General features: G+C 37.6%; 1 protein-coding gene and 1 non-coding gene across 2 annotated transcripts; both read right to left on the bottom strand.

The window, feature by feature from the left end:
* Positions 1–22,731: 22,731 nt before the first annotated feature.
* Positions 22,732–22,835, bottom strand: LOC112713776 (small nucleolar RNA R71). Its single transcript, XR_003158737.1, has one exon. It is a non-coding gene; the product is annotated as a small nucleolar RNA R71 (small nucleolar RNA).
* A 28,744-nt stretch (positions 22,836–51,579) lies between these two features.
* On the bottom strand, positions 51,580–62,486 carry LOC112711017 (probable UDP-N-acetylglucosamine--peptide N-acetylglucosaminyltransferase SEC). Its single transcript, XM_025763543.3, has 28 exons — positions 61,840–62,486; positions 61,223–61,368; positions 60,941–61,039; positions 60,796–60,846; positions 60,034–60,150; positions 59,849–59,905; positions 59,108–59,227; positions 58,790–58,852; positions 58,602–58,680; positions 57,751–57,860; positions 57,608–57,661; positions 57,431–57,498; positions 57,238–57,340; positions 56,750–56,952; positions 56,392–56,488; positions 55,868–55,939; positions 55,688–55,764; positions 54,473–54,589; positions 54,255–54,339; positions 53,999–54,166; positions 53,743–53,853; positions 53,571–53,657; positions 53,353–53,480; positions 53,142–53,224; positions 52,686–52,791; positions 52,411–52,557; positions 52,091–52,211; positions 51,580–51,999 (listed from the first exon to the last, which is right to left on the bottom strand). The coding sequence occupies exons 1-28, from the start codon at positions 62,033–62,035 to the stop codon at positions 51,886–51,888; spliced, it is 2,979 nt and encodes a 992-aa protein (XP_025619328.1). The 5' UTR covers positions 62,036–62,486; the 3' UTR covers positions 51,580–51,885.
* Positions 62,487–72,089: the final 9,603 nt, after the last annotated feature.

Raw genomic sequence — 72,089 nt, 5'->3', positions numbered from 1 at the left:
CTTCCTATCCCCTTCGCCTGGTTCGTGCTCTCTGGCACCCCTCTCCCTCCTAGCAGGCCGCAGGGTGTCCTCCATAACCTCCCTCGCACGCCTATGCCGATCAGATACATTCTGGGGAAGATGGAGAACGTCCCTTGGCTTGCTGGCAGTGGGCTGGATGTCAGCAGGTAAATCGGCTAGCCTCAGATCATCGAGTACGTCCTGGCCTGATAGGTACCTAACCCGGCAAGCTCCCTGCCACCAATCTCTATACTCCCGGGTTGGGCTGTAGTCAAAGCATGGCTGGATAGAGATCCTGCGGCCCTTCTCAAAATGTCTCGTCTAGTCAGCGTACCACTCATCAAGTCTGTCAGGCCACCACACATCCTTACCACGGCCTGTGGATGTCAGAAACCTATAAACGTTGATCGAGGTGCCAGGCACCGACTGCTCTCTATTGAACTGGCGCTTCACCGAGTAAACCTGGTGAAATTAGACGATGTTGAAGCAGACGAGGGGGACAACTGACATCCATGTCCCCCACTCTGCCTTCTGGACAAACCACGGGGGGCATAGAGCATGCAAAGCAGGGTCATTGTACGGCGTCCAGATAAACTGAAACAATAGTTATAGAAAAAATAAATATTTGATATCCCAAATAGTAAATAATGCCCCAACCACAAAATTCACTAACTACAGACTTTTAGTTAATTTATTTAAATAACAAAGTCTATATAATGCACTAAATTAAAAAAAAAGGTTGTTTCAATCATAGTGCTAATGTCGTCCCAACGTAACTAGTCTATCGCTAGACGCCATCGCAGAACCCTCGCCTCATGCTGGTCTCTGCTTTGCTGCGTTAATCCTATCAACCTGACACCAATTGCAAAAATAACACGAGTTCATGTTACGAAATGTCACAACAAGTTACAAATTCAAAACATAACCAAGATATAAACAATTGTTAAATCACAGCCATAGGATATATGAAAATCCCTCGGTCAGGTGGTCACCACTAAGGAAATCTCTGTTATATCCAGGACATCAACAGTGGAGTGCAGCCTGCGATGTCTGTGGTGCCTCGGTGTACTACAGAGCACAGTGAATGGTATGTCCAAGCAAGCACTGCCGGCCCCCAAGACAATGCACGGCACCGCCCAGAGTCCTAAACTAGTCGCAGCTAAGGATCAATTAGCATTTGATCAGTAACAAGATGTAACACCTCACATACTGTCAGAGTGTCTCCGAGTCGTCCGTCGGTGGCATTATGGTGAACACAGTCCCACAACCATATAAGCTTCAACGAGAATGACTCCTTCATCTACCCACTGCTATCGAACCACCGGAAGTCTGGCATCGATCAGTCGCTCCACCAACTCCCACGTCTCTATGCTGTACTGAAGCGCAGATATTTTATACGCTTTTTGGTAGTGTTTTCATATAGTTTTTAGCATGTTTCATTAACTTTTTGTTATGTTTTTATTAAGTTTTATTCAAAAATCACATTTCTAGACTTCCCTATGAGTTTGTGTATTTTTCTGTGATTTTAGGTATTTTCTGACTGAAATTGAGGGACCTGAGCAAAAATATGATTCAGAGGCAGAGAAAGGACTGTAGATGCTGTTGGATTTTGATCCTCCTGCACTCGAAGTAGATTTTCTGGAGTTACAGAAGCCCAATTGGCGCGCTCTAAATTGCATTGGAAAGTAGACATCTTGGGCTTTCCATCAATGTATAATAGTCTATACTTTTCTCGATATTTGATGGCCCAAACTGGCGTTAAACGCCAGCCAGAAACCCTTTTCTGGCGTAAAACGCCAGAACTGGCACTAAAACTGGAGTTAAACGCCCAAACTGGCACCCAAACTGGCGTTTAACTCCAAGTATGGCCTATGCACGTGAAAGCTTCAAAGCTCAGCACAAACAATCACAAAGTGGACCCCAAAAGTGGATTTTTGCACTATCTGCACTTAGTTACTCATTTTCTGTAAACCTAGGTTACTAGTTTAGTATAAAAAATACTTTTAGAGATTCATTTATAACTTATGACAATTTTTACATTTCATATTATATCTTCTATGGCATGAGTCTCTAAACCCCATAGGCGGGGGTGAGGAGCTCTGCTGTGTTTCAATGGATTAATGCAATTATTATTGTTTTCTATTCAATCACGCTTGATTTTATTCTAAGATACTCACTCGTACTTCAAAATGGAGAATATGATGATCCGTGACACTCATCATTATCCTCAACCTTATGAACACGTGCTGACAACCACTCCCGTTCTATCTGAGCTCAACGTAGTCATTGGGCGACAGCTTCAGTGCGTCTCTTGCGTCTCTGATCCACGGACTGAGTCCGTGAGATTAGAACCTTCGTGCTAGAGGCTAGAACCAATTGGCAGCATTCCTGAGATCTGGAAAGTCTAAACCTTTTCTGTGGTATTCCGAGTAGGATTTGGAAGGGGATGACTGTGACAAGCTTCAAACTCACAAATGTTAGGCGCAGTGACAGTGTGCAAAAGGATAGAGAGATCCTATTCCGACACAAATGAGAACCGACAGATGATTAGCCGTGCGGTAGCTGTGCCTGGTATTTTTCATCCGAGACGAGAAACTCGACACTTGATTAGTCGTGCAGAAACCGTACTTGGACCATTTTCACTGAGAGGATCATACAGCCTGCCATGGAAGGAAGACATTCGTGTTTGGAGAAGAAGACAGTAGGAAAGTAGAGATTCAGACGACAGAGCATCTCCAGAACCTCAACATGTTCCTCATTACTGAATCACAAGTATCATTTATTTCATGTTATTTACTTTTCATACACAAAAACATTTTTATCATTAATCTCCTGACTAAGATTTACAAGATAACCATAGCTTGCTTCAAGCCGACAATCTCCGTGGGATCGACCATTACTCACGTAAGGTATTACTTGGATGACCCAGTGCACTTGGTGGTTAGTTGTGCAGAGTTGTGAAAAGTGTGATCACAATTTCGTGCACCAAGTTTTTGGCGCCGTTGCCGGGGATTGTTCGAGTTTGGATAACTGATGATTCGTCTTGTTGCTTAGATTTGGAATAAATTATTTTTGTTGGTTTAGAGTCTTCTGTTTGAGTCTAGTTTCATGTTTTAAGTTTGGTGTCCTTTGTGTCCTTTGATGTGTGGAAAGCGATCCAACACAAAACTCACCGGCAAGTGTACCGGGTCGCATCAAGTAATAATAACTCACATGAGTGAGGTCGATCCCACAGGGATTGAAGGATTGAGCAATTTTAGTTTAGTGGTTGATTTAGTCAAGCGAATCAAGTTTTGGTTGAGTGGGTTGTATTTAACAGAATATAAATTGCTTGGAATGTAAAGGGAGAGGGGGAATTTGCAGTAAATTAAAGAACAGGAAAATAAACTTGCTGAATCTTAAAGAACAAGAAAGTAAATGACTGAAACTTAAAGTGCAAGAAATGTAAATTACAGAAACTTAAAGTGCAAGAAATGTAAATTGCTTGAATATAAAAGGGGTTTGAGGACTGGGATTGCAGAATCTAAACAAAGAGGAATTGAATTGCCACAATTAATAGAGCAGAAATTGAATTGGAAGCAATGAGAATTCAAACAGAAATTAAAATTAAAGTGCAGCAAGGTTCACAGAAGAACCAAAAGTAAATTGGGATCTCAGGGTTCAAGAGACTAGGTAGCAGAGCCTAGATCTCAATTACCTTCCTAGATCCAAGTTCTCAAAGCAATTAACAAGAAATTGAAGAAGAAACAGTAAAGAGAATGTAAATGGATTCAATTATGCAGAAAAGGAACTAAAGAGTTCTTGAGTGGAGATTGAGACAGAATTTCCTCAATTCTTAACACCCAAAACTCAAAACAAGGAAATTAAAAAAACCCAAACAAGAACGAGGAAGAAGAGAGATCAATTCTCCTCCCTAATTCTCTGAAATCTCAGTGAAGACACCAAGAGAAGTTCCAAAGTGCAAAAATAAAATTCAAAGCTCAAAGGAAGTGAAAAATTCAAAAGCTAAGCAAAAGGTCCTAATTACATCAAACTAGCTCCTATTTATACACTTTCTATTCTTGGATTTTGGGATTTGGATGGGCTTTTGATTTGGTGAAGAAATGAATTAAATTGGAATTTTAATTGAATTTTCGGCCCAAAAATAATAGCTCCCAGGAGGCTGCCCTGCCCTTGTGGAGGGCAGGGCAGGATTTGGTGCGTGTTGGTGCTTGCTTGGTGCGGCTTGGTGCGACTTGGTGCGGCTTGGTGCGGTCTGGTGCGCAGAACGCTGCCCTGCCCTCGCGGAGGACAGGGCAGGAAAAATTGGTGCGCCAGAGATGTGCCACGGTGCGTGCTGATGCTGCCAGAATCATGCCATGGTCGCCAGAATGGTGCCTTGGTGCACAGAATGCTGCCCTGCCCTCGCGGAGGGCAGGGCAGAAAAATATGGTGCTGCCAGGATCGTGCTGTGGTGCGCGCTGGTGCTGCCAGGATAGTGATTTGGTGCGCCAGAAATGTCCCTTGGTGCGCCAGATTCATGCACCAACAAAATGCTGCCCTGCCCTCGCGGAGGGCAGGGCAGTGTTTCCAAAATGAAGTCCCGCGTTCGAATCCGGGCAGAAACACACGCTCATTCATTTTCCTTGGTTTCTTGGCACGGTAATGGAACTTAGTTCCTTGCTTCCTCATGGTCCCGTGTTCAACTCTTGTGGCAAGCATCATAGGCATTTTTTTCTTTGATTTTCTTCCTTGGTGAGCCCGATACTGCCCTTGTGGAGGGCAGGGCAACATTTTCTTCTTCTTGATTCCAAGGCACAAATTTGTGCTCTGCCCTTGTAGTGGGCAGGGCAGAGTTGCCTTCTTTGCCTTGTTCCCTTATGTTGCCCTCCTAGAGGGCAGTGTGCCCTTGTGGAGGGCAATGCTTGCCTCCCCCATTGTACGCGGCACACTTTTCCTTCCTTTGACCACGCTTCCTTCTCCTTGGGTCACGCTTTCTTAGGCCACGCTTTTCTCTTTTATTCTTTTCTTCACCTGAAATAAACCAAAACAACCACTCCAAGTATCACTAAATTCATAAGGCTTATAAATCAATTAAAATTCAATTAAAATTAGCTTAAACCTCATGAATTAACATTAATTTCATGGTGGTTGCTTGATTTAAAGAAGTTGTGCATTTTCACTCCAAATCACTTACTTAAGAAGCAAGAAAGTGCATAAAGACTAACAAAACAAATGAAATTAGCTTGAAAAATGGGTATATGATGACCTGTCATCATCCTTCTTTCCCTAAAAATTTTTAAAATTTGTTCTTGGTGTTCATCTTGATCTTTAAAGTGTTCTTGGTGTTCATCTTGACATTCAAAGCTTTCTTCTTTGTTTTCTCTGTTTTGATCTAAAAATTCTAAGTTTGGTGTCATTTTATTGTTTTTCTCTTTTCTCATTAAATTCAAAAAAAATATATATATCTTTTCCTTTATTTACTCATCCTTTTTGAACTCATTAGGTTGACTTAGTCAAAAATTTTTAAAATTTGGTAGTTTCTTATTAGTCAAGTGATGCCAGGGCATCTAGGCCAGTTTCACTTACCTTTTCTTTACTGTTTTAGGGTAGTTTCATGCATTTTCTTAGTGAATAAGGCAAGTTTTGGATGAAAATATACTTACACCTTGATTCAAGCAAATATTGTGAATTTTACATGATTTCATAAGGATTTTGCAAGGATTGAATGACAAATTGATGATGCATAATCTCATGACTTGGGCTAGAGCTTTGATGCACTTTATTTGCTTGATTTCAGGAGAAAGGAAGCATGGAAGAACCACGTTAGTAGCCACGCTAATCTAGTTAAGGTGACCACTAACGTGGAATGGCAATGAGCTTGCAACGTTAATGAGAAAAGTGATCACCAATAACACCTGCGAAGCCATCATAAGCCCACGTTAATTGCCACGTTAACTAGGTTAACGTGGTAGTTAACGTGGAGATAAAGAGAGCTCCAGCGTTAGTGGTAAACGTGAACACCACTAACGCTCCAAAAGTTGGCAATTAGCCACGTTAAGAGTCACGTTAACTTAGTTAACGTGAACTCTAACGTGGAAGGGAAGAACAATGCCAACGTTAGTGACACTCACCTTTGTCACTAACGTTGGATCAAGCTAGCATTGCCCATGTTAGTGGTCACGTTAAGACCACTAACGTTAAAGTTAACGTGGAACTAAGATTGATGAGCTAACGTTAATGACACTCACTTTTGTCACTAACGTTGAAGATGGCATTCACTACCACGTTAGTGGCCACATTAACATAGTTAATGTGAACTCTAACGTGGAGAGTAGGGGTGCTTGGAGCGTTAGTGACAAAGGTAAGTGTCACTAACGCTCTCGAAGATAGGCATGCCCACGTTAAGAGTCTTGTTAGTTAAACTAACGTGAACTCTAACGTAGGGAAAGAGGGGCACAAGGCAACGTTATTGGGAAAGGTGATTCCCAATAATGCTTGCGAAGGTTCATAAGGCAACGTTAGTGGTCACGTTAGTGCCACTAATGTTGAAGTTAACGTGGACCTTATGGGGTTGGAACGTTAGTGAAAAAGGTGATTGCCACTAACGTTCTTGAACCCACAATTTCACTTAACATTAACATCACTAACGCCCATGCCTAACTCACACTTTTCTGCAAGCTGAGCCCACTAAAGATTGTAACTGCTTCAACTCAAGATCTAAGGCCCACATCCAAGACTTGAAGAACTCACTAGAAGATCAAGAGGAGTAGTATATATAGGAGTAGTTTTAAACTATAGAGAAGCTTGGCACTTTGGAGAACTACCCTCTGTATATTTACTTTTCTGCAATTTTACTAGTAAAGGATGTATTCTTTTCTGCCATTTTCCATTCCCAAAGCTATGAACAACTAAACCCCTTTCATTGGGTTAGGGAGCTCTGTTGTAATTTGATGGATCAATTATAATTTTCATTCTTCTTCTTCTTTCTTCTCTTTTGATTTACTAGAAAGCTTTTGATCTTAATTCAATTGGTTAGTTGTCTTGGAAAAGAAACTCTCCATAATTGGATCTCCTCTGAGCCTTGGAAAAGGGATGAGGAGATCATGCTAGAAATGCTTTCTCATGTTGGACCAAATTGGGGTCTGGGCGGATATAGTGACATGTAATCCTTCCAACACTTTGATTTGGAAATACATGTGGTATAATCAGTTACCATACTTCATCTCTTCCCATGAGCAATTAAATCAAGGAATTGGGAAATTGTTTAAGGTTAGAGAGATTGGATTTCCAAGGAATTGGGATCCAATCACTTAAGATTGCCAAGGAGATCAATAGATGCATTGATTGAGGAAGAGATGAAAATTAATTTGATCCGGAGAATGCAACATCTCCTAAGCCCAATGAATTCCCATTTTTGATCTTACCCATTCTCTTTACTTTTTGCCATTTATTTCCATGCTCATTTCCCCCAAATTCCCATTTAAGATTCTGCACTTTATTTTCTGCTATTTACTTTCCGGCCATTTAATTTTTTGCAATTCTCAAACTATACTCTGTTTAGCTCAACTAGCATACTCTTCCAACTAAAGTTGCTTGATCAATCAATCCCTGTGGGATTCGACCTCACTCTATTGTGAGTTTTTACTTGATGACAATTCGGTATACTTTCCGAAGGGAAATTTGTTGAGAGATAAGTTTTCGTGCATCATCAAGTCAAGATTTCAACTTTAAAAATTTTATCTTTTTAAATATTTTTCAAAATAAATTCTTTTTCAAATTTCTTTTTATATTTTTCGAAAATCTTGTATAAAATTTTTCAAAATTCTTTTTCTTTTTTTTAAATTTTCAAATTACTTGTCCCATTTTATCAGTTTGATTGAAAAATTTTAAGTTTGGTGTTTTCTTGTTAAGAAAGCTTCAATCTTTAAAATTTTAAATCATATCTTTTCCAAATCTTTTCTTTTATTTATTTTCTTACAAGTATTAATTTTCAAGTATCTTTAATTTTAGGACATATCTTTTTCAAAACTTCCTAACCACTTTCTCTCTCCTCATTTTTTTCGAAAATCCACACACAAAAATTTTCAAATCTTTTTAATTAATTAATTAATTTAGTTTTCTAATTTCTTTTATTTCTTTTTCCCTTCTTAATTTTTGAAACTTAAATTCAATTTTTTATTTATTTTATTTTATTTTTTCTTTTAATTTTGATTTTCAAAAAAAAAGAGAGAGAAAAAATTGTTTATTTGCAATTCATGTCATCTTCCTTTCTCCATCATGGACCTAAGTGAAAATAAACAGTCCAGAAGGACTCTAGGGTCATATGCTAACCCCATTACTACTTCATATGGAAGTAGTATCTGTATACCCTCCATCAGAGCCAGTAATTTTGAGTTAAATCCTCAGCTCATTATCATGGTACAGCAACATTGCCAGTATTTTGGTCTTCCACAGGCAGAACCTACTGAGTTTTTGGCACAGTTCTTACAAATTATTGACACTGTAGGTGATAAGGAAATAGATCAGGATGTCTACAGATTATTCCTATTTCCATTTGCTGTAAAAGACCAAGCTAAGAGGTGGTTAAATAACCAATCCAATGCCAACATAAGAACATAGAAACAGTTGTTAGACAAATTCCTAAATTAATATTTCCCTCCAAAAAAGATGACACAGCTAAGGCTGGACATCCAAGGCTTTAAACAAGAGGATCATGAATCTCTTTATAATGCCTGGGAGAGGTACAAAGGGATGCTAAGCAAATGCCCCTCTGAAATGTTTTCAGAATGGGTGCAGGTAGACATCTTCTACTACGGGCTTACAGAAAAGGTCCAGATGTCTCTAGACTACTCAGCTGGTGGATTTATATACATGAGAAATACAATTGAAGAGGCTCAAGAGCTCGTTGATACAGTTGCTAGAAATCAGCATTTGTACTTAAGTAGTGAGTCCTCCATGAAAGAAAAGGCTAAAGCAGTATCCACTGAACTTAGTCCTCCAGAACAAGTTGTTGAACTCAATCAGCAATTGCTTTTTATAACAAAACATCTAGCAGAATTTAAGGAGATGCTACAAGACACTAAAAATGCTAACAAGAATATGGAAGCCCAATTGGATCAGACAAGACAGCAGTTAGCTAAACAGATAACAAAAGAGTGCCAAGCTATTCATTTAAGGAGTGAGAAGATATTGAATGTTTCAACTCAAGGCAGCAGGAAACCAAGAAAGGAAAAACTGACAGAGGATGACAAACCCACTACCCAAAATCCCTCCGAGGACAGTAAGAGCCCTGAGAGGAATGATTCTAGCGTTCAAATGCCAGAAAAGGGTCAGAAGTCGGTGTTAAATGCCCATTCAGCACCCAATTCTGGTGTTCAAATGCCAGAAAAGGGCAGCAACCTGTCGTTAAACGCCCATGCAGCCCCCAATTCTAGCGTTTAAATGCCAATGGGGAATCAGACTCCTGCAAGTACTGATAACAACCCCCCTAGGCATACTTCTCCAACCATTTTGTAGGAAGTAAACCTGCAGCAACTAAGGTTAAAGACTATAAAGCCAAAATGCCTTATCCTCGGAAACTCCGCCAAGCGGAACAAGATAAAATATTTGCCTGCTTTGCAGACTATCTCAGGACTCTTGAAATAAAGATTCCGTTTGCAGAGGCACTTGAGCAAATACCCTCTTATGCTAAGTTCATGAAAGAGATCTTAAGTCATAAGAAGGATTGGAGAGAAACTAAAAAAGTTTTCCTCACTGAAGAATGCAGTGCAGTCATTTTGAAAAGCTTACTAGAGAAGCTTAAAGATCCTGGAAGCTTTATGATACCATGCACATTAGAGAATACTTATACCAAGACAGCTCTATGTGTTCTTGGGGCAAGTATCAACCTGATACCTGCATCCACTATCAAAAAGCTTGGTTTGACTAATGAAGTTAAATCATCCCGGATATGCCTCCAACTTGCTGATGGCTCCACTGAAATTCTATCAGGCGTAATTAAGTACATGACTGTCAAGGTTAGGCCATTTGCCTTTTCCACTGACTTTGTGGTGCTGAAAATGGAGGAGAAAAAAGAGTGCAACTCTCATTCTAGGAAGACCTTTCTTAGCAACTGGATGAACCCTCATTGATGTCCAAAAAGGGGAGGTGACCCTGAGAGTCAATGAGGATGAGTTTAAGTTGAATGCTGTCAAAGCTATGTAGCATCCAAACACCCCAAATGACTGCATGAATGTTGATATTATTGACTCTCTGGTGGAAGAGGTCAATATGACTAAGAGTCTCGAATCAGAGCTAGAAGACATTTTTAAAGATGTTCAGCCTGATCTGGAGGAACCAAAGAAAACAAAAGAACCTCTGGAAACTCCTTAGGAAGAGAAGAAGCCTCCTAAACTCGAGCTCAAACTACTACCACCATCCCTGAAATATGTATTTCTGGGAGAAGATGACACTTTTCTGGAAATAATAAGCTCTGCTTTAGAGCCACAGGAAGAGAAAGCACTAATTCAGGTGCTAAGGACACACAAGATAGCTCTTGGGTGGTCCATAAGTGATCTTAAGGGCATTAGCCTAGCCAGATGCATGCACAAGATCCTATTGGAGGATGATGCTAAGCCAGTGGTTCAACTACAGAGGCGGCTGAATCCAGCCATGAAGGAGGTGGTGCAGAAAGAGGTTACTAAGTTACTAGAGGCTGGAATTATTTATCCTATTTCTGATAGCCCCTGGGTGAGCCCTGTCCAAGTTGTCCCCAAGAAAGGAGGCATGACAGTAGTTCATAATGAAAAGAATGAACTGGTTCCTACAAGAACAGTTACAGGGTGGCGTATATGTATTGACTACAGAAGGCTCAATACAGCCACCAGAAAGGATCATTTTTCTTTACCATTCATAGATCAGATGCTAGAGATACTAGCAGGTCATGATTACTACTGCTTTTTGGACGGTTATTCAGGTTACAACCAAATTACAGTAGATCCTCAGGACCAAGAGAAAACAGCATTCACATGTCCATCTGAGTTATTTGCCTACAGAAGGATGCCATTTGGTTTGTTCAATACACATGCAACCTTTTAGAGATGCATGCTCTCTATCTTCTCTGATATGGTAGAGAAATTACTCAAAGTCTTCATGGATGACTTCTCAGTGTTTGGAGACTCATTCAGCTCCTGTCTTGACCATCTAGCACTTGTTCTGAAAAGGTGCCAAGAGACTAACCTGGTTTTAAACTGAGAGAAATATCACTTCATGGTGACTGAAGGAATTGTCCTTGGTCACAAAATTTCGAACAAGGGATTAGAGGTGGATCAATCTAAGGTAGAGGTAATTGAAAAATTACCACCACCTGCCAATGTTAAGCCAATCAGAAGCTTTCTGGGGCACGCAGGATTCTATAGGAGGTTTATAAAGGATTTTCAAAAATTGCAAAACCTCTAAGCAATCTGCTGGCTGCCGACACACCATTTGTCTTTAACACAGAGTGTCTGTAGGTGTTTGAGACTCTGAAAGCTAAGCTGGTCACAGCACTAGTCATTTCTGCACTAGACTGGACATTACCATTCGAACTAATGTGTGATGGCAGTGACCATGCCATTGGTGCAGAATTGGGACAGAGGCATGACAAGCTTCTGCATGTCATTTATTATGCTAGCCGTGTTTTAAATGATGCGCAGAAGAATTACACAACCACAGAGAATGAGTTACTTGCAGTGGTTTATGCCATTGACAAGTTCAAATCTTATTTAGTAGGATCAAAAGTAATTGTGTACACTGACCATGCTGCTCTAAAATATCTCCTCACAAATCAGGATTCAAAATCCAGACTCATAAGATGGGTGTTGCTTCTGCAAGAGTTTGATATAGAAATAAGAGACAGAAAAGGGACAGAGAACTAAGTAGTTGACCACCTGTCCCGGATAGAACCAGTAGTAGGAGCATCCCTCCCTCTTACTGAGATCTCTGAAACCTTTCTGGATGAGCAATTGTTTGCCATTTCAAGAAGCACCATGGTTTGCAGACATTGCAAACTATAAAATTGTGAGGTTCATACCCAAAGAGTACAGTAGGCAGCAAACAAAAAATTGGTTTCTGATGCAAAGTACTACTTGTGAGATAAATCATATCTCTTTAAGAGCTGTGCAGACGGAAAAATCCATAGATGTGTACCTAGAAAAGAGGCGCAGAAGATCCTATGGCACTGCCATGGATCACAATATGGAGGACATTTTGGAAGTGAGCGACAGCCCCAAGGGTTCTCCAATGTGGCTTCTACTGGCCTACTCTCTATCGAGACTCCCGAGAGTTTGTAAGTAACTGTGACAGTTGCCAGAGAACTGGTAATCTGCCTCACGGTTATGCCATACCTCAGCAAGGGATCTTAGAGATTGAGTTGTTTGATGTATGGGGTATTGACTTCATGGGACCTTTCCCACCATTATATTCAAACACTTATATTCTGGTAGCAGTAGACTATGTATCTAAATGGGTAAAGGCAATTACAACACCTACCAATGATACTAAGACAGTGTTGAAATTCCTCCAGAAGCATATCTTCAGAAGGTTTGGTGTCCCTGGATTACTAATCAGTAATGGAGGCGCTCATTTCTGTAATAAACAACTTGACTCTACTCTGATCTGATATGGAATTAACCACAAAGTGGCAACTTCACATCATCCACAGATAAATGGGCAGGCTGAAGTCTCAAATAGAAAACTAAAATGAATCCTGGAATGGACTATAAGTACCTATAGAAGGGATTGGGCAAGAAGTCTCGATGATGCTTTGTGGGCATAGAGAACCACATTCCAGACTCCTATAGGGACCTCTCCATACCAGCTTGTATATGGAAAAGCCTGTCATCTGCCAGTGGAACTGGAACACAAGGCCTACTGGATGACCAGGTTCCTAAACCTTGATGCTAAGGCAGCTGGAGAGAAGAGATTACTCCAGTTGAATGAGCTAGAGGAGTTCAAACTCAATGCTTTCAAAAATGCTAAAATTTACAAGGAGAAAGCAAAAAGGTGGCATGACAGAAAGCTATCATCTAGAGTCTTTGAGCCAGGACAAAAGGTTCTGCTATTTAACTCTAGGCTCAAATTGTTCCCTGGAAAACTAAAATCCCGGTGGAAGGGACCATATGTGATTACAAGTGTGTCACCAAATGGATATGTAGAGCTTTAGGATATTAACTCTGACAAAAAGTTCATTGTTAATGGGTAGAGAGTCAAACATTATCTTGAAGATAATATTGAGCAAGAATGCTCAAAACTGAGACTAGATTAAAGCTCAGTAAAGTCCAGCTAAAGACAGTACAGAAGCGCTTACTGGAAGGCAACCCAGCCATAGGCAGAAATTAGATGTTTTAAATTTATTTAATTTTGTTATTCATGTTTGATAATACATTTTAGTAAAGAGTTCACTGACATTAAAACGCCAGTAAAGAGGTATTTTGGGTGTTAAACGCCAAAATGGCTATCATTCTAGATGTTTAACACCAGTAAAGGTACCATTCTGGGCGTTAAACGCCAGAATGGGCAGCATTCTGAGCGTTTAACGCCAGAAACAGCAGCATCCTGGGCGTTCAGAAAAACGCCCAGTGACAAAGGATTTCTGGCGTTTAACGCCCAAATAGGCCACCATATGGGCGTTAAACGCCAGAATGGCTATCATTCTGGGCGTTTAACGCCAGAACAGCAAGGGGGAGGGAATTTTATTTCCAATTAAGTTTTTTTAAAATTTTCATGTTTTAATTAATAATTTTCTACATAAACATGTTTCAAATATTCATCTTCCGATTTCCATTTTAAAAAAAATATGATCTTATAAATTCTTCTTAATTCTTTTTCAAAACATTTTTAAAACTCATTTATCATTCCAATTTCTTTCCAAATCTTTTTAATTCATCCATATCATCTTTTATTCTTAATTACATCAACAAAAATTCAGATTTCACCTCCTCATATCTTTTTCAAATCTTTTAAATTTTAAAATCTTATCTTTTTCACATCATGTTTCTCTTTTTTTCAATCATATCTTTCTATCTTTTCTTCTCTAAAAATTTGAACCCACCCTCCCTCCCTTTTAAATACACATTCGGCCAACCCCCTTAACCCATTATTCGAATCTTGATCTCATTCTCTTCCACTTCTTTCTTTTCTTTTACTTGAGGACAAGCAAACCTCTAAGTTTGGTATGATTTTCCGTGATCACTGAGCTAACACAGATCAAGATCATGGCCCCTAAAGGAAAACAAACCACCCCAAGAGGCAAGAAAGAAAACAATCCAAAACCTTGGATACATAAGAGGTTCTGCACCGAAGAACATGCAGACCATTACTTCAAAATTGTGTGCCAAAGATCAATGATCCCGGAAGTTAAGTTTAATCTGAAAGAAAAGGAATACCTGGAGATCCAAGAGCAGATTCGAAACAGGGGCTGGGAAATCCTGGCTAATCCTAAGATACATGTTAGAAGAAACATGATCCATGAATTCTATGCAAATCTATGGATGACAGATAAGCAAAGAATGGAGGGAACTGCCTTTCACACCTTTCGAACTGTGGTCAGAGGAAAGGTTATTTACTTCCACCTTGATAAAGTGAGAGAAGTCCTCAAACTTCCTCAATTACAAGATGATTCAGAATCATTTAATAGGAGAATGGCTAAAGATAAAAAGCTGGATCAAGTTCTAGAGGACATATGCCTCCCTGGAACCAAGTGGATAACCAACTCAAAAGGTGTTCCAAACCAACTGAAGAGAGGAGATCTCAAACCAATTGCTAGGGGCTGGCTGGACTTCATCGGGCGTTCTATACTTCCCACCAGTAACCGCTCTGAAGTCACTGTCAAAAGGGCAGTGATGATTCACTGTATTATGCTGGGAAAGGAAGTTGAGGTTCATCAGCTGATTCCTTGTGAGATTTACATGTTTACAAACAAAGAATCCACTGAGGCCAAATTGGCTTACCCAAGCTTGATCAGTTTGTTATGTAAAGATGCGGGGGTGAAGATAGGAGTGGATCAGTATATCCCAGTTGAACACCCAATCACCAAAAAGGTAATGGATGGAACTCAAGTTCAAGACAACCTCATCAAGAGGAGGGCACATGAGCTCCTCCTAAAAATCCCTCAATTTGACTATTTGACCCGCTTAGAAGTATCTGTCACCAAGCTACAAGAAGCTACGGATCAACTCAAAGAAGAGCAGCAGAATCAAAATAGCATGATTTGCAAACTGCTCAAGGAACAAGAGAATCAAGGGCATGAGCTACAGGAGCTAAAGCGCCAGAAGTTGAGGCCTAACTCTTTGATAACTTCTGTTATTAGAGACCTATTTTAAGAGTTGCATGAGCATTAGTATTAGAGTTGCATGAGCATTAGTATTATTTTTATAAATTAGGGTATAATTTACTCTTCTTATCATCATCAAACATGAATAAAATATTAGATGTTTTTTAAAAGAGCAAGGGTGCAAATATTTCGAGTACAAAATAAGAAAAATTCAAATTATTTGTATGTGGTGGCATTACTTTAGCTCTCTGAATGAATGTATAAGTAGTGCATATTTTTTACACTAAAATTTGAGTAATGTTTGCTTCTTGAAAGAATGAGGTGAACAGAAAAATGTTATTGATAATCTGAAATATCATAAAATTTATTCTTGAAGCAAGAAAAAGCAGTGAAAAACACAAAGCTTGTCAAAAAAATGGCGAAAAAAATAATAAAGAAAAAGAAAGAAAAAGAAAAAGCAAAGCCAATAGCCCTTTAAACCAAAAAGCAAGGATAAAAAGGATCCAAGGCTTTGAGCATTAATGGATAGGAGGGCCCAAGGGAATAAAATCCTGGCCTAAGCGGCTAAATCAAGCTGTCCCTAACCATGTGCTTGTGGCATGAAGGTTCAGGTGAAAAGCTTAAGACTGAGTGGTTAAAGTCGTGATCCAAAGCAAAAAGAGTGTGCTTAAAAACCCTGGGCACCTCTAACTCGGGACTCTAGCAAAGCTGAGTCACATTCTGAAAAGGTTCACCCAATTATGTGTCTGTGACATTTATGTATCCGGTGGTAATACTGGAAAACAAGATGCTTAGGGTCACGCCAAGACTCATAAAGTAGCTGTGTTCAAGAATCAACATACTAAACTAGGAGAATCAATAACACTATCTGCATGCTGAGTTCTGAAAGAAGCCAGTCATTCTGAGTTTCAGGGGATAAAATGAGATGTCAAAACTATTCAGAAGCAAAAAGCTCTAAGCCCCACTCATCTAATTTGAATTTGAGCTTCATTAAAGACTCTGAGATTTTATTGCACCATAATCTTCTTTTTATCCTATTTTATTTTTCTAGTTGCTTGGGGATAAGCAACAGTTTAAGTTTGGTGTTGTGATGAGCAGATATTTTATACGCTTTTTGGTAGTGTTTTCATATAGTTTTTAGCATGTTTAATTCTATTTTTGTTATGTTTTTATTAAGTTTTATTCAAAAATCACATTTCTGGACATCACTATGAGTTTGTGTTTTTCTGTGATTTCAGGTTTTTTCTGACTGAAATTGAGAGACCTGAGCAAAAATCTGATTCAGAGGCTGAGAAAGGACTGCAAATGCTGTTGGATTCTAACCCTCCTGCACTAGAATTTGATTTTCTGGAACTATAGAAGCCCATGTGGAATTCTCTTAATTGCGTTGGAAGGTAGACATATTGGGCTTTCCAGCAATGTATAATAGTCCATACTTTGCCTGAGATTTGATGGCCCAAACTGGCGTTAAACGCCAGCTAGAAACCCTTTTCTAGCGTAAACCGCTAGAACTGGCACCAAAACTAGAGTTAAACACCCAAACTGGCACCCAAACTGGCATTTAACTCCAAGGATGGTCTATGCACGTCAAAGTTTAAAAGCTCAGCCCAAACACTCACCAAGTGGACCCCTGAAGTGGATTTCTGCACTATCTGCACTTAGTTACTCATTTTCTGTAAACATAGGTTACTAGTTTAGTATAAAAACTACATTTAGAGATACATTTAGAACTTATGAAATTTTTTACATTTCATATTGTATCTTCTATGGCATGAGTCTCTAAACCCCAAAGGTAGCGTGAAGAGCTCTGCTGTGTTTTAATGGATTAATGCAATTACTATTGTTTTCTATTCAACCACGCTTGATTCTATTCTAAGATACTCACTCGAACTTCAAAATCGAAAATATGATGATCCGTAACACTCATCATTATCCTCAACCTTATGAAAGCCTGCCTGACAACCACTCCCATTCTATTTAAGCTCAACGTAGTCATTGGGCGACAGCTTGAGTGTGTATCTCTTGGGTCTCAGATCCACGGACCGAGTCCGTGAGATTAGAACCTTCGTGGTAGAGGCTAGAACCAATTGGCAGCATTCCTGAGATCCAAAAAGTCTAAACCTTGTCTGTGGTACTCCGAGTAGGGTCTAAAAGGGGATGACTGTGATGAGCTTCAGACTCACGAATGTTGGGCGCAGTGACAGTGTGCAAAAGGATAGAGAGATCCTATTCCGACAGAAGTGAGAACCGACAGATGATTAGCCGTGCGGTAGCTATGCCTGGTATTTTTCATCTGAGACGAGAAAACCGACAGTTGATTAGCCGTGCAGAAACCGTACTTGGACCATTTTCGCTAAAAGGATCATACAGCCTGCCATGGAAGGAAGCCATGCGTGTTTGGAGAAGAAGATAGTAGGAAAGTAGAGATTCAGACAACAGAGCATCTCTAGAACCTTAACCTGTTCCTCATTACTGAATCACAAGTATCATTTATTTCATGTTATTTACTTTTCATAAACAAAATCATTTTTATCATTAATCTCCTGAATAAGATTTACAAGATAACCATATCTTGCTTCAAGCCGACAATCTCTGTGGGATCGACCCTTACTCACGTAAGGTATTACTTGGACGACCCAGTGCACTTGCTAATTAGTTGTGCGGAGTTGTGAAAAGTGTGATCACAATTTCATGAACCATGTACCACCTCTGGAAGTCACGAAAGCACCCCTCAAACGGTTCCCCATGTGTGCGTAGCCCAAGGTTGTACGCCACGTCCTGCAGGTTGATAGTGGCCTTGATGAATAGACTTTTGTGTGGTCTAGAATTCACAACAAATTCTCGTTGCAAGTATAGTTTCTAAACCAACAATAATCCTTTCATGCAAAAATTTGGTATGCATTAGGATTGGAGTTATACCTATATGAGGCCGGAGGAGGTTGTTGCCAAGAAGGTTGTCCATAAGCTTGTGGCTCCTCCCAACCTTGATTGCTCCATCCTTGGCGCATGTTGTCATTGAGGCTCACATCTCCTACAACACAATTAGAACCAAACTCATAGCCAAAGTGAGAATTCATGGTGAAAGCAAAATAAAACTAACAAAGTTCTAAGCTAACAAAAGCTAACAAACAAGCAAAAGACAACTATCTTCACACTATTCACATATATACAATAACCAATAACAAGGCACACAATTGCAAGTCCCCGGCAACGGCGCCATTTTGATGATTGGACTTTTGTGTGGTCTAGATTTCACAATAAATTCTCATTGCAAGTATAGTTTCTAAACCAACAATAATCCTTTCATGCAAAAATTTGTTTGTCACAAGTAACAAACCCCTAAAATTAATAAACCGAAGTATTTAAACCTCGGGTCGTTCTCCCTAGGAATTGTAATAAAGTGCTCTTGTTATTTGTTATGAGTTGTATATTTTGGGGTTTTTGCATGAGAAACATGAAACGTGAATGGTAATGAAAATCAAATGATAAAACGGTCTTGGCAAAGTTTGGTGGTCAGGGATTCCTATCCTTATCACTCAAATCTCATCATGATAATTGCAAAGATCAATCTCATGAAATCATCCTCTAACTAGTAAAAGAGAGCCAAATGAGATATATCAATCGAAGTCCATAATCCATAAATCCTAGCTATTCACTATTCCAAAAGAGAGTCAATGGCTACTGATGAGCGGATAATATATACGCTTTTTGGCATTGTTTTTAGGTAGTTTCTAGTATGTTTTAGTTACTTTTTAGTATATTTTTCTTATTTTTTATGCAAAAATCACATTTCTGGAATTTACTATGACTTTGTGTGTTTTTCTGTGATTTCAGGTATTTTCTGGCTGAAATTGAGGGACCTGAGCAAAAATCTAATTCAGAGGCTGAGAAAGGACTGCAGATGCTGTTGGATTCTGACCTCCCTACACTCGAAGTGGATTTTCTGGAGCTAAAGAAGCCCAATTAACACGCTCTCAATTGCTTTGAAAGGTAGACATCTTGGGCTTTCCAGAAATGTATAATAGTGCATACTTTGCCCGAGATTTTGATGGCCCAAACTGGCGTCCAAATGCCCACCAGAGACCCTTTTCTGGCATAAAACGCCAGAACTGGCACCAAAGCTGGAGTTAAATGCCCAAATTGGCACCAAAACAGGCGTTTAAACTCCAAGAAGAGCCTATTCACATGAAAGCTTCAATGCTCAGCTCAAACACACACCAAGTGGGCCCCGGAAGTGGATTTCTGCACTATCTACTCATTTTCTGTAAACCTAGTTTACTAGTTCAGTATAAATAGCACTTTTTACTATTGTATTCACATCTTTGGACCATTCTTCGATCCTTAGATCAGGTCTTTGACCACTGTTTTGATTGTATTATGCCATTTGGGAGACTGGCCATTCGGCCATGCCTAGACCTTGTTCTTATATATTTTTCAACGGTGGAGTTTCTACACCTCACAGATTAAAAGGAGGAGCTCTGCTGTTCCTCGAGTATTAATGCAAGTATTATTGTTTTTCTATTCAATTCACGCCTATTTCTCCTCCAAGATATACTCGTGTACTTAATTCAGTTAAGTTAGAATGAAGGGGTGACCCGTGACAATCACCCAATCTTCGTTACTCGCTTAGCCAAGATCCGCGTGCCTGACAACCACAAAGCGGTCTACATGATGTTCGACATAGTCATTGAACGACAGCTGCAGTATAATCTCTTTGGTCTCTAACCCACGTATCTGAATTACCTCTTTGACAATAGAGCATTCGAATCCGTGACGTTAGAACCTTCGTGGTATAAGCTAGAATCAATTGCCAGCATTCTTGAGATCCAAAAAGTCTAAACCTTGTTTGTGGTATTGCGAGTAGGATCTGGGATGGGATGACTGTGACGAACTTCAAACTCGTGACGGTTGGGCGCAGTGACAGTGTGCAAAAGAATACATGTATTTTATTCCGACACGATCGAGAACCAACAGCTGATTAGCTATACGGAAAATCGTAGAGGACATGTTTTCGCTGAGAGGACGGATGGTAGCCATTGACAACGGTGATCTACCAACATATAGCTTGCCATGGAAGGGAGTACGCATGATTGGATGAGGACAATAGGAAAGCAGAGGTTCAGAGGCAACAAAGTATCTCCAAGTGCTTATCTGAAATTCCCACCAAGGAACTACATAAGTAATTGTGTTTTATTTTCCATTTTAATTATCTTTTAATTATCAACACCTCATAACCATTTGAATCCGCCTGACTAAGATTTACAGGATGACCATAGCTTGCTTCAAGCCGACAATCTCCGTGGGATCGACCCTTACTCACATAAGGTATTACATGGATGACCCAATGCACTTGTTGGTCAGCTATGCGGAGTTGTGAAAAGTGTGAATCACAATTTCGCATACCAAGTTTTTGGCGCCGTTGTCGGTAATTGTTCGAGTTTGGACAACTGACGGTTCATCTTGTTGCTTAGATTAGGTAATTTTCTTCTTGTTCTATTTTCAAAAAATTTTCAACAATCTTTCAAAAAAAATTTCTAATTTCCGAAAATTTTTCAAAAAAAAATTGTGTTTCTTGTTTGAGTCTAGAGTCAAATTTTAAGTTTGCTATCAGTTGCATGTTTTTATTTTTCTAGCACTTTTCGAAAACTCATGCATATGTTCTTCTTGATCTTCAAGTTGTTCTTGATGATTGTCTTTGTTTGATCTTGTGATTTCCTTGTTTTGTGTCTTTTCTTGTTTTTCATATGCATTTTTAATTTGTTAGTGTCTAAGCATTAAAAATTTCTAAGTTTGGTGTCTTGCATGTGTTTCTTTTCTTAAAAATTTTTCAAAAATATATTCTTGATGTTCATCATGATCTTCAAAGTATTCTTGGTGTTCATCTTGACATTCAAAGTGTTCTTGCATGCATCATTGGTTTTGATCCAAAATTTTTATGTTTTGAGTCAATTTTTTTGTTTTTCTCTTTACTCTTTAAAATTCAAAAATCAAAAAATATCTTTTCCTTATTTTACTCAAAAATTTCAAATTTTTGGGTTGACTTAGTCAAAGATTTTTAAAATTTAGTTGTTTCTTGTTAGTCAAGTCAAAATTTCAATTTAAAAATTCTATCTTTTCAAATCTTTTTCAAAAATCAAATCTTTTTCATTTTTCTTCTTAATATTTTCGAAAATTTTAAAAATTGATTTTCAAAATCTTTTTCTTATTTTTATTTCATATTTTCGAAAACCTTGCTAACAATTAAGGATTTGATTCAAAAAATTTCAAGTTTCTTACTTTCTTGTTAAGAAATGTTCAATCTTAAATTCTAGAATCATATCTTTTAGTTTCTTGTTAGTCAAGTCATCAATTTTAATTTTAGAAATCAATCTTTTTAATTTCTTTTTTAATCATATCTTTTCAAACATATCTTTTTCCATCAAATCTTTTTCAAATCATATCTTTTTCAAATTTTAATTTCAAAATCTTTTTCTAACTTCTTATCTTTTCAAAACTTACTATTTCTTATCTTTTTCAAAACCACCTAACTACTTTTTCACTTCTCATTTTCGAAAATCACCTTCCTCTTTTCAAAAATCTTTTTAATTAACTAATTGTTTTAAACTCTAATTTTATTTTAATCTTTTTATAATTTTTGAATATTAACTAATATTTAAAACAAAAACAAAAATATTTTTCTTTTTCTTTTATTTAATATTCGAATTCCCTCTCTCTCTCATCTCTTTCTATTTATTTATTTATTTACTAACACTTCTCTCCTTTTTAAAATTTAAACCCTCTCTCCCTCTCTGTGTTCGAATTCTCTTTATTTTCTTTCTACCTCATTCTTCTCTTCTTCTCTTCTTCTACTCACATCAAGGAATCTCTATAGTGTGACATAGAGGATTCTACTTCTTTTTTGTTCTCTTCTTTTTCACATGAGCAGGAACAGGGATAAAGATATTTTTGTTGAAGCCGATCCTGAACCTTAAAGGACTCTGAAGAGGAAGCTAAGAGAAGCTAAAGCACAACTCTCTGGAGAGGACCTGACAGAAATTTTCGAAAAAGAAGAAGACATGGCAGCCAAAAATAACAACAATGCCTGAAATGCATGGAAGATGCTTGGTGACTATGCTGTACCAACTTCCAACTTCTATGGAAGATGCATCTCAATTCCTGCCATTGGAGCAAACAACTTTGAGCTTAAGCCTTAATTAGTTTCTCTAATGCAACAGAATTGCAAGTTTCATGGACTTCCATCAGAAGATCCTCATCAATTCTTAACTGAATTCTTGCAGATCTGTGATACTGTTAAGACCAATGGGGTTGATCCCGAGGTCTACAGACTTATGCTTTTTCCCTTTGCTGTGAGAGACAGAGCTAAAACATGGTTGGACTCACAACCTAAAGAAAGCCTGAACTCTTGGGACAAGCTGGTCAATGCTTTCTTGACCAAATTCTTTCCACCTCAAAAGATGAGTAAGCTCAGAGTGGACGTCCAAACCTTCAGACAGAAGGAAGGTGAATCCATCTATGAAGCTTGGGAAAGATACAAGCAATTAACCAAAAGGTGTCCTTCTGACATGTTTCCAGAATGGAGCATCATATGTATATTCTATGATGGTCTGTCTGAAATTCAAAGATGTCATTGGATCACTTTGCTGGTGGATCCCTTCATCTGAAAACACTTACAAAAGCCCAGGAACTCATTGAGATGGTTGCAAATAACCAGTTCATGTACACTTCTGAAAGGAATCCTGTGAATAATGGGGTGACTCAAAAGAAAGGAGTTCTTGAGATTGATACTCTGAATGCCATATTGGCTCAGAACAAAATATTAACTCAGTAAGTCAATATGATTTCTCAGAATCTGACTGGATTGCAAGCTGCATCCGGCGGTGCTAAAGATGCCTCCTCTGAAGGAGAGGCTTATGAACCTGAGAATCCTATAATGGAAGAGGTGAATTACATGAGAAAATCCTATGGAAACACCTATAATCCTTCATGGAGGAATCATCTAAATTTCTCATGGAAGGATCAACATAAGCCTCAATAAGGCTTCAATAACAATAATGGTGGGTGAAATAGGTTTGGCAATAGCAAACCTTTTCCATCATCTTCTCAGTAACAGACAGAGAACTTTGGGCAGAGCCTCTCTAGCTTAGCAAACATAGTCTCTGATCAATCTAAGGCCACTCTCAGTTTCATGACTGAGGCACAGTCCTCCATCAAAAATTTGGAGGCACAAGTGGGTCAGCTAAGTAAAAGAGTTACTGAAACTCCTCCTAGTACTCTCCCAAGCAATACAGAAGAGAATCCAAAAAGAGAGTGCAAGGCCATCTACACGTCCAACATGGCCGAACTTGTAAAGGAGGGAAAGGCAGTAATTCCCAGTAAGGAAGACCTCATAGGACATCCACTGGCCAACAAGGAGTTCCCTATTGAGGAACCAAAGGAGTCTGAGGCCCATCTAGAGACCATAGAGATTCCACTGAACTTCTTATTACCATTCATGAGCTCTGATGAGTATTCTTCCTCTGAAGAAGTGATGATTGGATTTTTGACAGTTTAGAATTTCACTAATGAAATCTCGTTGTAAAGTATAGTCTCTAAACCAACAATAATCCTTTCATACAAAAATTTGTTTGTCACAAATACAAACCCCTAAAATCTATAAACTGAAGTATTTAAACCTCGGGTCGTCTCTCAAAGGACTTGCAGGGTTGTGTTCTTGTTATTGGTTATGACTTGTATATTTTGGGGTTTTGAATCAGAAACATGAAAAGTAAATGGTAATGAAATTCTAATAACAAAACGGTCTTGGCAAAGGTTGGTTATCAAGGGTCTCTATCCTTATCACTAACCACAATTATGATAGTTGCAAGGAACAATCCCACTAAGTCATCCTCTAACAAGTAGCAAGGAAAGTCAAGTGAGTTATATCAATCCAAGTCCATAAATCCTAGCTTTCCACTAATTGAATTAATGAAGGCTAGAGTCAAAGGATATCAACTATCAATCACTTGAACATTAGTAACTCAAGAAGTCCTAAGTTACCTTCCCAAGCCAAGAACATAGAATTCTACTCTAACATCTTTCCAAGCATTTCATCAAACACTTGGAAGGTAAAAAAGAAAAGCATAGTAAATCACAACAAGAATAAATTCTAACAACAATCAAATGCAAAGAATCAACAACAACAATCAAGGAAATCACAATTGTCATGAATTACCTCAAATTGCATTAAAAGAAAATAAGAGAAACAAAAGTAGATCCACAACAAAGTAAAGAATTACAAGGATTAAACTACAAAACTAGAGAGAGGGAGAGTAGAGGAGTAAGAATTGATAAAGGAATAGTAAAGCAAATCATGAATTAAATCTACATCTAAGAGGAGAGATTAACCTCAACCTAATCTTAATTCTAATTCTAGAGAGAAATGAGAGCTTCACTCTCTAAACCTAATCCTAATGTGTATGAATGAACTAAAGATACTAGAATGGTAGCATGATGATTTCCCCCTTCAATCCTTGATCCTTTAAAGTATTTTGGCACCAAAATTGGTTGCAACTTGGCCCCACAGCTTCCCAGAAATCGCTGGGCACATTTTCTATTTAAAAATCACGTGCGGCCTTCAGCATGCATGCGCGCCCATGGCGTTTTCCAATTCTTTGGCTTTTCATGATTTCTCCACTTTGCATGCTTTCCTCTTTACTCCTTTGATCCATTCCTAGCCCTTTTCAATTTGAGATCACTAACAAACACATCAAGGCATCTAGTGGAATCAAAGGGAGATTAAAATCATCAAGTTAAAGGCCTAAAAAGCATGTTTTCACATCTAAGCACACATAAGGAGACAATCACAAAACTATGCTAATTCATTGAATAAATGTGAGGAAAGGTTATCAAAGTTCTCTAAATTCAACACAAGATAAACCCTAAAAACGGGGTTTATCAACCTCCCCACACTTAGACCTTAGCATGTCCTCATGCTAAATTAAGAATGAACTAAGGGGTATGACATTTATTAAATACAACTAAGCTACATGCAACCTATCTAAATGCAACTACCTATAATGAATGCACTTGCTTGGTCAAAACAAATCAATTTCCAAGAGATCATATAGAAGCACAAGGGCTTAGAGCAATAGGAATTAAATCCAACCCACAATTGTACTGAAACTATCAAAAGGGTTTATAAACTTGCATGAATATAGATGATAGTGGTGAAAACATGTAATTGAGTCTCGAACCCTCACTGGAAGTGTTTACACTCTATTCACTCGGTGTTTGGGGTTGATCCACTCAATTCTCCCCCAGTCATGCTTTTCCAAAATTTGTTCCTCATCTAACAATCAACAACCATTCAATGCATGCATACAAATATCATGAGGTCTTTTCATTGGTTGTAATGGGGATAGGGTCAAGGTAGGATCATATATGGATAAGTGGACTAGAATTTGGATCCTTGATGGGCTTAAACTTTCCCACCTAACCTATATAATGACCTATATAATTGAGTTCTATCCTAACTACCCATCTTTCACTTTTTCACATACTCATGCATTTTCTTTTCATTTCACAACACTTATGCATTGATCTTTGATTGAGCTTTGCTTTGGAGCATTTTGTCCCCTTTTTATTTTTTTTCTTTTTTTCTTTTTCTAGTTTTTTTTCTTTTTCACATTTATCTTTTTTTCTTTTGTTTTTCTCATTTTTTTCTTTCAAGCCTCATGCAACATCATCAATGCACAAAGTCGATACATTTAGTCAATACATGAGCATGCACCCAATTTCCAAATATAAAAATACAAAACATTTTTTTTATCCCAACCAATGTTTCTAAATCTCCCCAAATTTGAATAACAAACACTCTCACTAGCCTAAGCCAATCAAAGATCCAAACAAGGAACTTTTATTGTCTTCCGTTTTAAGGCTTGTTGTGCTAAAATAAAGAATAATTGGGTTAAGCGTAGGCTCAAACTTGGTAGCAATGGATGGTAAAAAGTAGGCTATTTGGTTAAGTGAGCTAATGAAATAATGGCCTCAATCATATAAATGCATGAATACAAGGAATAATTAGACATATAGAATTGGGCAAATCAAGGATCACAATTGGTGCACGAAATTGTGATCATCAACAATGGTGCCAAAGACTTGGTGCTCTCAAACGTGAATCACACTTTGTCACAACTTCGCACAACTAACCAGCAAGTGCACTGGGTCGTCCAAGTAATACCTTACGTGAGTAAGGGTCGATCCCACGGAGATTGTCGGCTTGAAGCAAGCTATGGTCATCTTGTAAATCTCAGTCAGGCGGATTCTAATGGTTATAATGGTTTCCGAATATAAAGATAAATAAGGCATAAAATAGAGATAGAGATACTTATGTAATTCATTGGTGGGAATTTTAGATAAGCGCATGAAGATACTGTGTTCCTTCGAAATCTCTACTTTTCCTACTGCTTTCATCTAATCATTCTTACTCCTTTCCATGGCAAGCTGTATGTTCGGGTTTCACCAGTGTCAATGGCTACCTCCCGTCCTCTCAGTGAAAATGGTCCAAATGCGCTGTCACCGCACGGCTAATCATCTGTCGGTTTTCGATCATGTTGGAATAGAATCCAGTGATTCTTTTGCATCTGTCACTACGCCCAATACTCGTGAGTTTGAAGCTCGTCACAGTCATCCCATCTCAGATCCTACTCGAAATACCACAGACAAGATTTAGACTTTCTGGAGCTTAGGAATGGCCGCCAATAATTCTAGCTTATACCAAGAAAACTCTTATTAAGGAATCCAAGAGATACTCATTCAATCTAAGGTAGAACGGAGGTGGTTGTTAGGCACGCGTTCATAAGTGAGAATAGTGATGAGTGTCACGGATCATCACATTCATCAGGTTGAAGTGCGAATGGATATCATAGAATAAGAATAAGTGTGAATTGAATAGAAGAACAATAGTACTTTGCATTAAAACTCGAGATACAGCAGAGCTCCACACTTTAATCTATGGTGTGTAGAAACTCCACCATTGAAAATACATAGGTAATGGTCCAGCCATGGCCGAATGGCTAGCCCCTATGAAGGTCTAAAATCGCACACACTGATTAAAGATCTCTCAAAAGACTCTAAATACAATAGTAAAAAGTTCTATTTATACTAAACTAGTTACTAGGGTTTACAGAAATCAGTCTAAGTGCAGAAATCCACTTCCGGGGCCCACATTGGTGTGTGCTTGGGCTGAGCTTGAGCTTTACACGTGCAGAGGCTTCTATTGGGGTTAAACGCCAAGTTGTAACGTGTTTTTGGTGTTTAACTCTGGTTTGTGACGTGTTTCTGGCGTTTTACTCCAGAATGCAGCATAGAGCTGGCATTGAACGCCAGTTTGCTGGAAAGCCCTGGATGTCTACTTTCCAACTCAATTGAGAGCACGCAATTTGGAGTTTTGTAGCTCCAGAAAATCCATTACAAGTGCAGGGAGGTCAGAATCCAACAGCATCAGCAGTCCTTTGTCAGCCTCCTATCAGATTTTTGCTCAAGTCCCTCAATTTCAGCCAGAAAATACCTGAAATCACAGAAAAACACACAAACTCATAGTAAAGTCCAAAAATGTGAATTTCGCATAAAAACTAATAAAAACATCCCTAAAAGTAGCTAGATCTTACTAGAAACTACCTAAAAACAATGTCAAAAGCGTATAAATTATCCGCTCATCACAACACCAAACTTAAATTTTTGCTTGTCCCCAAGCAATTGAAAATCAAATAGGATAAAAAGAAGAGAATATACTACAAATCCCAAAATATCAATGAATATTAGTTCTAATTAAATGAGCGGGACTTGCAGCTTTTTGCTTCTGAATAGTTTTGGCATCTCACTTTATCCTTTGAAATTCAGAATGATTGGCATCTATAGGAACTCAGAATTTCAGATATTGTTATTGATTCTCTTAGTTAAGTATGTTAATTCATGAACACAGCTACTTTTATGAGTCTTGGCCGTGGCCCTAAGCACTTTGTTTTCCAATATTACCCCCGGATACATAAATGCCACAAACACATGACTGGGTGAACCTTTTCAGATTGTGACTCAGCTTTGCTAAAGTCCCCAGTTAGAGGTGTCCAGAGCTCTTAAGCACACTCTTTTTGCTTTGGATCACGACTTTAACCACTCAGTCTCAAGCTTTTCACTTGGACCTGCATGCCACAAGCACATGGTTAGGGACAGCTTGATTTAGCCGCTTAGGCCTGAATTTTATTTCCTTAGGCCCTCTTATCCATTGATGCTCAAAGCCTTGGATCCTTTTTACCCTTGACTTTTGGTTTTAAAGGCTATTGGCTTTTTCTGCTTGCTTTTTTTTCTTTTTCTTTCTTAAAATTTTTTTTTCGCAAGCTTTGTTCTTCACTCCTTTTTCTTGCTTCAAGAATCAATTTCATAATTTTTCAGATTATCAATAACATTTCTCTTTGTTCATCATTCTTTCAAGAGCCAACAATTTTAACATTCATAAACAGCAAGATCAAAAATATGCACTATTCAAGCATTCATTCAGAAAACAAAAAGTATTGTCACCACATCAATATAATTAAACTAATTTAAAGGATGAATTCAAAACTCATGTACTTATCGTTCTTTTATATTAAAAACATTTTTCATTTAATAAAGGTGAAGGATTCATGGAATTATTCATAGCTTTAAGACATAGTTACTAAATACTAATGATCATGTAATAAAGATACAAACATAGGCAAACATGAAGTTCAAAAACCAAAAAACAGAGAGATAAGAACAAGGAAGTTAAGGAATGAGTCCACCTTAGTGATGATGGCGCCTTCTTCTTTAAAGACCAATGGTGTTTTTGAGCTCCTCTATGTCACTTCCTTGCCTTTGTTGCTCCTCCCTCATAGCTCTTTGATCTTCTCTAATCTCATTGAGAATGATGGAGTGTTCTTGGTGTTCCACCCTTAATTGGTTCATGTCATGACTCAATCCTTCTAGAGAAGTGTTGAGTTGTTCCTAATAGTTGTTTGGAGGAAAATACATCCCTTGATGCATCTCAGGAATTTCTTGATGATGAGCTTCCTCATGCGTCTCTTGAGATCCATGAATGGGCTCTCTTGTTTGCTCCATCCTCTTCTTAGTGATGGGCTTGTCCTCTTCAATGAGGATGTCTCCTTCTATGACAACTCCAGCTAAGTTGCATAGAGGGCAAATGAGATGAGGAAAAGCTAGCCTTGCCAAGGTGGAGGGCTTTTTGGCTACTTTGTATAGTTCTAGAGAGATGACTTCATGAACTTCTACCTCCTCTCCAATCATGATGCTATGGATCATGATGGCCCGATCCACAGTTACTTCGGATCGGTTTCTAGTGGGGATGATGGAGTGTTGGATGAACTCCAACCATCCTCTAGCCACAGGCTTAAGGTCCAGTCTTCTCAATTGAACCGGCTTGCCTTTTGAGTCTCTTTTCTATTGAGCTCCTTCCACACATATGTCCATGAGGACTTGGTCCAACCTTTGATCAAAGTTGACCCTTCTAGTGTAGGGGCGTGCGTCTTCTTGCATCATAGGCAAGTTGAACGCCAACCTTACGTTCTCCGGACTGAAATCTAAGCATTTCTCCCGAACCATTGTAAGTCAATTCTTTGGGTTTGGGTTCATGCTTTGATCATGGTTCCTAGTGATCCATGCGTTTGCATAGAACTCTTGAACCATTAAGATTCTGACTTGTTGAATGGGATTAGAGAGAACTTCCCATCCTCTTCTTCTAATCTCTTGTTGGATCTCTGGATATTCGCCCTTTTTGAGCTTAAAAGGGACCTTAGGGATCACCTTTTTCTTGGCCACAACTTCATAGAAGTGGTCTTGATGGGATTTTGAGATGAATCTCTCCATCTCCCATGACTCAGAGATGGAAGTAATTGTCTTTCCTTTCCTCTTTCTTGAGGTTTCTCTGGCCTTAGGTGCCATCAATGGTTATGGAAAAACACAAAAAAAGCTATGCTTTTACCACACCAAACTTAGAATGTTGCTCGCCCTCGAGCAAAAGAAGGAAGAATAGAAGAAGAAGAAGAAGAAGATATGGAGGAGAGAGAGAGAGAGGTGTGTGATCGACTAAGGGGGAGAAGAGAGGGTTGTGTTATGTGAAAATGAAGAAGGGTGGAGGGGTTTATATAGTGGAGGGAGAGGGGTTTGGTTTCGGTCATTTAGGGTGGGTTTGGGTGGGAAAGAGATTTTGAATATGAAGGTAGGTGGGGTTTATGGGGAAGAGTGGACAGATGTGATTGGTGAAGGTGTAATGGGAAAGAGAGATTGAGGTGATTGGTGAAGGGTATAGTGTTATTGGATTGTGTGAAGAAGGGAGAAGTGGGGTAGGTGGGGATCCTGTGGGGTCCACAGATCCTGAGGTGTCAAGGATTTATCATCCCTGCACCAATTAGGCGTGTAAAATGCCCTCTGTATGCAATTCTGGCGTTTAACGCCAGACTGCAGCTTATTTCTGAAGTTAAATGCCCAAATGTAGCATGTTTCTGGCGTTTAACGCTAGTCTGATGCTTGTTTCTGGCATTAAATGCCAGCTTGGTGCTTGTTTCTGGCGTTAAACGCCAGACAGATGCTTGTTTCTAGCGTTTAAACACCGGACAGCTCTTCCTTCAGGGTGTGCTTTTTCTTCTGCTATTTTTTATTCTGTTTTTAATTTTTGCAATTGTTTTGTGACTCCACATGATCATAAACCTAATAAAACATAAAAGAATAATAGAAATATAGATAAATAAAAATTGGGTTGCCTCCTAATAAGCGCCTCTTTAATGTCAATAGCTTGACGGTGAGCTCTCATGGAGCTTCACAGATGTTCAAAGCATGATGAGGGCCTCCCAACACAAACTTAGAGTTTGGATGTGGGGGCTTCTCAACACCAAACTTAGAGTTTGGTTGTGGCCTCCCAACACCAAACTTATAGTTTGATTATGGGGGCTCTGTTTGACTCTGTATTGAGAGAAGCTTTTCATGCTTCCTCTCCATGGTTGCAAAGGAAGATCCTTGAGCTTTAAACACCAGGTAGTCCCCATTCAATTGAAGGACTAGCTCTCCTCTGTCAACATCAATTATAGCTCCTGTTGTGGCTAGGAAGGGTCTTCCAAGGATGATGCATCATCCTCATCCTTCCCAGTGTCTAGGATTATGTAATCAGCAGGGATGTAAAGGCCTTTAACCTTCACTAACACGTCCTCTACCAATCCATAAGCTTGTTTTATTGACTTGTCTGCCATCTCTAATGAGATTCTTGCAGCTTGTACCTCAAAGATCCTCAGTTTCTCTATTATAGAGAGTGGCATAAGATTTATACCTGACCCCAGGTCACACAAAGCCTTCTCAAAGGTCATGGTGCCTATGGTATAGGGTATTAAGAATTTACCAGGATCTTGTTTCTTTTGAGGTAAAGTTTGCTGAACCCATGTATTTAGTTCACTAATGAGCAAGGGAGGTTCATCTTCCCAAGTCTCATTACCAAACAACTTGGTATTCAGCTTCATGATGGCTCCTAGATATTGAGCAACTTGCTCATCAGTTACATCTTCATCCTCTTTAGAGGAAGAATAGTTCTCAGAGCTCATGAATGGCAGAAAGAAGTTTAATGGAATCTCTATGGTCTCTATATGATCCTCAGATTCCTTTAGGTCCTCAATAGGGAACTCCTTTCTGTCTGGGAGACGTCCCATGAGGTCTTCCTCATTGGGATTCACGTCCTCCCCTTCCTCTTTGGATTCGGCCATTTTGATTATATCAATGGCCTTGCACTCTCTTTTTGGATTCTCTTCCGTATTGCTTGGGAGAGTACTAGGAGGAGTTCCAATGATTTTCTTACTCAGCTGACCCACTTGTGCCTCCAAATTTCTAATGGGGGACCTTGTTTCATTCATGAAACTTAAAGTGGCCTTAGATAGATCAGAGACTATGTTTGCTAAGCTAGAGGGGCTCTGCTCAGAATTCTCTGTCTGTTGCTGAGAAGATGATGGAAAAGGCTCGCTATTGCTAAACCTGTTTCTTCCACCATTTATAAAGCCTTGTTGGTGCTTTTGTTGATCCATCCATGATAAATTTGGATGATTTCTCCATGCAGGATTATAGGTGTTTCCATAGGCTTCACCCATGTAATTCACCTCTGCCATTGCAAGGTTCTCAGGATCATAAGCTTCTTCTTCAGAAGATGCTTCTTTAGTACTGTTGGATGCATTTTGCAATCCATTCAGACTCTGAGAAATTATGTTGACTTGCTGAGTCAACATTTTGTTCTGAGCCAATATGGCATTCAGAGCATCAATTTCAAGAACTCCCTTCTTTTGAGGCATCCCATTACTCACAGGATTCCTCTTAGAGGTGTACATGAATTGGTTATTTGCAACCATGTCAATGAGTTCTTGAGCTTCTGCAAGCGTTTTCTTTAGGTGAATGGATCCACCTGCAGAATGGTCCAGTGACATCTTGGATAATTCAGACAGACCATCATAGAATATATCCAGGATGGTCCATTCTGAAAGCATGTCAGAAGGACACTTTTTGGTCAGTTGCTTGTATCTCTCCCTAGCTTCATAGAGGGATTCACCTTCTTTCTGTCTGAAGGTTTGAACATCTACTCTAATCTTACTCATCTTTTGAGGAGGAAAGAACTTGGCCAAGAAAGCCATGACTAGCTTATCCCAAGAGTTCATGCTATCTTTAGGTTGAGAGTCCAACCATATTCTAGCTCTGTCTCTTACAGCAAAAGGGAAAAGCATAAGCTTGTAGACCTCGGGATCAACCCCATTGGTCTTAACAGTATCACAGATCTGCAAGAATTCAGTTAAGAACTGAAAAGGATCTTCTGAAGGAAGTCCATGAAACTTGCAATTATGTTGCATCAGAGAAACTAATTGAGGCTTTAGCTCAAAGCTGTTTGCTCCAATGGCAGGGATTGAGATGCTTCTTCCATGTAAGTTGGAATTTAGTGCAGTAAAGTCACCAAGCATCTTCCTTGCATTGTTGTTGTTGTCATTGTTTTCAGCTGCCATCTCCTCTTCTTTTTCAAAAATTTCTATAAGGTTTTCTCTGGATTGTTGTATTTTAGCTTCTCTTAGTTTCTTCTTCAGAGTCCTTTCAGGTTCTGGATCTGCTTCAACAAGAATGTTCTTGTTCTTGCTCCTACTCATATGAAAAAGAAGGAAACAGAAAATAATAATAGGGATCCTCTTTACCACAGTAGAGAGATTCCTTTATATGAGTAGAAGAAGAAAAATTCGAACACAGAGAGAGAAGAGAAGAGGGTTCGAATTACGAGTAGAAGAGAAGTATTAGTAAATAAATAAATAAATAGAAGGAGATGAGAGAGAGAGAGAGAGAATTCGAATATTATTTTAAGAAAAGGAAATTATGTTTATTTTTATTTTAATTTAAAGTTAAAATTCAAAAATTAAGTGAAGAAATAAAATTAAAATTAAAGTTTGAAACAATTAGTTAATTAAAAGAATTTTGAAAAAGAGGGAGGTGATTTTCGAAAATTAGAGAGAGGAAAGTAGTTAGGTGGTTTTGAAAAAGATAAGAAACAAACAAAAAGTCAATTAGTTAGTTGGAGAAGATTTGAAAATCAATTTTAAAAAGATAGGAAGTTAGAAAATATTTTTTTTTGAAAAAGATATGATTGGAAAAGATTTGATTGAAAAAGATATGATTTAAAAAGATTTGATTTTGAAAATTAAAATTGATTGCTTGACTAACAAGAAACTAAAAGATATGATTCTAGAATTTAAAGATTGAACCTTTCTTAACAAGAAAGTAACAAACATCAACTTTTTGAATCAATCACATTAATTATTAGTAAAGTTTTTGAAATTTTGAAATGAAATTAAGAAAAAGATTTTGAAAAACAATTTAAAAAATTCAAAAATAATAAAAAAATAAAAAAAATTAATTTTTGAAAAAGATTTTGAAAAGATAAGATTTTTAAAATTGAAATCTTGACTTGACTAACAAGAAACAACTTATTTTAAAAAAATTTTGACTAAGTCAACCCAAAGATTTCGAAATTTGTGAGTAAAATAAGGAAAAGATATTTTTGATTTTTTTGAATTTTTAATGATGAGAGAGAAAAACACAAATATGACCCAAAACATGAAAATTTTGGATCAAAACCAATGATGCATGCAAGAACACTATGAATGTCAAGATGAACACCAAGAACACTTTGAAGATCAAGATGAACATCAAGACTTATTTTTGAAAAATTTTCAAGAAAAGAAAAACATGCAAGACACCAAACTTAGAGATTTTTCATATTTAGACACTAAGAATTCAAGAATGCATATGAAAAATAACAAAAGACACAAAACAAGAAAATATGAAGATCAAACAACAAGACTTGTCAAGAACAACTTGAAGATCATGAATAATGCAATGCATAAATTTTTGAAATTTTTTGAGAAAAATAAAACTATGCAATTGACACCAAACTTAAAATTTGACTCAAAACACAAACAAGAAAAAACAAAAATATTTTTGATTTTATGATTTTTAGTTTTTTTGTATTTTTTTTTTCGAAAAAAATTTTGGAAAAACGAAAAATAATAAAAAAAATTTTTGAAAGATTTTTGAAAGCTTTTTTGAAAAGAAAATTACCTAATCTGAGCAACAAGTTGAACCGTCGGTTGTCCAAACTCAAACAATCCCCGGCAACGGCGCCATAAACTTGGTGCACGAAATTGTGATCATCAACAATGGCGCCAAAGACTTGGTGCTCTCAAACATGAATCACACTTTGTCACAACTTCACACAACTAACCAGCAAGTGCACTGGGTCGTCCAAGTAATACCTTACGTGAGTAAGGGTCGATCCCACGGAGATTGTCGGCTTGAAACAAGCTATGGTCATCTTGTAAATCTCAGTCAGGCAGATTCTAATGGTTATAATGGTTTTCGAATATAAAGATAAATAAAGCATAAAATAGAGATAGAGATACTTATGTAATTCATTGGTGGGAATTTCAGATGAGCGCATGAAGATACTATGTTCCTTCTGAATCTCTACTTTTTTTACTGCTTTCATCCAATCATTCTTACTCCTTTCCATGGCAAGCTGTATGTTCGGGTTTCACCGGCGTCAATGGCTACCTCCCGTCCTCTCAGTAAAAATGGTCCAAATGCACTGTCACCGCACGGGTAATCATCTGTCCGTTCTCGATCATGTTGGAATAGAATCCAGTGATTCTTTTGCGTCTGTCACTACGCTCAACACTCGTGAGTTCGAAGCTCGTCACAGTCTTCCCATCTCAGATCTTACTCGGAATACCACGGACAAGGTTTAGACTTTCCGGATCTTAGGAATGGCCGCCAATAATTCTAGCTTATACCACGAAGACTCTGATTAAGGAATCCAAGAGATACTCATTCAATCTAAGGTAGAACGGAGGTGGTTGTCAGGCACGCGTTCATAAGTGAGAATAGTGATGAGTGTCACGGATCATCACATTCATCAGGTTGAAGTGTGAATGGATATCTTAGAATAAGAATAAGCGTGAATTGAATAGAAGAACAATAGTACTTTGCATTAAAACTCGAGGTACAGCAGAGCTCCACACCTTAATCTATGGTGTGTAGAAACTCCAGTGTTGAAAATACATAGGTAATGGTCCAGGCATGGCCGAATGGCCAGCCCCCATGAAGGTCTAAAATCACATATACTGATTAAAGATCTCTCAAAAGACTCTGAATACAATATTACAAAGTTCTATTTATACTAAACTACTTACTAGGGTTTACAGAAATAAGTCTAAGTGCAGAAATCCACTTCTGGGGCCCACTTTTGTGTGTGCTTGGGCTGAGCTTGAGCTTTACACGTGCAGAGGCTTCTCTTGGGGTTAAACGCCAAGTTGTAACGTGTTTTTGGCATTTAACTCTATGTTTGTGACGTGTTTCTGGCGTTTTACTCCAGAATGCAGCATGGAGCTGGCGTTGAACGCCAATTTGTGTCGTCTAAACTCGTATAAAGTATGGACCATTATATATTTCTGGAAAGCCCTGGATGTCTACTTTCCAACGCATGTAAGAGAGCGCCATTTGAAGTTCTGTAGCTCCAGAAAATCTAATACGAGTGCAGCGAGGTCAGAATCCAACAGCATCAGCAGTCCTTTGTCAGCCTCCTATCAGATTTTTGCTCAGGTCCCTCAATTTCAGCCAGAAAATACCTGAAATCACAGAAAAACACATAAACTCATAGTAAAGTCCAGAAATGTGAATTTTGCATAAAAACTAATAAAATTATCCCTAAAATTAGCTAGATCTTTCTAGAAACTACCTAAAAATAATGCCAAAAGCGTATAAATTATCCGCTCATCAACAATCATAGAAAGAGAACAATTGCACACAAGAAGGGAAATAAGTGGTTATAAGATGTAACCACACCAATAGGCTCAAAACTCACTTGCTTGTGTTCTTAGCTCAAAACATGCTTCACAAAATATAGAATTCAAGCAAGTTCCACAAAATTTTTCCAATCAATTGGGGTGGTGCCCTATAGTTATGAAAAATTTCATCATTTGACTAAGCATTGTTGTGATTGAGAAATTCCAAAAATTTCTTAGTTTACCCTTTTCTTTTTTAATCAAAAACAATTTTCATATGAAAAAGGGTTAACTAGGTCTTGACAATTCCAAAACAATTTCTAATCACAACCACAAGCTAAGATGATAACTATATGAAGAAAAAGACCAACTAAAGTATGAAATCTAACATCCACAATGTCTACATCCAAAATGAGAGAGTATGCAACATAGAAGTATCCAAAATAACCAATATATTCAATAGTGTGCAAAATAAGATAACTAGAAAAATAGCCGAAGTGTTCACCGATCTACCGACGGTGCTAACGGCAACCTCCCCACACTTAAGATCAAGCATCATCCCCAATGCTAATCCTCAGGCTCAGGGAGAGGTACACTGGTCGGCTCTGGCTCTGACTGGGGCGGAGGCTCCTGTGTCTCCTGGGTAGCCTGGGTCTGTCGTGGTGCCTCCATGTGGACCGGCTCCTCCTCATGTGCCTCTGCGTGCTCCTCCTCATGTGTCTCCTCATCGAAGCCGGAGGACTCTGCTAGAGGGGGTAGCTCAATTCCCTGGGCGACGAATATCTGATCAATTCGGTCTAGGCGACGCATAATACGGTGCTCATGGTGCTCTATAAATCGAAATAGACGCTGAACCAGAAGATATGTCGGCTCGGGTGCGGGTGGGGGTGGTACAGGTGCAGCTGCTGCTGAAGAAGAGGGTCCAGGTGCCTCTATCGCTGGTCTAGCTCGAGAGCAGCGCCTGGAGGGTAGCTTCTCGTGCACCCACGTACCCCAAGGAATAGTAGTCTCCTTGTCATCCTCGGCTGGGGATGGTGGAATCGCGTCATCATCCCTCCATAGGGCACCAGCTAACTCTACCATCCAAGTGACCAATGTAGGAAAGGGTAGTAACCCACGGATGTGTGCCCGCCACATGCCCCTCCTGATCAACCGGGGAAAGTAGACCTCTTTCCCCTCCATGACACAGCCGATCAGGGTAAGCATATCCATAGGAATCTCAGAGTAGTGGGTAGTGGGCATGACATAATGGGAGAATATCTGCTGCCAAGTCTTAGCCTCTCTAGATAGATGAGTGAATAACATCCACTTGGGCCTTTTGTTGGTAGCATCCATCACCCAAGGGGCGTCCGGTGTGGCAATGACCTCCCTCAAGGCATCATAATCAAAGGTCATACAGTGTAGTGCCACCTCTGCCTGCTCATGGGCATCTGTGGGACCAGTCCTAGATAGGCAATGCAAAGCATCCTGAATGGCAGCCTCAGTGACTGAAATTTGCCCGCCCCGTAGAAAGACTGAGTCAAGATTCGCCCTAAAGAAGTTACAGTAGAATTCCTTGACCCATGATACATTAATCCTGCCCACATCTCTATCGACAAAGTCTAGGCCCAATCCCCGAATACGGGCCTCTATGGGACGCCTTACGTCGCTAGGAAGGGCCAACTTCTTTTCAATATTTAGATTCGTCTTCCGATATGTGGGGAAGCGAAGCTCACAATACAAATTAGGGAAATTGGCTGAGTCAGTGGGTGGGAGCTGCTGATTTTCCTTTTCCACCTCATTCAGTGGGTTCCTTATATAGTTAGCATATGGGGAGGGAGTGGGGGCTTGAGGTGCTTTCCTCTTCCTAGAGGTAGTAGCCTTGGCTTTGCCTTTTTCCCTATCTGACATCCTGAAAAAAAGAATATGATAGAATATAAGTAAGTAGGCAAGTAGCAAGAAGCAAGGAAACATGTTTAGGATGTAAGGCAAATGGCAAGTAATCATGATGTGAACTAAAACAGGAAACTTGGATTGCAAGTAAGCATAGAAAACAGAAGCATAGACCAAGAATTCAATATTTCAACCAATGTAACACAATGCTCATGTATTTGGCATATTCAGCATGATACCTCAAAAGAATAGTAAGGAGTTAATTGAAATGAAACGTTAGGGGGGTTAGACAAGTTAGTGAGTGGAAAATGAGATAGAGAGTTAGTGGTATGATGGAGAATAGCTGATGAGCGGGATATTTTATACGCTTTTTGGGGGTAATTTCATGTAGATTTTAGTATGTTTTAGTTAGTTTTTAGTAGATTTTTATTAGTTTTTAGGCAAAAATTATATTTCTTGACTTTACTATGAGTTTGTGTGTTTTTCTGTGATTTCAGGTATTTTCTGGCTGAAATTGAGGGAGCTGAGCAAAAATCTGATTCAGGCTGAAAAAGGACTGCTGATGTTGTTGGATTCTAACCTCCCTGCACTCAGAATGGATTTTTTGGAGCTACAGAAGTTCCATTGGCGCGCTCTCAATTGGGTTGGAAAGTAGACATCCAAGGCTTTCCAGCAATATATAATAGTGCATACTTTTCGCGAAGATAGACGACGTAAACTGGCGTTTAACGCCAGTTCCATGTTGCATTCTGGCGTTGAACGCCAGAAATAGGTTACAAGTTGGAGTTGAACGCCAGAAACAGGTTACAACCTGACGTTTAACTCCAAAAACAGCCCAGGCACATGAGAAGCTTAAGTCTCAGCCCCAGCACATACCAAGTGGGCTCCAGAAGTGGATTTCTGCACTATCCTTCTTAGTTTACTCAATTTCTGTAAACCTAGGTTACTAGTTTAGTATTTAAACAACTTTTAGAGACTCACTTTGTATCTCATGACATTTTAGATTTGAACTATATACTTTTTGACGGTATGAGTCTCTAAACTCTATTATTGGGGATGAAGAGCTCTGCAGCGTCTCGATGAATTAATGCAATGATTTCTTTTTTCCATTCAAACACGCTTGTTTCTATCTAAGATGCTGATTTGTACTTAACTGTGATGGATGTGATGATCTGTGACACTCATCACCATTCTCAACCCATGAACATGTGGCTGACAAACACCTCCGTTCTACATTAGATTGAATGAGTATCTCTTAGATTCCTTAATCAGAATCTTCGTGGTGTAAGCTAGAATCCATTGGCAGCATCCTTGAGAATCCAGAAAGTCTAAATCTTGTCTGTGGTATTCCGAGTAGGATTCAGGGATTGGATGACTGTGATGAGCTTCAAACCCGCGAGTGTTGGGCGTAGTGACAGATGCAAAAGGATCAATGAATCCTATTCCAACATGATCGAGAACCGACAGATGATTAGCTGTGCTGTAACAGAGCATTTGGACCATTTTCACTGAGAGGATGGGAAGTAGCCATTGACAATGGTGACGCCCTACATACAGCTTGCCATGGAAGGAGCCTTGCATGTTTGAAAGTGAGAAAGCATTATGTTACAGGAATTCAGAAGACAAAGCATCTCCAAAACTCTAACATATTCTCCATTACTGCATAATAAGTATCATTTAATCCATGCTCTCTTGTTTATTTACAAGTCAATTGATAACTATAATTGGTATACTGACTAAGATTAATAAGATAACCATAGCTTGCTTCAATGAACAATCTCCGTGGGATTCGACCCTTACTCACGTAAGGTATTACTTGGATGACCCCGTGCACTTGCTGGTTAATTGTGCGGATTACAAAAGTGTGATAACAATTTCGTGCACCAATAGCTAAATTAAAAGATGGTGATAAATTGTGCTCAATAATCATGTTCACAATCATGCGAGTATAGAGATGCCAAAACTGAAGTATTTAAACCTCGGGTCGTCTCTCAAAGGACTTGCAGGGTAGTGTTCTTGTTATTGGTTATGGACTTGTATATTTTGGGGTTTTGAATGAGAAACATGAAAAGTAAATGGTAATGAAATTCTAATAACAAAACGGTCTTGGCAAAGGTTGGTTGTCAAGGGTCTCTATCCTTATCACTAACCACAATTTTGATAGTTGCAAGGAACAATCCCACTAAGTCATCCTCTAACAAGTAGCAAGGAAAGTCAAGTGAGTTATATCAATCCAAGTCCATAAATCCTAGCTTTCCACTAATTGAATTAATGAAGGCTAGAGTCAAAGGATATCAACTATCAATCACTTGAACATTAGTAACTCAAGAAGTCCTAAGTTACCTTCCCAAGCCAAGAACATAGAATTCTACTCTAACATCCTTCCAAGCATTTCATCAAACACTTGGAATGTACAAAAGAAAAGCATAGTAAATCACAACAAGAATGAATTCTAACAACAATCAAATGCAAAGAATCAACAACAACAATCAAGGAAATCACAATTTTCATGAATTACCTCAAATTGCATTAAAAGAAAGTAAGAGAAACAAAAGTAGATCCACAACAAAGTAAAGAATTACAAGGATTAAAGTACAAAACTAGAGAGAGGGAGAGTAGAGGAGTAAGAATTGATAAAGGAATAGTAAATCAAATCATGAATTAAATCTAAATCTAAGAGGAGAGATTAACATAAACCTAATCCTAATTCTAATTCTAGAGAGAAGTGAGAGCTTCTCTCTCTAAAACTAATTCTAATGTGTATGAATGAACTAAAGATACTAGAATGGTAGCATGATGATTTCCCCCTTCAATCCTTGATCCTTTAAAGCATTTTGGCACCAAAATTGGTTGCAACTTGGCCCCACAGCTTCCCAGAAATTGCTGGGCACGTTTTCTATTTAAAAATCATGTGCAGCCTTCGGCGCGGACGCATACAGTGTGCGTGCGCGTCCATGAGTCAATTTGCAATCCGCGCGGAGGTGTGCAGTGCGCGTGCGCGCCCATGGCGTTTTCCAATTCTTTGGCTTTTCATTATTTCTCCACTTCGCATGCTTTCCTCTTTACTCCTTTGATCCATTCCTAGCCCTTTTCAATCTGAGATCACTAACAATCACATCAAGGCATCTAGTGGAATCAAAGGGAGATTAAAATCATCAAGTTAAAGGCCTAAAAAGCGTGTTTTCACATCTAAGCACACATAAGGAGACAATCACAAAACTATGCTAATTCATTGAATAAATGTGAGGAAATGTTATCAAAATGCTATAAATTCAACACAAGATAAACCCTAAAAACGGGTTTATCAAGAAGATGAAGTTATTACTGAAGAGCAAGTTGCTTAGTATCTAGGAGAAATCATGAAGCTGAATGCCAAATTATTTAGTAATGAGACTTGGGAGGATGAACCCCCATTGCTCATCAGTGAACTAAATGCATCGGTTCAACTGAAGTTATCTCAGAAGAAAGAGGATCTCGGAAGGTTCTTAATACTTTGCAACATAGGCACCATGACCTTTGAGAAGCCTCTGTGTGACCTAGGGTCAAGTGTAAATCTCATGCCACTCTCTGTAATAGAGAAACTAGGGATCTTTGAGGTACAAGCTGCAAGAATCTCACTAGAGATGGCAAAAAAATCAAAGAAACAGGCTTATAGACTTGTAGAGGACGTCTTGGTAAAAGTTGTGATTGATGTAGACTGAGGAGAGTTAGTCCTTCAAGTGAATGAGGACTACCTTGTGTTTAAGGCTCAAGAATTTCCCTCTGTAAGCATGGAGAGGAAGCATGAAAAGCTTCATCCAATTCTCTCCATGCAGAGTCAAGCAAAGCCCCCACATCCAAACTCTATGTTTGGTGTTGGGAGGCCACAATCATGCTCTGAGCATCTGTGAAGCTCTGTAAGAGCTTCCTGTCAAGCTTTTAACATTAAAGAAGCGTTTACTGGGAGGCAACCCAATTTTATTTATCTATATTAATTACTCTTTCATTTTGTTTTCCATTGTTATTCTATGTTTTCTTTAAGATAATCATCATGTGTAGTCACAAAAACAACTGCCAAAATTAAGGCAAAATCAAAAACAACATCAAAAATAGCACACCCTTGAGGACGAGCTTACTGGCGTTTAAACACCAGTAAGGATACCAATATGGGTGTTTAATGCCCAGCCTGGCACCATTCTGGGTGTTAAACACCAAAACTGGCAAGCAAACTGGCATTTAAACGCTAGTAAAGGAAGAAAAATGACGTTTAAACACCCAGCCTGGCAGCATTCTGGCCAGAACTGGCAAGCAGACTGGTGTTTAAACACCAGAAAAGGGCAACAAACTGGCGTTTAAATGCCAAAAAGGGTAGTAAACTGGCGTTTAACGCCAGAAATGCCACACAGGGGACGTTTGAACGCCAGAAAGGTGCAGGGATGAGAAATCCTTGACACCTCAGGACCTGTGGACCCCACAGGATTCCCACTTACCCCTACCTCACTCTCTCTCCTCTTCATACCTCTCTAGAACACTCTACCCAATACACCACTCACCTATCAAATCTTACCCTCTTCCCCATATTCTCTTCACCACTCACATCCTTCCCCTAATTCCCAAAAAACCCATCATACAAAGCACCTACCCTCACCCACTCAAATTCAAACCATTTCCCTCCCAAACCCACCCCTTCTCACACGAACCAACTCCCTTTCTTACCCTATAAATACCCCTCCTTACTCCTTCATTTTCACACATCACATACATTCAAAACCCCCCTTGGCCGAACCATTTCAAGCCTCCATCTCCCACTTCTCTTCTTCTTCTACTCTCTTCTTTCTTCTTTTGCTCGAGGACGAGCAAATCTCTTAAGTTTGGTATGGAAAAATCCTTGCTTTTAATTTTCCATAACCATTAATGGTACCTAAGGCCGGAGAAACCTCAAGGAAGAGGAAAGGGAAGATAATTGCTTCCACCTCCAAGTCATGGGAGATGGAAAGATTCATCTCAAAGGTCCATCAAGACCACTTCTATGAAGTTGTAGCCAAGAAGAAGGTGATCCCCGAGGTCCCCTTCAAGCTCAAAAAGGGCGAATATCCGGAGATCCGACAAGAGATTCGGAGAAGAGGTTGGAAAGCTCTCACCAACCCTATCCAACAAGTCGGAATCTTAATGGTTCAAGAGTTCTATGCTAATGCATGGATCACTAGGAACCATGATCAATGTATGAACCGAACCCAAAAAATTGGCTTACAATGGTTCGGGGAAAATAATTAGATTTCAGTCCGGAAAATGTGAGGTTGGCGTTCAACTTGCCAACCACGAGAGGAGATTCTCATCCTTTCACTAGAGGAGTCAACTTTGATCAAAGGTTGGACCAAGTCCTCATGGACATCTGTGTGAAAAGAGCCCAATGGAAGAGAGACTCCAAAGGCAAGCCGGTTCAACTAAGAAGGCTTGACCTCAAACCCATGGCTAGAGGATGGTTGGAGTTCATCCAACACTCTATCATTCCTACTAGCAACCGATCCGAAGTAACTGTGGATCGGGCTATCATGATCCATAGTATCGTGATTAGAGAGGAAGTGGAAGTTCATGAGATCATACCTCTAGAACTATACAAGGTGGCTGACAAGCCCTCTACTTTGGCAAGGTTAGCCTTCCCTCATCTCATCTGTCACCTATGCTATTTAGCCGGAATTGTCATAGAGGAAGACATCCTCATTGAAGGGGACAAGCCCATCACTAAAAAAAGGATGGAGCAAACAAGAGAGCCCACTCATGGACCTCAACAAGCGCATGAGGAAGTCCTTCATCAAGAAATCCCTGAGATGCCTCAAGGGATGCATTTTCTTTCACACAACTATTGGGAACAACTCAACACCTCTTTAGGGGATTTGAGTTCCAACATGGAGCAACTAAGGATGGAGCACCAAGAGCATTCCATCATCCTCCATGAAATTAGAGAGGACCAAAGAGCCATGAGGGAAGAGCAACAAAGGCAAGGAAGAGACATTGAGGAGCTCAAGCACTCCATAAGATATTCAAGAAGGAGAACTAGCTGCCATCACTGAGGTAGACCCGTTCTTTAATTTCCTTGCTCTTATCTTTCTGTTTTTCAATTTCCTATGCTTTCTGTTTGTCTCTGTTTGTGTCTCTATTACATGATCATTAGTGTCTAGTGTCTATGCCTTGAAGCTATGAATGTCCCATAAATCCTTCACCTTTCTTAAATGAAAAATGTTTCTAATTGCAAAAGAATAAGAAGTACATGAATTTCGAATTCTATCATGAAATTAGTTTAATTATTTTGATGTGGTGGCAATACTTTTGTTTTCTGAATGAATGCTTGAACAGTGCATATTTTTTATAGTGAAGTTTATGAATGTTAAAATTGTTGGCTCTTGAAAGAATGATGAAAAAAGAGAAATGTTATTGATAATTTGAAAAATCATAAAATTGATCCTTGAAGCAAGAAAAATTAGTGAAAAGGAAAAAGCTTGCAAAAAAAATGGCGAAAAAAAAATAAAGAAAGAAAAAGAAAAATCAAGGGTAAAAAAGATCCAAGGCTTTAAGCATTAATGGATAGGAGGGCCCAAGGGAATAAAATCCTGGCCTAAACGGCTAAATCAAGCTGTCCCTAACCATATGCTTGTGTCATGAAGGTCCAAGTGAAAAGCTTGAGACTGAGTGGTTAAAGTCGTGATCTAAAGAAAAAGAGTAAGCTTAAGAGCTCTGGACACCTCTAACTGGGGACTCTAGTAAAGCTGAGTCACAATCTGAAAAGGTTCACCTAGTTATGTGTCTATGGCATTTATGTATCCGGTGGTAATACTGGAAAACAAAGTGCTTAGGGTCACCGCCAAGACTCATAAAGTAACTGTGTTCAAGAATCATCATACTGAACTAGGAGAATCAATAACACTATCTGAATTCTGAGTTCCTTTAGAGACCAATCATTCTGAACTTCAAAGGATAAAGTGAGATGCCAAAACATTTCAGAAGAAAAAAGCTACTAGCACCGTTCATCTAATTAGAACTAAACTTCATTGATGTTTTGGAATTTATTGTATATTCTCTTCTTTTTATCATATTTTGTTTTCAGTTGCTTGGGGACAAACAACAACTTAAGTTTGGTGTTGTGATGAGCGGATAATTTATACGCTTTTTGGCATTGTTTTTAGGTAGTTTCTAGTATGTTTTAGTTACTTTTTAGTATATTTTTATTAGTTTTTATGCAAAAATCACATTTCTGGACTTTACTATGAGTTTGTGTGTTTTTCTGTGATTTCAGGTATTTTCTAGCTGAAATTGAGGGACCTGAGCAAAAATCTGATTCAGAGGCTGAGAAAGGACTGCATATGCTGTTGGATTCTGACCTCTCTCCACTCGAAGTGGATTTTCTGGAGCTACAGAAGATTAATTGGCGCGCTCTTAATTGCTTTGGAAAGTAGACATCTTGTGCTTTCCAGAAATGTTTAATAGTTCATACTTTGCCAGAGATTTGATGGCCCTAACTGGCGTCCAAACGCCCACCAGAGACTCTTTTCTGGCGTAAAACGCCAGAACTGGCACCAAAGCTGGAGTTAAACACCAAAATGGCACCAAAACTGGCGTTTAAACTCCAAGAAGAGCCTATGCACGTGAAAGCTTCAATGCTCAGCCCAAACACACACCAAGTGGGCCCTGGAAGTAGATTTCTGCACTATCTACTCATTTTCTGTAAACATTGTTTACTAGTTTAGTATAAATAGCACCTTTTACTATTGTATTCACATCTTTGGACCATTTTTCGATCCTTAGATCAGGTCTTTGAACCCTATTTCGATTGTATTATGCCATTTGGGATGCTGGCCATTCGGCCATGCGTAGACCTTGTTCTTATGTATTTTCCAACGGTGGAGTTTTTACACCTCACAGATTAAGGTGAGGAGCTCTGTTATTCCTCGAGTATTAATGCAAGTACTATTGTTTTTCTATTCAATTCACGCCTACTTCTCCTCCAAGATATACTCTTGTACTTAATTCAGTTAAGTTAGAATGAAGGGGTGACCCGTGACAATCACCTAATCTTCGTTACTCGCTTAGCCAAGATCCGCGTGCCTGACAACCACAAAGCAGACTACATGATGTTCAACGTAGTCATTGAACGACGGCTGGAGTATACTCTCTTTGGTCTCTGACCCACGGATCTGAATCACCTGTCCTGACAACAGAGCATTCGAATTCGTGACGTTAGAACCTTCATGGTATAAGCTAGAATCAATTGACAGCATTCTTGAGATCTGGAAAGTCTAAACCTTGTCTGTGGTATTTCGAGTAGGATCTGGGATGGGAAGAATGTGACGAGCTTCAAACTCGTGACTGTTGGGCGCAGTGACAGTGTGTAAAAGAATAAATGTATTCTATTCTGACACGATCGAGAACCGACAGCTGATTAACCATGCGGGAAATCGTAGAGGACATGTTTTCACTGAGAGGACAGATGGTAGCCATTGACAACGATGATCCACCAACATACAGCTTGCCATGGAAGGGAGTAGGCATGATTGGATGAAGACAATAGGAAAGCAGAGGTTCAGAGGCAACAAAGTATCTCCAAACGCTTATCTAAAATTCCCACCAAGGAACTACATAAGTAACTGTCTTTTATTTTCCGTTTTAATTATCTTTTAATTATCAACACCTTATAACCATTTGAATCCGTCTGACTAAAATTTACAAGATGACCATAGCTTGCTTCAAGCCGACAATCTCAATGGGATCGACCCTTACTCACGTAAGGTATTACTTGGACGACCCAGTGCACTTGCTGGTTAGCTATGCGGAGTTGTGAAAAGTGTGAATCACAATTTCGCATACCAGCTACCAATCACCAATTACTTGGTCATTAGTGACTCAAGAATTCCTCATTTACCATCTCAAGCCAAGAACACAAGATTCTACTCAACATCCTTCTAAGCATTTTATCAAACACTTGGGAGGCATAAAAGAAAAGCATGGTAAATTGACAATAAGAATGAATTCTAACAACAAATAGATGCAAAGAATTAACAACAATCTAAGAAAACACAATTAACGTGAAATACCTCAAATTGCATTAAGAGAAAATAAGAAGAACAAGTGTAAATCAACTTACAAAGTAAGGGAAGGAAATAAAGGAAATTGCAACCAGAGAATAGAAGAACAAGATGTAGCAAAATAGAATTGAAAGGTAGAAGTAGATGAAAGCAAAAGATTAAAACCTAGATCTAAGAAATTAAAACCTAAACCTAATCTTAATTCTAGAGAGAAGAGAGAGCTTCTCTCTCTAGAAAACTAACTCTCAAAACTGAACTTATACTATGACTAATTGATGCCTTCCCCTTCAATCCTTGGTCCTTTTTGTGCATTTTGGCACCAAAGAGGGTTCAGATTGGGCCCCACACCTTCTGTGAACTTGCTGGGCATGAATTCACTTAAAAATCATGTGTCAGCATCGACGCGTACGCGTGCTGTGCGCGATCCACGCGTGGGCGTTCAGTGCGCGTGCGCGTCCATGGACTTGTCTCAAATCTTTGGCTTTTCATGATTTCTCCACTTTGCATACTTTCTCTTCACTCCTTTGATCCATTCCTAGCCCTTTTCAATCTGAAATCATTAGCAAACACATCAAGGCATCTAGTGGAATCAAAGGAAGATTAAAATCATCAAATCAAGGGTCCAAAAGCATGTGTTCACATTTAGGCACAAATTAAGAGACAATCATGAAACTATGCTATTTTATTGAATAAATATGAGAAAAGGTTAACAAATTGCTCTAAATTCAACACAAGATAAACCCTAGAAACGGGGTTTATCAGGCCTCACCCCACGATAGTTGGAATGTGTGGGTCTCCGGACGCCATCACTCCACGAATGATGTAATCAGGGATTTGTCGAATACGAAATCTCTAAGAGGCACTGTTTCGCCAAATTCAACCTCCCTCAGATACGGGACGATGGTGTCGGGTGGAGGAAGCATGTGACTCACTGGCTGGGACAAGAGTAGGCGATGCCTCTAACAAAGAAAAAGATTTCACAATCATTAAAAATTAAAAATTTGTATAGGTCCATCAACATATCAAACTGTCTTGACTATTCTATACATTTGCTTAACAGAATTTTACACGTATGTACTAACTGAATTTATGCCGTCATGACATTTTCTATTAATATGTACTTTCTTAACTAAAGTAAAGTAATTAATAATCTAACTATCAAACTTTGACTTAACTTAATAATCTAATTATCAAAATTGGATAGTTACTAACTAAATTAATAAATTAAGAAACGTGTGACAAAGAAACTAGACTCAATGATTGGAAAGCAACTACCTCATTATTTAAACTCTAAATTAATAATTATGTAGTTAACAACTTAATTGCCAAAAAAATAATAACCACATTACTAGAATTACCAATTTCTATCAGTGACATGTTCTTAATGATACAAATTCTATTCTAGTTCTTGGCAAGTACCTTAACCATGGCAATACATATATGGGATTATATAAAACTGAAGATAATAGAACTAACTGCAAAGTCAGTTGTCCAGCATAGTACCATGTCATATTTAGCCTGTTGATGTCCCGATCACGTGTATCTGCACGCACCATCTTTGTATTACTCGATAATATGGTCAGAAAGGGGTAAAAGAGATGAGAAAGTGGTCGAAAGATTCGAACTGGGGCCAAGAACCTCGCTGTAAATGACATATATATATAGTCATCCCCCACCCTTATCTCGTTTACAATGTAAACGAGATAAGCTTATACATATCTCATTTACTACTGGAAGACAGATTTTGGTAATAATTTTTATAATTATTTATTTCAAGAAGTAAAACATTTATTTAATTTATTTAAATAAAAAATCCTACAATTGTAAACGAGATAAGCTTATACATATCTCATTTACTACTGGAAGACAGATTTTGGTAATAATTTTTATAATTATTTATTTCAAGAAGTAAAACATTTATTTAATTTATTTAAATAAAAAATCCTACAATTCGATTGTCATTGGTAGCAGCAGTATGGTGAAACTTGTAACCTGGCCATTGCAAATAAAGTTTGAAATAAAATGTCTAACTCAACCTCTTTCCAACAAAAAATGTCAACTCAACTGGAAACCTGTCGGTTACATTTTTACATAAGTAATTGACAGTTTGACACTAATATAATTAACAAATATTCTCCACATACAAGTCATTATTCCATACAAGTCCATTGAAGTCTCTTTAACCTAATTCACCTCATGCGCCACTATCTAACCAACTTTTCAATCAACACGCGAATATATAACTGTCTTTTTCGAAAGGATTTCGTTTTCATTTTTGAATTTTCTCCACGTGTTTTATCTACGTTCTTTGTCATCTCTGCATTCTCTTCGTTCGTTCTCTACGTTATTGAAATCAAGCTTTAAAATCAGTTCTGAACAGTTATCTCATTATTGAAGATAATGAATAATTCAAATTCAGATTTTCAATTGAACCAGAGGGAAGTTGATTATTGTTTTGAATCCAATCAAGTGGTTGAGGAGTAGTTTGATTCTAGTTAATGTTTTTGTTAGTAGTTTTTTATTCTAGTAGGTGAATAATGTTGTTTTTGTTTGTGAAAATTGTTGTTCATCGTTGATGGTTTGAATTGAATGTAATGTAAGAGTTCTGCATTAAAGAAAATATTTTTCTGTATTTGCAGCAAATTTCAGTGTAACACGAAGATATTTAAGTGTATTGTTTAAGAATTTTCGATGTATGTGTGCTTATAAGTTCTGCATAATTCAAAACTCTTCTTCTCCCTCCTCCTCATGTTCTACTGTTTCTTATTCTTCTTTTTCATCATCATCATCGTCTCCTTTTTTTTTCTTGTTTTATCTTCTCAAGTTTCTTCTTATTTTACTCTCTTAATAAGAATAAAAACAAAAAAATCAAACAAAAGAAGAAGAAGAAACACATAAATGCTACAAAATCACTTCGAAGAGGATAAACATACATTCATTCTTTGAAAGAAAGAAAGAGAGGAAGAAAGAAGAAAAAATACAGCATTAAAGGAAATATTTTTCTGTATTTGCAGCAAATTTCGATGTAACACGAAAATATTTAATTGTATTGTTTAAAAATTTTCGGTGTTTTTGTACTAATAAATTTTACATAATTCAAAACTCTTCCTCTTCTTCCTCTTTTTCTATTGCTTGTTCTTTTTTTCATCATCATCACCATCTTCTTTTTTTCTTATTCATCTTTAACCTTTTATCTTACCTTTTCAAATTTTTTCTTGTTTTACTCTCTTAACAAAATAAAAACAAAAAAAATCAAACAAAGAAGAAAAAATACATAATGCTGCAAAATTATTTGAAATGGGATGAACTTATATTCATTCAACTAAAAGAAAGAAAGAAACAAAAAAAAATAAGAAAAAAAATGCAACATTAGAGGTAACATTTTACTATATTTGTAACAAATTTCGATGTAACACGAAAATATTTAAGTGTATTGTTTAAGAAATTTCGGTATGTGTGCTAATAAATTCTGCATAATTCAAAACTCTGCATAATTCAAAACTCTATATCTTTCTTGTTTTCATATTCTGCTATTTCTTCTTCCTCATCTTCTTATGTCATTTTCTCATCATTTTTTTCGAATTCAACTTCGTAACTTTCTCACTTTTCACGACGATTTTGAGAGATTTTTGAGAGATTTGATCTTATTTGAATTTTAAGCATTGTAGTTTTAATTGAGAGAGAATTGTTTGTGCTATTCAAGAGGTAGAAAAGCACGTGTTTACACACAATGTAAATTAAGAATTATTTTTATTGGATTAGAACCAATTTAAACACACAATGTAAATTGAGAATTATTTATATTGGATTAGAACCAATTTGTATGAACTTGTATACCAAAAAGACTTGTATGAACTTGTATACCAAAAAGACTTGTATATGTTTAATAGTCCTCTAGTTAAATAGATAAAGTAACAAGTTTACTTCATATTTTAATCTTTCTGGAAATATGATGGTCCATGATGCGGATGTGCCTAAGGCACCAAGAATATTGAAGTACAACCCTAAGAAGAAAGCAATCAAGGCATTTTCTTTTCGGTGCATGGATCTATTAAAGCTTAGCAAACATTACAACCAACCTTTCATTACGTAAATCTGAATGATACGGCAATCTCACCGTGGTTCAACGCCAGATCTTCACTTCAGAACTCATTGAAGCACACAAACATTTGTGTTTCGTTAAATAAAAATACATCACATTTTTCTTAATCCGAGGTATTTGTCAGATACACCATTGACACAGTATTAGTGTATAACGCACCAGCACACCCGAAATTACTTGCTGCTTTTCTCTTTGATCTTTCCTATCTACATTCCCGTCTAATTCCTATACCTATTTATCATAAGGACATTCGAGATCATTTTCGGTGATCTTGAAATGCTGGGGGCGTTGACCACCGCAATGCAGATTCCACATTTTGAAATATGCTCTATCGAGATTCCTCACCTGCAACATTGACAACAGCTTAAGAATACTTCGTGTTATAGAAAATGGAAAAGATCAAATAGTCCTGTATGAACCATATTTTGGAACTCACCCAGCGTGCCGTATCAAACAGAGGGCAGGTCATGCGTACAGCTTTGAGCTTGTTAGTAAGAGCTTGTAGTTTTGGGCGATTAAGGGCAAGAGATACTGCCCTGTCTTCATATTCTTTCAAGCTTTACATTCGGTTTTCACAAAAAGTTTAAAATTATTAATTAATTAAACTCAGCGATACAATACGGCAAAAATTGTAAGACAATTATTTCAAAAAGGAAACAGCAACAACAACAATAAAATTTTATCCCATTAGATAGGATCGGCTACATAGATCAACCGACGCCATAGCAACAGGCATACCAAAACAAAAGTGCTAACCTGCTAACAATCATCTCTTCACCCATTCCAGTTGCAAGACAGAGTGACCCAGCAACCCTAGTAGCCATTTTCTCAAGAGGAAGAGTCACCATTGGTAGACCCGCCCATAATATATCAGTTCCAGTTGTGTGTGCATTGCATAATGGCCTGAACAAAATCAGGGTAAGCATGGCATTAGTACAGGCAGAATTATGCAAGCAGTCTAGCGAATAGTAGACTGAAACAAAATGCACACAGCAAAAATTAAAGACTTTAAACATAAATAAAGACATTACGTGTCGAGGAATAAGTCAGCTAAAGAACTTCGCCTGATGTGTTCATTCTTCATTGCCACATCTGTGAAAATAATCTGATCTGGTTGTACCCCTTGTGCAGCAGCATCTGACATAAGTTCGTAAAATTAGAAATGACGTCCAAAAGTGCAATGCTATTTCAAGGTTGTGAATGTGGTCAATTCTCCTAATAAAAAGGAATGGACATCGGAACCAGGGGCGGAGACTCATACATTGTAAGGGGCGCCATGGTCCCCCCCCCCCCCCAATTTAAAATTTATGTATATAGTCCATTAATTTTTACATTAGTCCCCCCTAATTTTATTTTTCCTTCCCTTCTAAAATTATATTTTTTTATATTGGCCCCCTCCAAAAAACTATTCTAGCTCTGCCTGTCTGACACCATATTAAACAATATAAATTCTGAAAAATGAAACCGCAACACCGCAAAACACGTACATTGCCTCAATCTCATTTCTCCTGCTGCAGGAAATCTTAGGAGCCAAAGTGCACTGTTCGGTACACGCTTAAGAATATTGCACCTGAATTAATGTAAGAATAGGAAAACATTCAAGGATTAATATGCCAAAATTGAGAATAGAAGTCACCATAGATCAACTTTCATTTTTGGTCTAACAAGTTGAAAAAGAGAGGAGCATCCCGCCATTACCATGTAGTGAATATCTCGGGATCCATCTTGTAAAGTTGATTAAAGCATGCAAATATAAATTTATCCTCAGGTAGCCCATAATCTGATCGTTTGTGTGGACTGTTTGGATCCAGCACATCCAGGTTTTTCTGAAGTATATACGGAAAATCACTATTAATGTAAATACACGGGGAACTGAATTTATCTCAGGTTCTCCAACAGAAGTTCATAAAACTAACCTGCTTATAATCATTTACAAAGTAGCAATGGGGGAGATGGACAATCTTTTCAGAATAAATATGTGCATACTGTAGCGGTGAAACAAACTGCAAGAGAATATCATGGGTTGAAAAATCGGAGAACATGCTGGGTGGCCTGTTAAATAGGCTAGAACATCACTCAGTGTCTCACCTCATCAGTGACTACGTAATCTATGTAAGTAGCGCCTGTTGTTCCAGGGAATCCCATATATGAAACTTGAATTGGTGCAGGTTGCATAGCAAATATCTCATTTCTAGCACCCTGCAAGGAAACAATCAAACAAGTAATCAAGGTATGGTTTCATTGAACAAATTCACACATAGAAGTTGCAACACAGTTAAATTAATTACGGATTACAAATAGTTTTACTGATGTAGATAAAAAATAATTTACACAAGAAAACTACCTTCGTATAACCATTAAGGTTAACCAGAACTTGTATTTTACTCTCGTTGATCATTTTTGCTATCATATCTGATGACATAGCAGATACATCCAGAAAGTGCTCTGCTTCAGATTGAATACGCTGCCTCCATTCTGTACCGTCATTAGGACTCAAGGCATAACAGAACACCTACATATTGATAGTTGATTACCATAGAACATTGGTAAAATATTTATATGTATGTCTCACATAGCATGAATAAGACCTAATGAAATACCTCAACATTTTTCCTGTTGTGCATACCAAAAACAGATCCCATGAGATGAGACAGGGGATGATTACCAAAGTCACTGCTAACATACCTGCAACCAAAATAACCCGAAACTTGAACATAGAGTAAAAGAAAATTTGGCAAATAATAATGACAAATGGAACAAAAACGAGGGGGAAACTGTGAAAAGATTTAGCGAAGTGAATCAAGTGATTTTAACATACCCAATCCTTAGCCTCTCATATCCTCCCTCCCGTTTAATTGGGATAGGAGCAGGATGGTTGAACGGAGGCAGAGCAAGCCGAGACGCAACCAAGGAACAGTGTGCAGCATATTTACGGCTGCAGAAAGTATTAGGAAGGACATTATAAAACAAAACAAAACCTTGTATACAAAATGTTCCCTGTTTCTTAATTGAATCTGCAAGAGAAATTTCCACTCCCCTCCCCTGCGAGATGCTAAAATGACACTCCCCTCCCCTCTATTTTATAAATGTACATTCTCCTCCCTTTTAACTTTTAAAAAATTTTCTCTTTAATCCATTTTAAACTTTTTGTGTTAATTAATGTTAACTTTATCCATTTTTTAAGAAAAAAATTTATTTTTAAAAAAATACCTATTAGCAAAAATTTTACTTTTTATCATTAAATTTTGTTTACCAAAATATCCTTTAATAAATTATTCTTTTATTGATTAAATTATATTTTAAAAAAAATAATAATTATATTATTTTTTTCTAAAATACCCTTCAATAATTTTTTAATTATTAAATTATAATTTTACCAAAATTTTCGTTAACAATTTTTTTTATATTTTACTATTAATTTTTTGATATTTATATATATTATTTTAACATTAAATAAAAAATTTTAGTAAGATTATTTTTCAATATCAATATATATTAATTGTTACACATATTAACAGTGGTAAGATTTTTTCATTTAATGTTAAAATAATATATATTGATATCAAAAAATTAATAATAAATATAAAAATAATTGTTAAAAAAAATTTTAGTAAAATCATAATTTAATAATTAAAAAATTATTGAAGGGTAGGTATCTTAGAAAAAAATAATTTAATTATTAATTATTTTAAAAATATTTTGGTAAAAATACAATTTAATCAATAAATAAATAATTTATTAAAGGATATTTTGGTAAGCAAAATTTAATGATAAAAAATAAAATTTTTATTAATGAGTATTTTTTCAAAAAATAATTTATTTTTTCTTGAAAAATGGATAAAGTTAACATTAGTTAACACAAAAAATTTAAAATAGATTAAAAAGGAGGTTTTTTAAAAGTTATAAGGGAGGGAAATGTACATTTATAAAATAGAGGGGAGGGGAGTATCATTTTAGCATCTCGCAGGGGAGGGGAGTATCATTTTAGCATCTCGCAGGGGAGGGGAGTGCAATTTTCTCAATCTGCAAATACCTGATTTCCAGAGCTAGCAATGGGTCAAGTGGATATGCAATTGCATGGAATGGCTGAACACTAGGAAGAACTGACATCTGAAAACAATATATGAAAATAAATTTAGCATATTGAAGAAATTGTGTGTATCAAAGCATCTATCCATTTAAAATAAGAGTAAAAATAGTCCCAAGTCCTGACATTAATCTGCCTCCTGATTATCCCTTCAACTTCAGCAAACATTTGATCACGATCCTCCCAACTGCAGACACACTGCAATACAACAAATGAGTCAGACAAATTGATACCAAGTAACAGACATTTGGAAAATACGAGACATATACAAATTTCATGAAATTAACGTAGCAAATCATCAAAACCAGAAAACAGAGAAACCAAAATTCATCTAGGTTAGAAACAGAAAGAGGTGTAAGTAGGTAACTATGGTAAAGTTCACAATGCATGCTACACAAGTGATATTATTCAACTCAAAAAGTTCATCAATCAAAAATCTTATTCAAGAGCAATATTAACATTTGAATCAAGTCTAAAATGACATCAAATACATCAAATACGAATGGTTATCAATTCGAACCACATCATATGAACTGACAAACTAACTGGAACGACGACAACATCAATCTCAAATCTACCGATAAAAGAATGAAATGCATGGTTGGTTCATTCTGACAGAAATATCAAGAACAAATATTGAATATAAAAACCTGAAGTGTATGTAGGAGATTGCAAGTTGCTTCGGGAAAGTCCTGACGGAGAATCAACGCCTGCCTATAGCTCTTTATAGCAGCCTCTACATGTCCACTGAAATAAATAATGTGATTAAGAATTTCAGATAAGTATCAAGAAGCAAAACACTATCTAGAAACCATGTTTATGGAAGTCACACTTGAGTGAGAGAGCAAGGGGAACATAAAATTTTAGCCATAGGGAAAATATGACAAGTAAACCCAAAAGTTGCAAGAAAAACCACATTGCAAGTGTAGTTAGTTAGCTTTACTTTCTGAATTTAAAGCATTGCACAATGCTCTTCAAAAACATGAAATAGAATAAAACTCAGCATACCTATCTTTATAGGCTGACGCCAAATTTGCATGGGCTTCAGCCATAGTAGGCCTGACAGCAATTGCACGTATATAATCCTGGATGGCTTCACTAACTCTGCCAATCTCCTTGTACGTATTTCCCCTATTTACAAGCCCATCAGCTGCCAAGGGATCAATGCGTAGGACTTCATTGTAGCAAGATATGGCATCAGCATAACTTCCCTACAATGAATTGTACATGAATGAACAAAAAAATCAACATTATATATTTTCTAATCAACTTCTAGCACAGGCGAACAAGGGAAAAAAAAAACGAGAGAAATCAACATTGATACATATTTTCTAATCAACTAGCACACAGGTAAACGGACAAAAAAAAGAAGTGTCATCAAATACAAACTGCTTCGTATACCAAACCCCAACTACAAGTGCACACTAGAACACATGCAAGCATTACATTTCACATCAGTTGAGATGTTAATGGAATTGTACTCTAGGTTTTAGTACCTGCTGCTTATAGATTATAGCAAGGTTGTTATAAGGAGCAGACAATCCAGTGGTTACACTCAGTGTAGCCTTGTAATATTGAGCAGCAGCAGACACCATGTTCCTGTATCACAGCAATTTCAAATGATAAGATCATCCTACAACATATCATAAACACAAAATTGACCAACTTTGAGAGACAAGTATTACACACCATTCCATGTATATATTTCCAAGATTGGTCAATGCTTGTGGATGGTTGGGCTGTAATTGAAGGCATTGCTTCACACAAGGAAAAGAAATGAAAGATCATTCAGTAGGAGTTTGATAGCATGAAAATCGGAATGACCAATAAACATATATGTGATGCACATTCCACAAGATAGCATACATTGTAACACTGAATTGCTTCCTCCACTCTGCCAACATCTTTTAGCGCATTACCCTATAAATAGTACACAAAATAGAAGAAATCGTGATTCAACTGCAGATGGAAGTGCAGATTTAGGCTCTTTTAACTACACAGAAACCAACCAAATTATTGTAAGCCTCCAAAAATCTGGGGTCACATGCAACAGCTTGCTTATAGTGTAGAATCGCCATGTCTAGTTGACCTTGCTCGTAAAATATACTAGCCAGATTCCCTGCAAAGCATTTGATAATACAATACACTGTTAGTGTGACAAGCAACATTGGGGCTTACAATGTTGCAATGTGTAGACCAACTTATTTCCAGAGAACTTGTCATCATTTCACAAGTTAAGTTATTCAATAATTCAGTATTAATCATTGACAGCTACCATCATGCTCAGTTATAAACATATCTATCTCAAGAAAAACCGTATAGAGATGAGTCAACAAATAGATTAATACTCATTCAGGCCATTACTAATGGTTAGTAAGAAAACAGAGTAATTGTTAACTGGTCATTATTTTTCAAAGAGTAACGTCATAAACTGGTCCCTAACAACTTTCACATTAGACAAGTTAGACCTTCACAGTTCACAAATAATAATAATAATAACAATGACAAATTGGCCCTAAACTTTTAGTAACTACAGAATTAATTTGTTCTTTCCCTTATAAAATACTAAATTGCCTAACATTCTAAAAAAACAGGGGCCAATTTGTCATTTTTTTTTGTTAGGGACTAGTTTGTGTTGAGCAAAAAAATTGTTAGAGATCAATTGGGGTATTACTAAACAAAAAAAATTGTTAGGGACCAATCGGGGTATTACTCTAAAATAAATCAACCATCAACTGTGAAATATTATAACACACTGGCAAAATTGGTTTAGAAAGAATAACTCCAAATAAATTGATTATACATGAGATCATTATCACAGTGAGCTTAAGAAACCAAGACCATTGCTATAAATACTCACCGTAAGCCATGCCATAGTTTGGCCGTGCCTGAAGAGCTTGTTGATAACAGGCAATAGCTTCTTGAGGCATCCCTAGAGCCTGGTTAAGTTAAAGTAAGAAAAAGTTCAACCATCCAGCAATGGAATTCAATTATTCAAAGTATTACCAGTTGCAAGTTGCAACCGACTAATTAAGCTTGAGACCCTACCTTGTACACATTTCCAAGGTTCAGATATGCATCAGGGAAGGAAGGTTTGAGTTTCACTGCTTCCTGAAATATGTTTGGGGGGAAGTAAAATGAGAACATGATCCTCACAAAATTGCCAGGACAGGATTAACTCTGACCATCTAGTAGAATTCAGAAAGAATTATAGCAAAACCAAGCAATTGTATTTAAGGGAGACACATTACAAGCCAGTTGCATTTATGGCAGTGGCAACGGAATAATGTTAGAAAAACTAACTACACACCAGTGCCAAAAAATTCCACTGAAGAATGTGGTGTAAAATGTAAGAATAGAATATACCTTGTAATACTGAAGGGCTCTGTTGAGATCGCCAGACTCCATGAATAAGCCAGCAAGATTTGACCATGCGATAGCAAAAGTTGGCTGAATGCGTAATGCCTCAAGGTAACAGCTGTATGCCTGCACAAAATGTTAGATTCTGACTATTTGCAGTCTTGGAGATGGAATACAACTAGACCAACCATCATCTGAGTTCTGGCTTGAAGACAACAACTTGATATCTGTATCGAACTGTAAATTTTTTTTTTTACACAGTTCCACACCCGAATATTTAAATCAGTAACTAAAGAAAATAAGAGATGTAGGGTATAAAATACTAAGCATTGAAGGAGCCCTCCAGGCATCCAGGCCAGCAAATACACAATTTTAGCTTCTTTTACCAAGCTATACAGGATGGTGAACAAGAGGTGGGCCAGCACAACACACACGGATGTTCACTCATTAAAGGGAATCTAGTTGATAATCGCCTCAAATGGGTAAATAAATTAGTATTGAAGGGGCTGTACTGGATCTAGTAGCAAGATGAGGTGGGTACATAGAATACTGACTGAAAAGAACTTATAAGAAACCACTCTCCCATGTAAAACACCCTAATTCACAAGTCACTCATACTGGGAATTCTTGCAGAGAAGAACATCAGAAGAGTGGTGTCATAAGATAGTTTATGAATCCAGGATCTAAAAGAAGTGAAAAAAGACTACCACTTAAAACAAGAAAATTATCAAAAAACCTAGGACTTACATCTTGCACCAACCCTTGGGCTTTCATTAGATTCCCCAGGTTGCTATGGGCATCAACCTGTAGCAAATATACAACATATCAGTAAAGCTAACAAAACAACTATGAAAAATGGAACGGAGAAGTAAGAGACTCGGACTTGAGCATTCTGAATAACTACTTTTGATCACAGTAAGAGTTGGGAATACCATTAGAGGATTTATAGCAAGTGCTTGCCGACAGCACTGAGCTGCTTCCGTGAGTCTTCCTTTACGCATGTATGCACTAGCTAGGTTTGACCATGCATCAGCAAAATTCGGACGAAGCTACAGCAGCAGAACAATAAACAAACTACTCAAGGAAGCGAAAACAACAAATAAGAACAAACAATGGGAACAAAATGAAAATAAAGAAGGGGGGCAATATTAAAAAGCTAGTTTCAGATCAAATAAATAAATTAAAACATCACCATTGTCGTATAAAATAATAGCACCCAGTCACCCACAAAGAGTTATAGAGTTTATATGGCTTCCAATTCTATATTCATATTCCAGCAAAAGCTATTCCATGGAAATTATAATAATCGTATCTACAATTGATCCAATCATGAACTTAGCTATTCAGAAATAGCATTGCAGCAAAAATTGCTCCGACTTGTGCTAGAATCACACAACTAGCTCATTCACTTTACATATTCTTTGTAATTTTGTAGCGGAATCAATTATATTTAGTTTGAAATGTGTTTCTAAATCTTATGATACTTTATGATTCAAAATACAGAAAAGATATATAGCAGTTGAAATTCACAATTTGACAACTGTTCAGGACAACACTATTTGACACTTAAATTTAAAAAGTGGAAACTTGGAAACTGAGCACCATATTTTATGGAGTTCAATGCACGTTCAAAACAAAAACAACAACAAAAGATACAAACAAACTGAAGGCATGGTCCAAAGTTGCATGCAAACCTCTATAGCAATCAAGTAGTAGCGAATTGCAAGGTCAATGTTTCCTTTTTCCTGCAACAAGTTAAATTGTATCAGCCCAAGAAGCCATAAGAGAAAGTGTAATTTATACCGTCATACTCTAACCTCTTAAGCAGCAGTAACTTACCTTCCATGCATTAGCCATGTTACCATAACACTCGGCAAAGTGTGGTTCAATCCTGAGTGCTTCTTCATTTTTTGCAACACACATATCAAAATCATGCAACTACATTCAAAGTTACAAACAGTAACACTCACTTAGAACACAGTACAAAAAAGGAATAAAAGAAATAAGAGCTAACTGCTAAGCCTTTTAAGTAAATAGTCCAACAAAAGAGAGACAAAACAGACATATCGGAATATAAAAAACAAAAAGGGAAAAAAAAAGAGGGGGGGGGGGGGGGTTAACCTGGTAGTATACTGCACCCAAGAGCAGTAAGTTGTCAGTACGAAGTGGATTCCTCTCATAGACAGTGTTACTGTGTTCTAGAGCTTTCTTATAATTTCCAGCCTTATACATTTGGTGTGCAAGAGACAAATGAAAATCTTCATCAACTGCATCAACAGAAAGATTAACTATTAAAAAAAAAAGGATAATCAATCAGAACAAACGTAGCTATTGTATGATAAGAATAAGTACAACCATAGCATAAGCACTGAAACAATTTTTCACCGATGTTCCTGATCCGCTGTGACGGTTCACCCATTACATAATAAAAACCATCACAAAATAGACTATTCCAATAGACCAATATAACTCTCTGTTTACAAATAAAGTAATAAATTCGAAATGAACAGAATTTCTGATAAACCCTAACTAACCCTAACATAGCTAAAACCTAATTCTAACCCTCCCAATTCCGACACACAAAGCTATAAAAGCCGACGAAGCAGTTACTTCAGCTGACAAAACTACATCAGGAACGGCCACGAGAAATTTACCGAAAAACTTAGGTTAGGCAAAAAATTATTTCAACCCAATTTTTGCCACAACGAACTGAAATGTCATAAGATATTACAACAAACCTTCGTTAGAATCATGGCCACGCAACAGAGGGAGCGAACCAGGCTCCTGCTTAACAGAAAATGGCTCCTGCTTGACAGAGAACGGCTCAACACGATCTCCAGCGATCGGAGGCCGAGAAGCGTCCACAGCGCCAGGATGCTGCGGCTGGTGGTGGTGGTAATGGTGGCGGTGGTTGTCGCCGGTGGCGGAGATCATGATGGCGACTTACGAAAGACCGCAAAACAGACAGACGTGCAATGATGAGAGAGAAAGAGAGAGAATCTTGGAGACAAATTCAGAAACCGCTCAAGTAGAAGTCGACGATCATGAGAGCGAGTTGGATCGGAATAGATTGTAATCGCAATTGAAGGAGAAGAAGTAACTCGAAAATGCGAAACCCTAAGCGCGAGAGAGAAAGTTCTCGAGCTTATTGCTTCTTTCTTCTGTGCTGTTTACGCTGTTTCTTCTGTTTTGTTGGTTGGTTTTTCCTGTGAAACTCGGCAAGGGGAAACGAAAGGGGACAAGTGTTATTTTAGGTGATCAGGATCTTCTGTTTGCCGATAGATCTCCGCCGTTAATTTGGTACACAAAGGTGATACCGCCGTTAGTTTGCACAAAAAGCTGATGCCGCCGTTAGGTGACTGGAGATCTCCTTGTCTAGTGACACGTTAGTACTGTTTTAAATTTTTTTATTAAAAATTAAAAATATTTATAATTATCATTATTATAAATATTTTATAATTTAATAATATTTAAAAAATACTTATAAAGATTTATTTTTGTTCAAATTTACCTGGGACAATTTTATTTATTGGTATCGTATTTATTCTTAAAATCAAAACAATATAATCATCGTTATTACTTGTTAAAACTTTACATTTTATGATATGATTTTCAGATTTTCAAACTAGAGACTTATGTCATTATAAAAGCTATTATATTGATTAATATTTCTTGGTAACATTATTGGAACACCGTCATTGAGTATTAGTTAGTGTGAAGAGAAACCAATAATAACTTTTGTTATTCAATATATAATTTATTCTATTAAAAAATAAATTAGTATTTCCTGAATTGGTAAATACACTTTTCTTCAATTTCTTACACTATTTTATTTAGTAATATCTGCTTTTAAAGAATAGCAAATAATCACACTATCCTATAATATGAAGTATAAAGTAATTTCTTATCTTAAAATTAATTCTGGTTAGTGAGATAAAATTCAAAATAAGTTTATTACTCAAATTTAAATTTGAATTTAAAGTTTATCAATAACTCATTCTTTTTTTAATTTCAATAACAAAAATAAAACTAGTTAAGTACAACAACCACCTCAACAGGCAAATTTTAGAGCCTAAGAAGATTCTAATTGGGAGATGGTGAGGAGTTTTATGCAGGAAACCAAAGCCTCCATTAGAAACTTGGAGGTGCAAATGAGCCAACTGAGCAGACAAATACTTGAAAGGTCTTCAAATACATTTCCTGGTGATACAGTGGTAAACCCAAGAGAAGATTGCAAGGCTATTCAATTGAGAAGTGGTAAAGTAACTGGTTCTGAGACCAAGGTCAATGAAGAGCTAGTTGAAAAGGAAGCTCCAGAGGAGAAGAAGGAAGAAGTAGAGCACACCCCTCCAAAGCGTGCAGACAACCTATTCCCAGACTCTCTTTACACATATCCTACATTGCCAAAGGCTCCTGAATACAAGTCAAAAATGTCATATCCTCAAAGGCTTCAGAAGGCTTCCAAAGACAAGTAATTTTCTAAATTTTTAGAAGTCTTCAAGAAGCTACAGATCAACATTCTTTTTGTAAAGGCTCTGGACCAAATGCCCTTTTATGCTAAATTTATGAAAGAATTGTTGACTAACAAGAGGAATTGGAAGGAACAAGAAACGGTGGTGTTAACCAAGGAATGCAGTGCTATTATTCAACATAACCTTCCTGAGAAAATGCAGGATCCAGGTAGCTTTGTGATTCCTTGCACCATTGGAGATGTCACAATTCAAAGAGCTTTATGTGATCTTGAAGCTAGCATCAATCTCATGCCACTTTCAGTGATGAAAAAACTTCAAATTGAAGAGGTAAAACCCACACATATTTCTCTTCAACTTGCTAATCTTTTTATTAAATTACCTATGGGTGTTGTTGAGGATTTGCTTGTGAAAGTAGGACCATTTATTTTTCTTGCTGATTTTGTTATTTTAGACATGGAAGAGGATGTAAAATCCTCTATTATTCTTGGTAGACCCTTTTTAGCTACAGGTAGAGCTCTGATTGATGTGCAAAAGGGTGAATTAAGCCTGAGAGTCAATGAAGAACAAGTGGTCCTTAATGTGTTTGAAGCTCTCTGGTGGACGAAATTGTGATCACATCAATGTAGTATTCTTTGTTGTTGTATGGAATCATTATTATGGCACCTATGTGTGGACACAACTCCGTTCAACTAACCAGCAAGTGTATTGGGTCGTCCAAGTAATACCTTACGTGAGTAAGGGTCGATCCCACAGAGATTGTTGGTATGAAGCAAGCTATGGTCACCTTGCAAATCTCAGTCAAGCGGATTCAAGTATAATTGGATTATTGGTTTAAATTTGATTAATGGAATAAATAGAAAATAAAGATAAATAAACTAAGATAGAAATACTTATGTAAATCAATAGTGGGAATTTCAGATAGGAGTATGGAGATGTTGTGCTCCTCTCAGATCTCTACTTTTTTATTACATTCATCCAATCCTTCCTACTCCTTTCCATGGCAAGCTGTATGTAGGGAATCACCATCATCAATGGCTACTTTTAATCCTCTCGGGAAAATGGTCCTATGCACTGTCACTGCACGGCTAATCGTCTGGAGGCATCACCCTTGTTGATAGCTACATCCCATCCTCTCAGTGAAAATGGTCCAAATGCTCTGTCACAGCACGGCTAATCATCTGTCGGTTCTCAATCAGGTTGGAGTAGAATCCATTGATTCTTTTGCGTTTGTCATCACGCCCAACCTTCAGGAGTTTGAAGCTCGTCACAGTCATTCAATACCGGAATCCTACTCGGAATACCACGGACAAGGTTAGACTTTCCGGATTCCCGGGATCCTACTCGGAATACCACAGACAAGGTTAGACTTTCCAGATCCCCATGAATGCCGCCATCTATCTAGCTTATACCACGAAGATTCTGTTGGGGAATCTAAGAGATATGCGCCCGGCCTAAGGTAGAACGGAAGTGGTTGTCAGTCACGCACGTTCATAGGTGAGAATGATGATGAGTGTCACGGATCATCACATTCATCAAAGTGTTGTGCAACGTATATCTTGGAATAAGAATAAAAGAGAATTGAATAGAAAGTAATAGTAATTGTATTGAAACTTTGAGGTATAGTAGAGTTCCACACCCTTAATCTATGGTGTGCAGAAACTCCACCGTTGAAAATACATAAGTGAAAGGTTCAGGCATGGCCGAATGGCCAGCCCCCATGGTCTAAGGACTAGGCGTCCAGAGATGTCTAATATACTAGTAAAAAGTCCTATTTATAATAAACTAACTACTAGGGTTTACATGAGTAAGTAATTGATGCATAAATTCACTTCCGGGGCCCACTTGGTGTGTGTTTGGGCTGAGCTTGATCTATCCACGAGCTGAGGCTTTTCTTGGAGTTGAACGCCAAGTTATAACGTGTTTTGGGCGTTCAACTCCGGATCATGACGTGTTTCTGGCGTTTAACTCCAGATAGCAGCATGTACTTGGCGTTCAATGCCAAGTTACGTCGTCAATTTCCGAATAAAGTATGGACTATTATATATTGCTGGAAAGATCTGGATGTCTACTTTCCAACGCCGTTGAGAGCGCGCCAATTGGAGTTCTGTAGCTCTAGAAAATCCATTTTGAGTGCAGGGAGGTCAGATTCCAACAGCATCAGCAGTCCTTTTGTCAGACTTTTTCAGAGTTTTGCTCAAGATCCTCAATTTCAGCCAGAAATTACCTGAAATCACAGAAAAACACACAAACTCATAGTAAAGTCCAGAAATGTGAATTTAACATAAAAACTAATGAAAACATCCCTAAAAGTAGCTTGAACTTACTAAAAGCTACCTAAAAACAATGCCAAAAAAGCGTATAAATTATCCGCTCATCACAACACCAAACTTAAATTGTTGCTTGTCCCCAAGCAACTGAAAATCAATTAGGATAAAAAGAAGAGAATATACTATAAATTTCAAAATATCAATGAATATTAATTCTAATTAGATGAGCGGGACTTGTAGCTTTTGTCTTCTGAACAGTTTTGGCATCTCACTTTTTCCTTTGAAGTTTAGCATGATTGGCTTCTCTAGGAACTTAGAATTTCGGATGGTGTTATTGACTTTCCTAGTTAAGCATGTTGTTTCTTGAACACAGCTACTTATGAGTCTTGGCCGTGGCCCTAAGCATTTTGTTTTCCAGTATTACCACCGAATACACAAATGCCACAGACACATGACTGGGTGAACCTTTTCAGATTGTGACTCAGCTTTGCTAGAGTCCCCAGTTAGAGGTGTCCAGAGCTCTTAAGCACACTCTTTTTGCTTTGGATCGCAACTTTAACCACTCAGTCTCAAGCTTTTCACTTGGACCTTCATGACACAAGCACATGGTTAGGGACAGCTTGATTTAGCCGCTTAGGCCTGGATTTTATTTCCTTGGGCCCTCCTATCCATTGATGCTCAAAGCCTTGGATCCTTTTTACCCTTGCCTTTTGGTTTTAAGGGCTATTGGCTTTTTCTGCTTGCTTTTTCTTTTTCTTTCTATTTTTTTCGCCATTTTTTTGCAAGCTTTTCTTTTTTTTCACTGCTTTTTCTTGCTTCAAGAATCAATTTTATTATTTTTCAGATTATCAATAACATTTCTCTTTGTTCATCATTCTTTCAAGATCCAACAGTTTTAACATTCATAAACAACAAGATCAAAAATATGCACTGTTTAAGCATTCATTCAGAAAACAAAAAGTATTGTCACCACATCAATATAATTAAACTAAATTCAAGGATAAATTCGAAATTCATGTACTTCTTGTTCTTTTGATTTAAAAACATTTTTCATTTAAGAAAGGTGAAGGATTAATGGAATTATTCATAACTTTAAGACATAGTTACTAACTACTAATGATCATGAAGTAGAGACACAAAACATAGATAAACACAGCATAAAAACCGAAAAGCAAAAAGAAATAAGAACAAGGAATGAATCCACCTGAGTGAGGGTGGCACCTTCTTGAAGAACCAATGGTGCTCTTTGAGCTCCTCTATGTCTCTTCCTTGCTTTTGTTGCATGATCCCCAGTAATTTTGGTGTTCCTATCCTTAGTTGCTCCCAATAATTGTGTGGAGGACAATTTATCCCCTGAGGTATCTCAGGGATCTCTTGATTTGAAGTCAAATGTTCTACCACTGAGCTATAAACCCTTTACATGAGTCTTTCCATCTCCCATGACTCAGAGGTGGAAGCTTTTGTCTTTCCTTTTTTTTCTTTTCTTCTTTTTTTTCTTTTTTTTTTGAATGTCTCTGGCCTTAGGTGCCTTTAATGGTTATGGAAAAGCAAAAAGCTATGCTTTTACCACACCAAACTTAGAAAATTGCTCGCCCTCGAGCAAGAGAAGAAAGAAAAGATGAAGAATAATAAGAAGATATAAAGGAGATTGAGGGATGTGTGTATTCGGCTATATGGGTGGGATTGGGTGGGAAAGAGAATTTGAATTTTAAAGGTAGGTGGGGTGTATGGGGAAGAGTTTCCTAGATGTAGGTGGTGAATGAAAAACAGAAGGGATTGAAGTTGTTGGGAAGTGTGACATGGGGAAGAATGTAATAGGATTAGGAGGTAAGGTGGGAATATGTTAGGTGGGGATCCTGTGGGGTCCACAGATCCTGAGGTGTCAAGGAATTCCATCCCTGCACCAAATAGGCATGTAAAATGCCTTTGTACACCATTCTGGCGTTTAAACGCCGAGTGGTGCACATTCTGGGCGTTCAACGCCCACATGTAACATGTTTCTGGCGGTGAACGCCATTTTCATGCTTGTTACTGGCGTTCAGCGCCAGCTTTTCCTCTTAGGCACATTCCTGGCGTTCAGTGCCAGAATGTTGCTTGTTTCTGGCGTTCAGCGCCAGGTTGATGCTCTGTTTTGGCGTTGAACGCCAGCCAGATGCTCCTTACTGGCGTTGAACGCCAGCCTGTGCTTCCTCCAGGGTGTGATTTTTCTTCTGCTGTTTTTGATTCTGTTTTTAATTTTTCTATTTTTTTCGTGACTCCACATGATCATGTACCTAATAAAACACAAAATAACAATAAAATAAAATAAAATAAAAAATAGATAAATAAAATTGGGTTGCCTCCCAACAAGCACTTCTTTAATGTCAATAGCTTGACAGTGGCTCTCATGGAGCCACAAAGGTGATCAGGTCAATGTTGTATAGTCCCAACACCAAACTTAGAGTTTGGATATGGGGTCTTAACACCAAACTTAGAGTTTGACTGTGGGGGTTCTTCTTGACTCTGAACTGAGAGAAGTTCCTCATGCTTACTCTCTTTTGTCACAGAGGGATGGCCATGTGCCTTAAACACAAGGTAGTCCCAATTCAATTGAAGGACTAGTTCACCTCTGTTGACATCTATCACAGCTCCTGCTGTGGCTAGGAAAGGTCTTCCAAGGATAATGCATTCATCCTCCTCCTTCCCAGTGTCTAAGATTATGAAATCAGCAGGGATGTAAAGGCCTTCAACCTTTACTAACACGTCCTCTACTATACCATAAGCTTGTCTCAATGACTTGTCTGCCAATTGTAATGAGAACAAGGCAGGTTGTACCTCTATGATCCCCAGCTTCTTCATTACAGAGAGTGGCATAAGATTTATCCCTGACCCTAGATCACATAGAGCCTTTTCAAAGGTCATGGTGCCTATGGTACAAGGTATTAAGAACTTGCCAGGATCTTGTCTCTTTTGAGGTAAAATTTTCTGAATCCAAGTATCTAGTTCACTAATGAGCAAGGGAGGTTCACTTTCCCAAGTTTCATTACCAAACAACTTGGCATTCAGCTTCATGATAGCTCCTAAATATTGAGCAACTTGCTCTCCAGTCACATCTTCATCCTCTTCAGAGGAAGAATAGTCTTCAGAGCTCATGAATGGCAGAAGGAGATTTAATGGAATCTCTATGGTCTCTGTATGAGCCTCAAATTCCTTTGGATCCCTAATAGGAAACTCCTTCTTGCTTGAAGGACGTCCCAGGAGGTCTTCCTCACTAGGATTTTCGTCCTCCTCCTCCCTTGTGCATTCGGCCATATTGATTATATCAATGGCCTTGCATTCTCCTTTTGGATTCTCTTCTGTATTACTTGGGAGAATACTGGGAGGAGTTTCAATGACTTTCTTACTCAGCTGGCCCACTTATGCCTCCAAATTTCTGATGGAGGATCTTGTTTCACTCATGAAACTGAAAGTGGCCTTTGACAGATCAGAGACTATATTGGCAAAATTAGAAGTGTTTTGTTCAGAATTCTCTGTCTGTTGCTGAGAAGATGATGGATAGGCTTGCTATTGCTCAGCCTATTACGTCCACCATTGTTAAAGCCTTGTTGAGGCTTTTGTTGATCCTTCCATGAGAAATTTGGATGATTTCTCCATGATGAGTTATAGGTGTTTCCATAAGGTTTACCCATGTAATTAACCTCTGCCATGGTAGGGTTCTCAGGATCATAAGCTTCTTCAGAAGCTGCCTCTTTAGTACTGTTGGATGCATGTTGCCATCCATTCAGACTTTGAGAGATCATGTTGACCTGTTGAGTCAACACTTTGTTCTGAGCCAATATGGCACTCAGAGCATCAATTTCAAGAACTCCTTTCTTCTGAGGTATCCAATTATTCACGGAATTCCTCTCAGAAGTGTACATGAATTGGTTGTTTGCAACCATATCAATGAGTTCTTGAGCCTCTTCAGGCGTTTTCTTTAGGTGAATAGATCCACCTACAGAATGATCCAATGACATTTTCGAAAATTCAGATAGACCATAATAGAATATATCTAATATGGTCCATTCTGAAAACATGTCAGATGGACATCTTTTGGTCAGCTGCTTGTATCTTTCCTAAACTTCATAGAGGGATTCACCATCTTTTTGTTTGAAGGTTTGAACATCCACTCTCAGCTTGCTCAGCTTTTGAGGAGGAAAGAATTTATCCAAGAAGGCTGTGACCAACTTATCCTAGGAGTCCAGGCTATCCTTAGGTTGTGAATCCAACCATATTCTAGCTCTGTCTCTTACAGCAAAAGGGAAAAGCATGAGTCTGTAGACTTCAAGATCAACTCCATTCGTCTTTACAGTCTCACAGATCTGCAAGAACTCATTTAAAAACTGATAAGGATCTTCAGATGGAAGTCCATAAAACTTGCAGTTTTGTTGCATTAAGGCAACTAGCTGAGGTTTCAGCTCAAAGTTGTTGGCTCCAATGGCAGGAATGGAGATGCTTCTTCCATCAAATTTGGATGTTGGCTTTGTGAAGTCACCAAGCATTCTCCTTGCATTATTATTATTTTCGACTGCCATCTCCTTCTCTTGTTCTAATATTTCTGAAAGGTTACCTTTAGATTGTTGTAACTTAGCTTCTCTTAATTTTCTCTTCAGAGTCCTTTCAGGTTCTGGATCAATTTCAACAAGAGTGCCTTTTTCCTTGTTCCTGCTCATATGAAAGAGAATAAAACAAGAAAAGAAAGAGGAATCCTCTATGTCACAGTATAGAGATTCCTTTATGTTAGTAGAAAAAGAAAAGGGGGGTAGGAGAAAGAAAAGTGAAGAATCCAAACACAAGGGATATATTGGGTTCGGATTTTAGATGAAGAGAGGTGAAGAGAAGTGTTAGTAATTAAATAATTAAATAGAAGAAGAGAAGAGGGGGAATTTCGACAATAATTTTGAAAAAGGGATGAGCAATTTTCGAAAATTAGAGATAAGATGTAATTGAAATTAAAATTTAAAACAATTAATTAATTAAAAAGAATTTTGAAAAAGAGAGAGGTATTTTCGAAAATTGAAGAGGGAAAAGTAGTTAGGTGGTTTTGAAAAAGATAAGAAACAAACAAAAAGTCAAATAGTTAGTTGAAAAAGATATTAAAATCAAATTTGAAAAAGATAAGAAGATAAGAAGTTAGATAAGATATTTTGAAATCAAATTTTGAAAAAGATAAAATTTTTTAGAAGGATAAGATAAGAAGATAAGATAAAAATTTTAAGAAAAAGATATTTTGAAAAAGATTTAATTTTTAAAATGACTTAACTAACAAGAAACTACAAGATAAGATTCTAGAATTTAAAGATTGAACCTTTCTTAACAAGAAAGCAATAAACTTCAAATTTTTTTGAATCAATCACATTAATTGTTAGCATATTTTCGAAAATATGATATAAAAGATAAGAAAAAGATTTTGAAAAATAATTTTTAAAATTTTTGAAAATAAGAAAAAAATGGAAGAGATATGATTTTTGAAAAAGATTTTGAAAAGATAAGATTTTTAAAATTGAAATTTTGACTTGACTTGTAAGAAACAACTAATTTTTAAAAATTTTTGACCAAGTCAACCCAAAATTTCAAAAATTTGGAGGGAAATAAGGAAAAGATATTTTTTTTATTTTTGAATTTTTTTAATTATGAGAGCGAAAAACACAAACATGACCCAAAACATGAAAATTTTGGATCAAAACACTTAATGCATGCAAGAACACTATGAATGTCAAGATGAACACCAAGAACACTTTGAAGATCATGATAAACATCAAGAACATAATTTTGAAAAATTTTTGATGCAAAGAAAACATGCAAGACACCAAACTTAGAAATCTTTAATGCATGGACTCTAACAAACGAAAAATGCACATGAAAAACAACAAACAACACAAAACAAGAAAACATCAAGATCAAACAAGAAGACTTGTCAAGAACAACTTGAAGATCATGAAGAACACTAGGAATGCATGGAATTTTCGAAAAATGCAAGAAAAATTTTTAAAGCATGCAATTGACACCAAACTTAAAAATTGACTCAAGACTCAAACAAGAAACATAAAATATTTTTGATTTTTATGATTTTATGATTTTTTTTTGAATTATTATTAAATTTTTTCGAAAATATTTTTGGAAAAACGAAAAAGAAAAGAAAATTTTTGAAAAAGATTTTTGAAAAGAAAATTACCTAATTTGAGCAACAAGATGAACCGTCAGTTGTTCAAACTCAACAATCCCCGGCAA

The sequence above is a fragment of the Arachis hypogaea genome, chromosome 9, assembly GCF_003086295.3.
Source record: "Arachis hypogaea cultivar Tifrunner chromosome 9, arahy.Tifrunner.gnm2.J5K5, whole genome shotgun sequence".
Taxonomy (NCBI): domain Eukaryota; kingdom Viridiplantae; phylum Streptophyta; class Magnoliopsida; order Fabales; family Fabaceae; genus Arachis; species Arachis hypogaea.
Note: the sequence above shows the minus strand (reverse complement) of the source record. Positions and strands in the feature narration are given on the sequence as shown.

What these genes read in the sequence shown, in the direction of transcription:
- LOC112711017 (XM_025763543.3), bottom strand. Translation starts at nt 62,035, where the DNA reads ATGATCTCCGCCACCGGCGACAACCACCGCCACCATTACCACCACCAC. An exon ending in TGGAGGCTTACAATAATTTG is followed by an intron (nt 57,662 to 57,750) that starts GTTGGTTTCTGT and finishes TACTATTTATAG; the next exon opens with GGTAATGCGCTAAAAGATGT. An exon ending in AAGCAATTCAGTGTTACAAT is followed by an intron (nt 57,499 to 57,607) that starts GTATGCTATCTT and finishes CCTTGTGTGAAG; the next exon opens with CAATGCCTTCAATTACAGCC.